The 72,089-nt window shown below is 41.2% G+C and overlaps 2 protein-coding genes across 2 annotated transcripts; both read right to left on the reverse strand.

Annotated features, from left to right (window-relative positions):
- Positions 1-32,800: 32,800 nt before the first annotated feature.
- Positions 32,801-36,218, reverse strand: LOC117236257. The gene is made up of 3 exons (XM_033499044.1): positions 35,951-36,218; positions 32,889-34,981; positions 32,801-32,806 (listed from the first exon to the last, which is right to left on the reverse strand). Exons 1-3 carry the CDS (start codon positions 36,216-36,218, stop codon positions 32,801-32,803), a joined length of 2,367 nt encoding a protein of 788 aa, XP_033354935.1.
- Positions 36,219-36,242: 24 nt separating this feature from the next.
- LOC117236258 lies at positions 36,243-37,013 on the reverse strand. Its single transcript, XM_033499045.1, has one exon. The coding sequence runs from the start codon at positions 37,011-37,013 to the stop codon at positions 36,243-36,245; it is 771 nt and encodes a 256-aa protein (XP_033354936.1).
- Positions 37,014-72,089: the final 35,076 nt, after the last annotated feature.

Below are 72,089 nucleotides of genomic sequence, written 5' to 3' on the forward strand. Positions count from 1 at the left end.
AGTCGATAAGTGACTGGCTCGAAATTGTGCTAGGTAAAGCGATGCTGCATATTCATCTGTAGGAAAATTGTTATGCTCTATATATATCTAAATGTTATACTTTGTAGATATACACCTGATATAATCAACATAGTGAGCCTAGACGGTGTAAAATCGGTCAGGTGTTGAAGTTTACACGTTCCAGGCGTAGAAACAGCACTTTGAAACGTAGAGAGGAAGATAAGAAACACGAGCCTTGTTCAGAGCCATGCCATGTCTAATTTCAAACTTCCTTTCGCACTACGCGCACGCAGAAATTTCACTCGTAGAAATTTATCCAATTCATTACACAAACATTTTAAATATCGATTTACAAGTGATTCTCTCAATTGCAAATTCAAAATGTTATTATAATTCTTCAATTTACTTGATTTCATTGTTTCGTTGCCTTTTCATTTATCATTTACCGATTTCTTACAACGATTCTGAATTAAAATTCAGAGAATTGTAACTCTTCAAATTCTCGTTATTGCATTACTATCACTATTTGATATTGTGGATTTTCATGCAAATTCATGTTTTTGACAATATGATTAAAAGAATAGAAAGAACCTCGGTAAAAAATTGTTTTACCAACCAATTATAGAAAACATTATACTTTAGACGATTTATATATTTTTTTTATATTATGGACATTCTGTGGAATTTTGTACTTTCAAATTTCTTATAAATGCATAGAAATTCGCAGTCCAGTTATAGCACAAAAATGTTCAACAAACCTAAAAAAAATACGCCACCATATCATTTGCATGATTCACTTCCAACATTTTGTCTATTTATAGTAGAAACGCGTAGGCTGCATTTCCGATTCTTGGTTTAGCATTAAATACGTCTCTCACAGTTACCGTGAACGCGGCACGTTCATCAACGGGTGGCCGAGTTTTTCAGATTCTTGACCCTCGATAAGAGGTCTGGATCGCGAGCTGCTCCCGGTATAAATATCGTCGAGGCCGTTACTCGGGAACCTTGCTTACGTTTCCGCGTGAAGTAAATTTTCCTGGTGCACGGCCGGCAGGCAAGTGGCGGCGATGCGTAATATAAGCACTCGCAAAATCCGTGTGTGCGAGCACGGATGCGCTACCACTGCGCTATCTGATCGCTCGTAACAGTCTCGACAGACGATGCAACTGAACGCAGCCGTCTTTCCTTGTTCCCTTGCCTCGCTACTGCTTCTCAGAGGGAAACGTTCGGTTTAGAAGAAGATTGGAAGGTTCTGGAGTACTTTGGAAAGATCGGAAAGTAGCTTTGGAAAAATTGAGAGAAAGCTTTCGAAAAAGAACTCTGATAAAAGTAGACAGAATTTTAGGGAATGAGACTTGAATGCAGAATTTTGGTCAAGTTTCTTCCAGAATTGTAGATTCCTCGGGTTATCCTAAATGTAAGATGGAATTTGAGGTGAATTTCGAAAATGTTAAATACAGCCTGGTGAAAATTGAAAAAGGAAGTTGTTAAAGTATATTTTCAATTCTAAGTGAAAATGAAAGAACCGGTGTTTCTTATGGAGATATTGCGGTCTGCTTTGATACATGGTGAAGGAAAGGAGAAGAGTTGATACAGGGGATATAGTGGAAAATTATTCAACGGTAAGAGAGACTTTTAGCTTCATTAAATCTCCGTACTTCGGTTACAAGTTACAACTTTGTAACATGTCTCTGTGAGAACTTACTGACACGATGTTAAGGCTCGGTTACAACGAAACGTTGAAATTGCTTTTCATTTGATCACGCACGCGATTTACATTCGTATATTCACGATTAATGACACGGTGCAGAGCGTAAAACGAATGTGGAATCCTCTTACCTATGATAGCGGAAAAATATCTATCGCTGTATAGCAAAGTCTTCCTTATGTCGTTAATTTTTTCCTTGGAAAATATCTCTGACGTTTTTATTTTGCGGCATATTCAACGAGATATTAGAAACAAACGATACAACTAGTTACATCAGACGCAGTTTACTTTTGCAAGATTTACAAAAGTTTGCAATGCTTAATGAACCGTCACGCTGATATATATTTCTGTAGTAATTTGATTAACTTTGATTCATTAAAATTATAACACGTTGCAATGCGAATTCCAGCTTCAGGTGGATTCACTATATCGAACTTAACATTTTGCTGCAAATTATTGCAAGGCATTAAGATGACAAACATCGTCGAAATTTATGGAATTTTTCTTCGCGTATCCGTAGCACTTAATCTGTTCGCAAACATATTAATCATCGTTCGCGTTGCTTCTACTCGCCAGAATTGTTGATTCTCCGCTTTGTCATATTTTATTGATATTACCAGGCAGATATCGTTGCAGTTGGTACGCACTCGTTGAAACGGCGTAAGTGGAGCCTCGAAGCGGTCTGGATTCCCATTATCTCCCTTCAAGATCAACCGGATAAACTGATAGCTGCTCCAACACGTATTTCATAGTCTCCTATAAACATAATGAAGACTGGCTTCTTCCAAAAAAGAGACCCTTATTAGACGCTAACAGCGCTTTCTCACGCGACAGGAACTTGCTAATTTCTCATTAAAAAAACTGCCCATTTGTTCCATTCGTGTCACTGCCACGTTATCTGAGAAACAAAGACGAAACCTACTGGCGGTATTCATTTTTTGTTCGCCGTGTAGTCAGTACTTTTCCCTCTTTTCGATATGTATCACGTTTATCGACTTCCAATATTCTATTCTCTCCTGTAAAAAAAGAGGGAAGAAGAAAAATAAAAAATGAAAAAGAGAAAAAAAATCACAGTTAGACAGTCTCGAAGTTAGCTTGCTATAGAGAAATGGGAAACCGAACGAACGACAAATAGCGAAACGGAACGCACACTGGCTGTTTACAGGTCGCGGTGAAGACAACCTCGCTGGAAGACTAATGAGATTCAGCTTCCTTTCTTCATTAAGCCACCTACTGTGCTTGGCAAACACGCTACCGTGTACAGTGATCCTCATTCGACCGCGTTTCAAACGTCACGGAAGTAATTTAACTCGGAGCACCGACGGTGTCGATGCCCCACGGCCAAACAAGCGTTTGCGGATTTTAATATGTCTCTCCCCGTTTAATATACTGTCGGAATCAACGCGACAGGGAACAACCTCGTAAAGAAGAAAGGCTGTCCATGTCGAGCACGGGACAATCTTACGCGCTTGTGCAAACTATGACAAACACGCTGCGACCAATGCCAACGTGGTGGCGCTACTTTTTCCTTTGGAACAAGCTGAACTGCGAGAAACTATGTACTGCGTAAACTGGATTAGGCGTAATCTATGGAAGCGTATTGATAATTTTTCATGGTGAAACGGTATCTAGCTATGCCTCTGCATTCAAGAAATGATAGTTTCATTGAAAAATGTTGGAGCAGGATCGTGGGTTCCGCGTCTGGTTTCTAGATAATGTACCGCTGAAATTTTGTTCTTTTCTTCACGCATTGTAACTATAAAGTATGACGAAAGTGTTCTCTTCAATTAATATTTCATCTTAGACGATTGCAAACATTCTCTTTCAAATCTCACAGTTTCGTAATACCGAGTCCAATAATTCTTCAGAGGAAATTGTATTAAGGTCAGGAAAAAATAATTATCGTTGAAGCGAATTCCACGAACAATTTCATACGTTCGACAATGTTTATCGTATGTTCTGAAGCCACGCTTGAGTTAGAAAGAAATTAAATATATTCACACGTGTCAATATCCACCAAGAGGTTCGTCACCTTAATCTTCACCTTAATTCTTCATTTATTTCAATTCCACTGTAAGATGAATCTCTGAGATCGATCATAGCAAAATAGATAAGAAACGATTCCCTTGGAGAATTTCTCGAGCGATGAATTTCTAGGATACGTCTCAGTATCTGGAGATCCAGATCCGGTGTTCGTGTTTAGCAAGACTAACCTGCTGGCTCGGAGGCGCAGAGGACAAGCGCAGAGGTCGTAAGGTACTCGGGGGCACTTGATAGAGATAATTGCTTCGTTACTGGGGCGGTACAGTGCGAGACACGACGCGATAATGTGCTGTCGATCAAAGTGAACGGGCAGCAAGTCCCGTTCTCCCCGGTAAGATGATCTGATTCCACAGAGCCGGTGTATTTAGCGACGCAATAACTAGACGGATACTCGACGCATCCATGTCGTGCTATTTCATAACACTGTTTACATATTTCGCGGGCGAATTATGGATTGGTCGTTTCGCGTATATGCGCCAGCTGTCTGAAGCTTTTACGATTTGAGATTTTAACTTTAAGATTTTTGCGTTTAAATAGCATTACGGGGATATCATCTTGTCTTCTTTTTTTAAAGAATTTCTTGTGATATTGGCAACGAATACTTAATTATGAAAATGAACCGAAGCCTCATAGAAGATTTTTACGTAGTATATCCTATGCAAGTGATTTATCCTATGGAACTAGATTGCGCAAAGAAAAAATCAATTATAACTAATGTAAGACAAAGCAGATTATTCCGAACGTGCGATCGACTTTGGAGATACTTATTTCGAATAGCGTTGTAATAATCCTTTAAAACATTTTTTAACAACTTTGCTTTGTCCCCTATTTGAATCGTACAAGAGCCACATTGATCAACTCCATAAATTGAAAAATACGGACAAGCGATAACGCTACGAAAACTGTTTTTTAAATTTTAAATTAAATAGAATTTGTCATTTTCATGCGATGAGTGAACTTGTAGAAATATGGAAGTAAGAAAGTAAAGAGCGAGATCATTACGGCTGAAGAACCCACGTGTAACACGTATTTTCTGGGCTGCTGTTCACCTGTTTTCCCCTGTAACTGATGTATGTATATCGAATCACGCGATACACTGATAAAAAGTCGGATACTCTTTTAGGCGTAGTCCGGTTTTGCTCGCGTATTTTCACAGTTCATTCCGGGCGTGACTCGTGCGGGTTAAGCTACCAGGGAACAAAAAATTCAATTTTTCGTCGTTGGTCGCACGCCTATTTATCCTCGCGCGCTACTGCAACGTTCTTCCGCTAGACGAGCAGAGAGGTTTATACGGATGAACTCGTCGTTGCATGGTTTACCTTTACCCGTTATTTCCGGCTTGATTTACTGCGAATTCTCGCGCGGCTGTTTTTACATCGCTCGTTAAAGTATCACGGATATATTGAATCGCGTTTGATCGCATCTTTGAATTTATTTCTGTATGATACTTATAAGTGGTTTGCGTATCTGCCACGCAGATTGCAGGACCGTTGCATGCATTTCGAGATGGGTTTCTGCTGGACATTGAGCTGTCATAGATGATCGGTAACTATAGAGACGTGGCGCTTTAAGCATAGATATACATAGATGTCTATGGTACGTGTTCAAATACTTTTGCGAACCAATGTATGTGAATCGTTATTGTTAGCGGAAATATTTCGAAATTAATTCGCGCCTTAAATACTTCACGTATCGAATCGTCGTTCAAACTAAAATTTGTACACTTTGAATGTGCATCATAAATGATTTATTCACAGTGAAAGATGAAAACCGGAGTATTTATATCTGTCCTATAATCCAATTAGTTTTACTAGTTTCCAAAATATCAGCAACTAACGAGTGTCCTGAACGATTGTTTATTGATTACTGAACAAGTTTAAGACTCGCCATTGCCGTGTCACTACGAATACATCCTCCATTTTATTTAAATATAGACGAAAACAATCTTTGCACATCGTAAATGAATCATCCACGTCGCGCATCCGAGCTATGAAGTTCGATTTCGTCTTTGGACATTGAAAAATCGATCGTATCGTATCAAATAGAGAAAGATTCGAACAATGTACGAAGTATCTTGGATTGAGTCATTTCCAGTGGAAATCGCGTAACTTTCTTCATACACACGGCACGTGGAGGACGCAGTATTCGGATGTGAAATGTTCGAAACGAGATATCAAACGAAAATAACAAAGCGAATTATACGCATGGTTGATGCATTGCCGGTATCGTTCGATAAATTAATTTAATCGCCGGAGTTATGCAAGCAGAGTCTAACCCATATACGTCACTGGCCTAAGAGCGGCAAGGAGGGAACGATGATTTTATATCTTCCTTCGAATCGTTTTCAATCTGCCGTGATAAAAGTTACTCTCACGACTTTTCGAGGAGAGCCCTGTACGCGAGTTCTCTCCGCGCGCTATCAGCAGAACTTGAATTTCATTAAACTCCGATTGGACGAAACTTTTAGCGGAAACGTCGATAAATCGTAACTCGCCGATCGTTAAGCCGACGTTTCTGTACTCCCGTCGCCTTCTTTAGTGCGATCGTTAGTTTGGTAACGCGCAATTCGATCGGCTCGTGGAAGTTCGTTTAAGGTCCGGGAGCGATGCTATCGGACGACGCGTCATCGCGAACCCCTTTTGTGCACTTTCTTTCTTTTCTTACGCTGCGTTGACGGCAATCGACTGTTACGGTCGTTACCCGGAGACTCGCAGTTTGCTCCGGCTTATGTATGACAGCATGGAGAATTCTTTTGCAGCTCTATTTTTTTGGCTGGGAAATTTTATGAAATTTTATCGCGTTCAAACGAAAACAAAAAGTTCTGTATAAATCTATTATAGCAACTATAGATATTATCAGCACATGTAACGTTTCTGTCTTCCAACATTTATATTTATAGCGTTTGCAAGAAGATAGTCTTAATATTTAGATTGTATCTATTGGAAGAGGAAAAAAGATGCCACACTGAGAAATGTAAAAATTATGAATTTATAGCACGTTTCAAAAATTGATTTAATTTTGATCGATTTTAAGTTGGTTCTTGCTAGCTTACATAAATTACTTAAAAGTTGGATCTGCATTCTTATCGCAGCAGTCTCTTCGTTTATAGAAATGAACGTATGGAAATAGTACAGTTTTATATCTTTGAGTAGAGTAATTTTATGTACTTTTTATTCAGTATCGAAATTCCTGTACGTATTTACCAAAGATGGTTAATTGAACTACGAGAGTCTCGTACGGTTACCCCGTAACTTCCAGTTCTACCTAACGCAGTTTAAGTTTACCGAGACACCGAGAACCTGTGCTTTGCGCATGTCAGACTCGTTGACTTGTCCACTTTTACTTTAAACGACCTTCCCTCGTGACTGGATTCGCCAAACTCAGGTGATCTACAATCGCGATGAAGAACTTTGAACAAAGTTACACCGCTTGAAGCAGGATTTCTGGAGTTCGTAGGTTATTATATGGAGACAGCGATGGTCGTAAAAGTCAATCAAGCTACGATGACCAGGGAAGTTAACGTTTCAGTTTAGATCCGCTTTGCACGTATAATATTTAAACCAGAGATTAATTTTTGAAAATCGATACTAATTTTATACCAAGCTTCAATGGTTATATCATATATCATAGCCAAAGTGCTTTATATGATTAAAGTTTCCAAGTAGAATATTTATTCTAAATAAACAATTGAAGTAAGTTATTGAAAAAATGAATTACTTTCTATTTTGTCCGATTTTGTACTGTGTTTTGTGACTTGATATGTAAAAAATGATTCGAATTATACGGTAACAAGGACTGATTCAGAGCTATGGCTTGTAAAAGACTTTATTCTTTACAAACGTTTTCTTCGTCAAACTTCTTCAACAAGTAACAAATTCGAATGAAATGTCAAGTAAAATATATTTTTTCAGATAGTTGAAAAATTTAAATATTCGTTTCCGAGGTATTGTCCCTTCAAATTCTGAAGAATCAAAGATCGATATTAATTTTAGAAAAGCAGCGTGATACCGTTGTAATATAGAAAGAAAATTTGTATAAATACTCCGTTTACGATTTCTTTTTTTCTCGAAGCTTGCAGTGTTCTTAAAGACGTATGTCAGATGGAAATAGTCAAAGCACACGCGCCCGGAGGATATTTCTTTGTCGGTTCACGGCCAATCAACTAATCTGTCGATCTTCACGAACGCGTTAATTAACGAGACTGCCGCGCACGTTCTCTCCGGCAGCGTTCTCGTTTTCTCGGCGTCATGAACGATTCGATTTGTTGGCTTCAAGTTATCAGCCAAAGAGACGGCGTTTCGCTCGTCAGCGTTTCAAATACACACGGGATCGTATTGGAATCCGTTTAATTACGACCCAATTACCTAGGTCTTTGTTCTCCGACTTTGCCGGTAAAATGTAACGGCAGTTTTCATATCGTCCGAGTTTATGCGCGCTTTAAATCTACCTGGAAATCGGTCATCACGACACTATGATGGAGGATACGAAGAATCGGTTGTCTTCCTCGTATTTTCTTCCGCGAACGACTCAGTAAAATTACCCTTTTAACATTATTATCATATTTTTGAGGTGATCGGAGAATGACGTGACACTAAATGTGGTCTTAAAGACACATACTAAATGAATTATGTTTTTAGAAATTAAATTAACCTCCTTTTTGTAAATATTTCTTAATTGTCTTAGAAATAAATTTAAACACTTGTTGTGTGACTAATCGAAACCAACATATCGCGATGAAACACGGTGAATCCACTTGTTTCGTTCCCCCTAAATCAAGTGTTTCAACCGGCCCACTAAATTCCCTGAAAGAGACCAACTATCTAAGTAGTAGCTTTCTAGCGGCTAAACACGACAAAGACGCATTTAAATTAGCCGCTTGTCTGTCTCGTGACTGTAACATGTCACCGCTCGGAGTGATCCACGTTGAACGATCGAAGTAACTTCCAGGAGTAACAACACGAGTACGAAGTAGCGTAATGGCGATCGTCGTCCGTCCGAACCGATATCGATCCAACGACGAGCCGTGTCCGTCTTTCCGGGAAGCATGTATCGTCGAAGCAGCGTCCTGACCGATTCTCGACGGGACGCGACGACGCGAGAAATAGTTGCGGCAGTTAGGCGAATACTGTTACGAGATTCTTGGCGTTTCTCTTCTAGCCGGAACTGTTTTCCGAGCCGGACAGAGCGAAAAATGACAAAAACACGGCGTTTGCGGTCATGCGGATATATACGGGGCTCAGTTTACGAGAGCGGTGCAGTCGGTCGCTCGGGGTGAGTACACCAAGGGCGCGGCGGATTATGGGGATTTGTGGTCGGCAGGTCGCGAAATTATACCGTGACGCGAGAACAAAAGAGCGAACGGTTCGTACGTCCGTCGAGAAATTTTATGGCGCCGCGTGCGGGGCCCCGGGGAGCGCGGTTTAACATCAATTAAACCGTCTAAAAGCTGCCTCTCGCCTGGCAACCGGCGGATTAATTCTCTTATTTAACGCACGCTCCCTTTTACGTTCATTCCTCCCTCTCCTCCCCCTTCTCGTCTTTTTGCTTCTTCGTCCTTTTTCTTTTTTCTTTCATATTTTTCCTCTTCTTTTCCCTCGTCGTTCTTTTGTGGAATAATATTTTTCGTCGCTCGTTCTTTAGTTCTTGAGACCACTTTACATCGAGTTGTTTTCTTTTCGAGGCACCAGGTATTCGGTTACGATTCCACGAGAGTCACGTACACGGCTCGGTAACTTGGGTTTACACGAACGACTGACTTTAAGTGGAAAGGAAGAAGAGGACGATGGACCAGAGCGATTGCAAATTTTCTTAGTTCGCGGGAAAAACGCCGCTCGCGATTTATCGGTGTCTCGCGCGAGTCGTAAACCGACGTCCAATGACGCGATAAAAATTCATCGCGTGTTAAGGGCAGGTGGAAAGGGATGAAAAAAGCGACGGCTGAAGGCCGGCGAAGAAGACGATGAGAAAACGGTATCCACTTTGGACGGGGCCCCGTGATCCTTTGCGTCGGGATCATTTATGACGTTTAAAAACTCGTTAAAAAGTTGGTCGATGCGAACAGGTATAGATCTTACAAGTTCCTTATATATCCTCGTGCCTTTATGCACGTTACTTTCCGCGTGGTCCTTTTCCCTTTTGCCTCCTCTCCCCCTTTATTCGCCTGGCATTGGGATTATAAAAGTTTGATAAGGCGATAAATAATTATCCGCGAGCCCATCGCTAGCTGCGGCTAACTTTTAAGTTACTCCACAGTTTTCAACCCACTCTCTTTATCTTCTTTCCTCGCTCTTTCTCTCTCTTTCCGCGGCATTTCTACTGCACGTGTACTTCGACCCGTCTTCTTTCTTCTTTTTTATTCTTGTAGTTTCTTTTTCTTCGACCCGTTTTATCTTGGTTTTTTTTAACGTATTCTTTTATTGTACCGTTTTGCTCCTTGATCTTTATTGTGGTTTTTTTTATCCTGATTGTACGATAGTTTTTACCTTTATTTACCTGTTTTATATTTTTTATTAGTCGTAACGGCGCGTTTTTATCGCGCCAAAGATACAGTAAATATATAAAAGAAAGTAAGAAGACACCGTATTTTATTAGTTACAATTACAAAGCAAAGTTTTTGAACTTCTATTGCCTCTCTTTTTTTGTACCTTTTACCTTGTTCGATCTTCTTGTTTCTCTTCCTTTCTCCCTCTTACATAAATCTCGTCCATTATATTCGTATTCTGTCTTTAACTTATCTTACAAAACATGTTTGCTGGCGGTATATAGTTCGTCCTACAGGTTTACTTCTTACCTCCATTTCTTCTTAGAAGTCCATGTTCCTCTTCATGTTCATCTTTCCTCTTTTCATCTTGCTTTCTTGCCCTTCTCCCACTGCGTCTCTTCTTAAATTCAGTTCCCTTTACTTGTTCGAACTTCTTTTTCCTGCTCTAAGTTTACCATCTTCTTCTTCTAAACACCGGCTCAATCCGTCGCTACTTTTCCTCCTTGTCTTCTCGCTTCTTCGCCTCTCTTCTCACTCCACTTTCTTCTTCTGCACCACGATTCTCAACGTTCCCTTCTCATGCTCACGAGCCGCTCCGTTTACCGACAAACTTTCGAGCTTCTTCCCCACTGCTCTCCGTACACTCGACCCAGGGTGAATGAGGCCGGTCCTCCTCTACGAGCGCAACGAGTTCTTCCGCGTCCTATGTCGACGTTGGCGATATTCGCTGTCGTATCCACATTGCGCTTCGCTCCTCCAGCTTTACGACCGCTATCGAGCTTCGTGACTGGGAACTTGAACCTACGGTACGTGTGGATTTTCGGCTCCCGACGGAGGGGAACGACCCGACTCCTTTCTGTAGGCTATAATTTTCATTCTCCTCCTCCGCATTCTACGTTATACACCCGCGGTTCCGCGCGTTAGGAAGGAACTTATTACATATAACATTCGGATGACCCTCACTTTGCGCGAGTCGAAAAGGCAAGGAATGTTTCGTGCGAGATTTATTCGTGGCTGGAATCGTGCTATCATGAATGTCCGACTATTCTTATTAGGGCTTATTTGAATGCGATTGTTCTTTACTACAGAAATATAAGATTGAAGAATGCGATTTGGATCGTTTTCATCTGATTAGAAAATAGTATTTCTTAGCTGTAGTTGAAGTACGACTGTAATGCTTTTGGTGTAGAATGTGAAAATTCGGTTTTAAATTACGCCCTGATTATGCTGGCTGGGTTGAGAGAAAAGTTTCATGGGAACAATTTTACGATCATGAAAAAGATAGTAATAATAGTACATGTAACTAGTACTTTAGTACCTACTTATATAACTTTTGATTAATATATTTTTAACTCTTTTGCTACGATACAATTCAGACAAATAGTGCACTTTGCTGTCAATTTGGTCACCGTGTCATACCTTCTACCCAAAAGCCATTTTCAATTTACATCCTTTTTCAATATCAATTACCTAACCAACATTTTTATCACGTACCAATTCTAACATACAATCGAACAGAATATTTGATTTTCATTCGCTTTGCCCGATATCTGCTTCACCCTAGCATTCCATCAAATATCCATTGCGATTAGTCTGCTTATTTTTCCTTCGATTCGTTATCGTGGGTCGTCAACAATCTGGAGCACAATAGTTCTGTACTGGTGCATCTTAAGACGATGGAACTGCATGGAAAGGAATCATGGAATAGAAAGACAAGAGAGCTAAGGGAACCGATAGTGGTGGATGGGTTGGTGCGGACAAGAGAGGGTAAATCGTTGCATCGGTAATGGCCGCCATTGTGGCTTGATGAAGCGGCCGTGTGTGCGTGTACGTGGCCGATTGGCATTGTGTGGGTCCTATCCAGCATTCAGACGGCGCTGGGGGTGGCGGGACAGGTGGCGTGTATTTCGGGGATGGTTCGAAACGCCGGCGCTATCGGTTGGTGCAGGATAGTAGGTAGCCCTACGGATTATGCAGAGCCGAGAGTTAACCCTCCCTACCCCGCTCTCCATCTCTTTCTCCGTCTCTTCGTCTCTCCTCTATTTTCGTGTCAGACAAACCAAGCTAGAGTATAGGTAGTTTAACAGGGGTGCGACAGAGAAGAGCAGAATGGAGAACGAACGAGAAACGCGAACACGCGTGTGTAGCGTGCAAGAGCATTCGCTCGCGATCCGCGACAGCGGTTGCGCCCGCGCGGTGAGCCGTAGCCGCTCTAACGAGGAAGCTAGAGAGACGACAAGAGCCGCTAGCTCGCGGAGCATCGGCCGCGGAACAATTTATATGCTAATTTATATGCGCTTAATAACGATGTCCGACGGTACTTACCGGCACGCCCTTCGGGCGGTGCCCGCCACCGATTAAATCGATGCGAACGTTAGCCCCCGCCGATCTCTCTCGGCTGAAGAGCTCGTGAGCCGCCTGTGTTACGCCTCTACCAGCTGGAGTGCCTCGATCGTGTGTTTTTTCCTTGTGGGTTCAGGGAGTCGTTAGAGGGGTTCCGATAGATTCGAACGGAACAGAATTGGACTGTCACGGTGGAGTGGCGTCGTATCCTGGTCATATCCGGCGGTTTCGATGCTCGTCGCTCGTGATGCTCCCGACGTGACGCTTTGACCGCAAGATGGAATCGACGATGACGGTAATCGTAGCCCGAACCTCGTCGACAGGTTATTACTCCGTTGTTTGTCGCGTTCGTTCCGTCTCCGGTGATCGGATAATGAATGGAACCGTATTACGCCGGGTAATACGAGCAGGCAGGGCTGTTGATTAAAGGTAAGCGGGTGGCGAACGCGAGGATCAATAGGGAAAAGGCAAAAGGGTTTTACGGACCTTGACGTTCCAAGTGTTGGTAAGAGGAATAGACGATGGTTGATCAGAGATCGATGACATGAAAATTGATTTTCTTTAATTACTTTTAATTGTGTTTTACGTTAGAAATAACGTTTTAGGAATAACGTCCATTGGTTGATCATAAACATGTTCGTGTTTCTACGTATTTATATCGATTTACGTAATTATTGAAATATAAAGTTGAATGTATTTAAAATAATTTTTTATATATTTTAAATAATATACGAATTAATTTTTTATTCAGCTATGGAAATAGTCAACGGCATGTGTTCGATTTTACATAAGATAGCTGATCAACGATGTATTAATTATGAGAAAGAGTATTCTGCTAGAATTCTTTCGTAACGTAAAGTTAGAATCGATACTTGTTATGTAACTTAGTATTTTATTTCGTAATCTTAAATTCAAAATAAACGTGCCGTTCAAATATATTATGAGGATTATACCAATACAGCTTGCCAAGCATCAACTCGTCAGGTTTGAAGTAATTATCGATCTGTTTCACCAATGTTGTAATCGAGTCGGGCGATTCGATATAGCCGCCATAAAAATAATAGGATTGGGGGAGGGGGGATCGTAATACATAATGCGTAACAGGTTGCAGCGATGTAAAGTGATTAAAGGCGCCTTAATTAATAGAGTTTCGAATGTGTACGCGGAAAGATAAGCGAATCCGCGTGTCATCGACCATCTCGTTAAAGGCATTCGCAATGTTTAAAGCTGATGAACGTTAGCGAGCGCATTCACAAACGCGAATACGCAATACGTCGCTAGCTGCGACATAACGAAAATTTTCGATAGACGCCGCTCCTCCTTTTCTCTTGCGTTGAACGTTGTCTCGACGTATTTATTACGACAAAAAAAAAGAGCCATCGGATTTCTGTCGGGAAACCCTCGAACGAACTTGGACCATTTCCGAGTTCTGCGAGTTATTTCGAATTCGACTGGAAATCGTAGACAAACGGGTCGAGCAATTTTCCCAATATATCGGTAAAGTTGGCAAAACTGCTTTTCAAGAAAAACGGCTTTGACGCTTCGCCATGAGACACATATCGCCATGCATCGAATCTTTCGCGAGTGCAACTTCACCAATTTTGTGACTATCCTCTCGTGTAGAAGCATGCAGATCGAAACACGAAAGCAACCAGTCCATCGAAGTATGAGTGAATTCTTTGATTTATGTTTCAATCCGTTGAATAAAATCTTTAGTTATATTTTACTAGATGAATATTTCAGTGCATAGAATCACTTCTCATGTGTAATCTTCTTACTGTTAAACTGTTTCACGATCTTTTAAAAGAATAATAGTATACACAAAAACGCTTTACCTTAAAACTATATTTACGTATCTACGTCATAATATCCTTCTTCGATCAATCATTCGTTTAACTATCATAATCATTGGCAACGTTACTGCCACGATTCTTCCATCAACTCGATCATTACATTGGATCGTCAAAATGCATTTCCGCCATTATTCCTCATTAGTCGTCCCTAAAATTTATGCTCTGCATCCAAGCAACGCCGGAGCAAATCGCAAATATACTAAACCGCGCGCGTTTCTGAAACGCACACTGTAAATCTCTTAAATCGCAATTATACCAACATAGAAGCATCGCTGCACAAACACACCTCTAGACGAAGACTACATTAGCCTAGGAGAAGCCCGTTTCTCGCAAATTGCGGTGTAGCGAGCCCATCAAACTCCTCAAAGACTATGTCTTGCTAATTGATGTACCCACTTGATGCGAGGCACCGCGATCCAGAGGTCGGGTTGCCCCTCTCTGCGAGAAGCGAGGACCACCCGGTAAGGGGATCCAGGGCGCACGTCATCGAACAACCACTCCACTCTCGTTTGTTCTGATCCTCGGTGTGGAAGAAAGGATCTGAGTGGAAACCAGTTCGTTCCTCGTGTTGATCCCAGGCAGGATTCTGTGTCTCGATAGTCATCCATGGTGGTCCTTTTACTCAATTTTTCCTTGTTGCTGCACCGGTTAGCCTGAACACAGGTTGCGTTATGTTAATTTCCCATCGGCACGTATATTAAATTGACGAAGAATCAGGCGAACGTTTGCACCGCTAGCGTCGCTTGCAAATTGGCCCCCTGCTGTAACTGTAGCATCGCACGTCGTGAATCGAGGCGCGGACTGTTCGGTGACGCCGAATGTTGCTACCGTTTCCTTCGTGTCTCTTTCTCTCTCTTTCTTTAATAGTCTATCGGTTTCTGTTCTTCCTTCGACGTGCATTAGGTTTCCGTGTTCTGTGCGTCTCTCGTAACTCGTCTTCCTCGTTTTAGCGTTTGTAGATGGGGAGAGTGGAAATAATAGCAAGAAGTAGAGTCGAAAGTCGAGAATTTATTAGGCGATGGATAGCACCGGATAAAACGGTCCGTAAAACATGTCGCCAGTCGGGATTAGGCTGCGGTAACGATTACATTATCCAATCGACTTTGAACCCACCGCGATTTAACGCCCATCGTCGCGCAAACTTCCTTTTATGTTTATGTGCTGCTTTACGTTCTGAACTCCATACTAGAGAACTTTTAGAATGTTTGTCGCGCGGCGGACATTTTTAGCGTTCTAATAGACTTGTAAAATATTGGTACACGACGTATTTTGAATCTTTTGAACGATATATTCCATTGATTATTTTTATTCTGGCATTTTAGAATACTATAACTTTCGAGTTGTGAACTGCTGGGTGTATCATAATACTTTATCGATTTATTCGCAAACGATCGGTTACTATTCTGTCAGTGAATTAGCATTATTGAATTTTATTTTTTCATATTGCAGTAATGAAAGTGAATGCCAAGAATTTTTGTTATTATTTCGTTTGAAGAAATAGAAATACTTATAGCACCATGATAAATAATTCTTTCGTAAGAGTCATAGAAATGCTTTTTGCCTTCGATTCACAGCGAACTTCTATAAAGAATCTAGTGGAAATTATTGGAAAGTAAGAATCCCAAATGCTAGAAGTGATAATAATCGAAGATTTATCTTTCTCTATTCTTAACGCTGTAGCACTCTATATAGTCGATCCTATTATAAATTAAATATCGTTTATTGCCTTATCGAGATTCATCATGCCATTTTCTATTCGCATCAATCGGCTAGCACAAAACGCAAGATTTCTATGTGGGTCTACCAACACAATCGTTAAATCAGCCACGTTAAAATATTGCCCACCAACTGAGATATAAACGTTCTTCACCTGTGTTTAAAATCAGTGTCGCGACTCCAGCACGAGTCGCGTATAAATTAAGTTATTAGAGGTTGTAATTAGCGAAACGAGATACGCGAGGTGGAATGAGGCAATTTCACAGGAAAGGTAGCTACCGGTCTGGCTAGTTTTTTCCACGCGTGCGAAGACCATTTCTGATCGACGGAGCGCCGTGCCGGCGCTGGCGTTCATCTCGATCCGTTTGATGGAAATCAAGTGATAGTGTTTTATATCGAGTAACGTTGAACGCTTGACAATCTAAAGATCCCTATGTTGAATTAGACGAAAATTCAAAAAACAGTGCACAGCTGTTAACATAAAGTCTTTGATGATTTTCTCAACACATGCGAGAGTTGTTCGTTCCTCTTGCGTTTATTGTTTAGCCGTGTTATGACTTCAGTACTGTGACGTAGGGAAGGAAATATTACGGAGGGAACTTTAAAAGAATGATGGAAAATTGTACTGAAATAATTAGTTGCAAAAAGAATCATTATAGCGTTTATCGAAGTTAGGGCAAGAAGCTTCAGAAGAAATATTATATTAAAATGTTTGATTGTAGGAAGAATCATAATATGTTTCATAAAGGTTTCATAACATGTGCCGTGCTTTCCTGGAATATTTCTAGCATCTGCGTAGTAAACGTTTGAAATGACGATCTTTGGGTTAAATTTAAATCTACAGCTGTCACGTTATGGTGTCATTACATTGAATTGTGTAATCAGTCGTTTAGAAACCACAACGATCTATTTCTCTCAAATCTAGCCTATAATTTTAGTTATGTTGAAATGTTTCGAAACACCATATATATGTCTAGTCCATGTCGGGAGGCTCGCAATGTTTCTAATGAAAATTTTATCTACATTCCCATTGTGGTGGGTCGTATTGTGCTTGGGAATAATTTATAAATTCTATACGATGTGGAGACCAACAAGCTGGCAGATTTAAAACACGCAAAAAGTAGCAAGGCTTTCTGTTTCCTTACTTCCCTCGATTGTGTTTCGAAAGTTAAATTTGCCCAAACAAAGGCAGTCTCGAACAAAAATCTCCTTTTATAATGTCGTCGACTATCCAGCGCTGGCTGCAAAGAGAAAATCGCCGATCTCGTAGGCAATCTTCTTTCGGAATTCGCGATTATAATTTATACCGTGGTAGCTACGAAACTCGCGGATTGTGTAGACTTTGGGTATACAAAGACCAGGGCGGGCTATTATGGGGCGCAGCAGTTACGTGAGAGGATGGAAGAGTGAGTGAGAGAGAGAGAGAGAGAAAGCGGCTCGATGGAGTTCCGTAAAGAGATTTTCATTATGAATGCCTGAGACTGAAAGACACTGTTCTGCGAGAGGTTATGAAAATTTAACACGCCGGAACTCTGGTTTCAACCAGATCGTAATACACCACTGTATCCACTCTCGACTAGTCTGGTACTCGATCTCTTTCTTTCTTGTCTTGTTCATTCCCTCTATTGATTTTGCCACCATTCCCCTTTCTCTTTCCTATCGCCTGTGATTACTCTCAATTAATAAATAGATATGTTGGAAAAAGACGTACATTTGGTAAAACGGTTTTGGTGGAACAACGAACGATTCTGCGTGATAATAGAGACAGATGGATTTGATTTAATCTGCTACATTTAAATGCAATAATTCAATAAATTATAAATAAATTATATATATTTATTTAAATTATAATAAGCTTTTAAATGAATGAATAAATAAAAACGCATATAAATAAAAATAAAAATTATGTTATACATTTTTTGGAATAAAAAGGTTCGTTAGATTCTATAAAAAATTAAATTGTATTAAGAAGATTAACAACTATCCATTGCTGGTATTAAAAAAGTTTATTTCGATTATTCGTAAAACGATGTTACGACAAATCTTAAATTCATCGATGGCTAGTTGGTCGCGATTTCTAGTCACCTTTAGGAGTCTTCAACCTTGCCTTTCGCTACGAAGCGAATTTATTTCTGTGGCGCATGTGCACCTGCAGGAAAAACGGCCGCTCGAAATGCGTAGCATTCCACAGACGCATAACATTTTCCTGGTTGCTTGTGTTTCGGCCGGATTCTCACAGTGGAACGCGTGCACGAGCTTACAGGAAATTCTTTCAAACACCCCTCGATCGTGAGTCCACGTGGCCCACTTCTGAATTATGTAAAACAATTTCTGCGACTGTGTCTACATGGTTAACTGATGGCCGATTTAATTTTCACACACGAATCACGGATAATTTCGTTGATGCGTAGCTTGGTTTTTGAGTTGATGGCATTCGTTTAAACTGTTTACGACAACAATTCTCATTTATTTTAACGCCAACTTCCCTGAAACTCGCTGAAAATGCTTGTTCTAAATGCGAGACGACCTTTATCTTTCGTACACACGAGGAAGATTTATCGATAGCTCTTCGATATATTTGTTTTTGCCGCAGCTTTCCCGTTAAACGATTACATTTTCCACCAGTCAAGAGAATAGAATTGTTATCCGTTTTAAAATTTGAACAACGATATTCTATATGTACATTATATAGCATTATTGGTAACAAGTATTTCATTTTATTCCCTACTAAAAATATTATTGGGCTTCGGATAGCGGAACGAAAAGTTATTACAAATCCAATAGGATTTCAGTTAACGAAGATAATATTTATTATTGTGTTGTGAAATTGTAAATCGCGAAATCCGTATGAAAAGGGATCCAATTAAATTTGTCGAATAAAGATTCGATCAACAACCAGATTTCCATACCTTATATCAATATTTCTGTATTCAAAACTGATATTAAAAATAACCATCCTGTCTAAAAACACCACGCGTCTACGAATACAATATTTAACAGTATGTTCACGTGTTCTCAAACATAGAACGATAAATGCGAACTTGAATCAAAAGTACCGAACTTTCACAGACCACCGTATAAACATTTCGCCTCTTTGTTACATCGTTCTTCGAACTAAAAAGTGGGCAAACTTCGCTGCAATCTGTCCCGCTCTCGACCGAACGAATCTTCCGTATTGCAAACAATCACCGCCCGATCGATTTCCACGTCGACTTCGCGAATCGAACCTTCCTGCGAAGATTCACACACGAGGAAGCGCACGTGCTAACGGTCAAACTGTGTACCCGCCATCCACGTCACCATTCGCCTAGTATCTCTTTCTCTGCAGTGGAGATATCTCCGTGAATCTCTCAGTTCAGAGGAACTCTAAGGATGTTTGCCGAAGCGAAGCAAACGGTGTACATAATCCATCGACCGCGAGGCCGTGACGCACTTGTGCTTCGTCTCCTCTGTCTATACCCACCGCGAGAATTTAGATAATACACGTTGTTCGAGAACACACGCTAGAGAATTGGCCGTCTTGCCGCAACTGACACAGAGTCTGACGAACCAGCGACGCGAGTAACATGGCTTTCTCGCGATTTCCAAAGCTACAGATCAACTTATTTTGCGAAGAAATGCAAAGGTTGACGTCGTGGGTGATTTTAAACGAGTTCCGATGATTTTCGATAAGTTTCGATCGGTTTTGCTCGATTCGTGGAAGATGATTGGAGTTTAGGATCGAAGCATTTTCAGAATGGCTATATGAATTTTGAGAAGTCAATTACGTTGATACACTGAAAAGTTGCAAGTTTGAACGATGAAGCACCTTCGGTTTTTGATTACTTTGCAGAAATTATACTCTCGGAAAAAGCAAACAGTCGTACGCTCGAAGATGATAAAATGCGGACGTAGATTCGACGTTTGTCATTGTTATCTTTACTGTCACGATTCTGCAGTTTTATTGGCCTTTAAGAAGTTTATTGGTATCTACGGAGTGGTCTTTATAGCACGTGAATCTCGTTTGCGATCTAAACGATCGAAACATTCAGCGTTTGAATTGAAAGTATTTTAAGCTTCGTGTTACAATCGAAAGTTGAAATTGAAATTGAAGTTCATAATCAAACGTTTCAAGTAGAAACGTTTACGTTATATTTTTGATCTCTCAGAAATTTTTTTTTTTTTTTTTTTTTTTTTTAGGTTATGCATCGCTGGAAGAAACAGTATCAAAGAGTTTCTCACGGTTCTTGGCTCTATCGTTTCACAAACAACTTGTAACCTTAATCACCCCTTGTTTCTTCCTGTTCCACTAAAACTTCACGAGCGTTACGGATTTCCTGTTTTCCTCTAAACAGTATCTTGTAAGAAGGAAACAACGACTTCTCCGATTCACATTGTTTGCTCTATAATAGAATCGGTTAAGAAAATAGGAAATATCATTCAAATATTCAGTTATTTCCGATGCAATTTCCAAACTCTATTACGAGATCATATATCGAGCCAAGAACTCGATTACAAAAACTTTGTTGGAAACAAAAGACCATTATAAAATAACCCAAACTCTTCTCAAAGTGATTGAATTTCAAATGTAACTAAATACATTTTAAAATTTATTTTGCAAACAAATATTACAATTGGAAGTAGTTAGTTATTTCTTTTATTTATTTCAGCGATTCATATAAATATCATTATATTATTATTAACATTATTATGTTGTTATAGCAGTAGTTATTATCAGACTGTACTTTATAAAATAAAATGAAAGTAATTAGCAAAAGTTACATCCATTCAAAAATTTGTAGACCACGTATCGTTGGATACTATTTTGCCATCAGAAAATGGTGCAATACTACGTCTTTAGAAAATGAAATTAAAATAAGAGCAAGGGACCGGGGTATCGCGACGACCTTGATACGATAACCCAGTGACACGATTTTCTTCCCAGAAACTATTGTCAACTAGCATTTATGTATTACGACGTTATTTATAGCCTATATGGGTAAGCGAGCTCTATCTGGTTGTAGATCGTCTGATTGCAGGGTCAAGTAAGATCGTGGAGCTTATCTGTTTAACGAGTTTCCTGTTTCCTTTGTTTTTCCTTCCTTTTCACCTTACGAGTGTTTGTTCATTTTAATTCGTTAAATGACTCTGTGAAAAACAATCGTATCGACGACGAGCTCGTACTTAATCGTATCCGGCGTAAAAACGCTATAAAATTATGTCGGTTTCTGGTCTTCTGTTTCTTCGTTTCAAGAATTCTCCTGGTTCTTTCTTCGCGGACGTAATAAAACGAGAATAAGGAAATTCAACGAAATTACTTGTTTAAATCTCGAAATTCAAAACACATTTAAAAATTTTAAGCTACGAACTCGAAAATGCAAAATTGTTTTTCTTTAAAATTGTACTCGCTAGCTTTTAAATGTCCAATAAATTCTGAATTGAACTTGAACATGTATAAATTTTAAATGACTTAAAGGACAGTCTCTTTAAAAATTAACGAACGTAAATAAACTAAATTTAAATAACTAAGAAACTAACTAAAATAAATTTTGGTCCAAGGATAGACAGAGCGGATAATTAATCAGATCGTAAAAATCCTCAGAGTTTGCGTTCGGATCTTCAAACACGCGACGCTCAGATAACTGTTACAGCGTACAGTGTACATAGTTCACGGAAGGGTAGAGGACGGTTTGCTTTATAATTAACCGAGATACCGCCATAGAAACAACGAAGTGCTATGGAGGACAAGGGCTTAATGAAAATGTTACATGTATATAGCTCGGAGTTCGCAGGCATCTGGTTCTTCAATGCACATGACACCGTTACAGTCATTAACGCATACATGCGAGCTTTGTGAAATTCAAAACACCATTGTGAGGCAGTCGCGTTTTGTGCAGCGAATTTGCACGATAAAGAGTCGAACTGTCTCGACGTGACGAGCAGTTTCCAATGGACGATCGAATCACGTGACGAATCATTGAAATCTAGGCCCGCGTCGCTTTCACGTAACGAAATGGTGTTAAGGTTAAGGAGATGGTGGGCGTCCAATGGAGCTCGTCGAAATTCCAGCGTCGAAGATTGTCGAAGTCGTCATTCGAAGCGTTGAATAGGAAATGTTCTTAAGAAATAGCATTGGAATTCTTTTGATAGTTTATCGATAGGATTTATTTAAACTTTCAACGGAATACTCTTGGACTTTCTTGAATTTTCTCATTTAAATACACTCTTCCTGTGTTCAATCCGAGCGTACGTTTTCATTCGCTGCCGTGTTTCGAGATAATCAATCCTTTAATTAGTCCTGCACACGGGTAACGCGACTAAATGATGCGAGAAAGTTACGTGGAAATACATAAAACGTAACAAACAGTGCGGAGCGCGTTGCGATGGACGGGTTTGTAGAAGATAAAGCGAAAAGCTTATCAGATAACTGCGGCCGATGTTTACAAAACTGGACTGTCAGCTTTATGACAGATAAAGTTATTTCGAAAAATAAATCCGTCGGAATTCAATGAAGACGTGTTCCAATATCGGTACAAAAGGATTTATCTGGCGATCAATTTTTAACCGTATAGAATGAAAATAAAACGAGATTTATAAAAATAAAGGGTAATAACCAAAACGAAAAATGAAGCGAAAAGAGAAAAAAGGGGAGCGAATCGTGAATAAAAAGAAAGAAAAGGATTTTTGTATTCACGTTGTATCCTGTGTAGTTTACGTAGTGAGTGTTACTCACTGTTTCGAATACACACACCTGGCAGTAAGCGGTTGATCACCTGTATTTACGTCCTGCTAGATCTGCCAGCCAAATACCAATCAGACTCGATAAATTGTGGTTCAAAGAACCGCGAGACGTTCGCATTGTCATGATCTCGCCAATGTGCATTGATATCAGCCGTCCACTCGTAAGTCATACACCGATGACGCTCATTTGAGCTCGCCGCTTTTGTAATTCTCCTGTCAGTCGATTACAATATAGACGATTTATCATACCTGCACGGCGACGCTTGGGAAGCTAAAGTATATTCGACCTCGAAGCAGTCGCGGGATTTATGTACTCGTCGAAAGCTTGTTTGTCGAGTACTTGGCTATCCTGTTCTTGCTCTTTAACGTGCTTTATGGCGCGAAAAGCATTCTCAGAGGGCACAAAGCGGTGATTGACTAGTTTAATATGTGCAACAAATTTCTGATTTGCTTCATTTATGACTAGCTACCTTCTATATATTCAGGTATAATGCGATACAAATTCGTACAAATATTCGTTACGTGTTAATTCTTTGATATTCTTTTATCTTTAACGTATGAAATCTCTTTCTCGCTAAAACTTATTTCAGTTTGTCAATGTTCAAGAAGATGCAAATACGTATATTGAAACCTACAATAATAAAAGTGATTTCATGAGTATTGTAGGATAACGTATCGAATATGACACGAAACTCAAAGGGTTAATATTAATGTTATGCAGAGATTTCTAAAAAAAAAAGTCAATATGTCTTCGCTAGATCCACAGCAATTTTCTCGCAAATATAAATCTCACAATTAAAGAACATCGATTTCGCCACATTTCGTCGTTAGCCATGTCGTGTTTTCTCTCGTCGGGCTTCCCCATCCTGTAGAAGCATCGTCCAATTTCATCGGCCGCCGCGATGTCTCCTGTGTTTCGCGTCGACCGGCGCAAATTACAATTCAAGCTCGTTATCTCGAAAGCGAACGGCCTCCAAGATACTCCTCCAATAATCCTGCGAAACAATTATCGGCTGACAGGCCGTGTAATTTCGCGGAGAAAGAAACAAAGTTGTTCGGAGAAAGGGGAGAGAAGCCTCGTCGATTACTCTGTCCCGTTGCTCGCTTCCGTAGTCCGAACGATAACGATCGCAACGCTGGGCGATCTCTCGTCGTGTTCGGTAATTGCATCGTGACCCGTTCGTTCGTTTTTCCGTCTGTCACCGGTTGCGATTCCAGTGAAACGAAAACGCCTTTCGTCAAAGCGTATAGCTGCGCCAGCCTTTTCATCGGTCATCTCCCGTGCCAGCCAGCTCTTCAGCTCCAGTCCTAGCCCTTTCTCTCTATCTCTCTTCTTTATCAACCACCTCGACCTTTGTCCCCTGTCGCTGCTACTTGATGGACACAATGTCTGTTCAGCCTCGTGGCCAAGCCATTAACGGCCATGGATTCTTTAGCGTGACTGACCGTTCATTTGGAACGGGCACAGTTATCTGCCGTATTTACGAGTTACGTGTGTGAGTTGGAAAGAAAGATGGATGCGATCTACTTGGTTCGAACGAAATTTCTCAATGAAAATGACTGTCTGTTGGATATATACATATTTACGAATTTGTAGATCTACGACTACGATATACGATTACGATATACGATTATGATATACGATTAACAATTTTAGAATTACTTTAACGTATGTATAGTGATATTAACAAGGTAGCAAAATAGTGAGAATATTGCAAAGCAAGTTGTTCGTGGATATTAGATATGTTTAACCGTTAAAGGCACATTTTATCTACGTAGTCTATCTTCCAAAGTAATTTCTGTACGTTTTGGAAAGTAGCAAACTATTGGATAAAAAAGGGATGACACCGTAAAAGGAATCTACGTAATGAATAAAGAAGACATTGTCGTTCTTAATGAACATAGAGACGACAGTCTTGACACACTTTACTCTTATAAAGCATTTTTTCCTCGATCTCGGGGGAAGATGCCTCTACAGCGGTATTAGGTCAAGTTTCTATTATAAAAAAAGAAGAACACTAAATCTTGAAATACTTTCCTTTCTTTATCACGCAACGAACTCATAAAACTGACACAAGGCACACAAAAAATTTAGATTTCAATCCAATACAATAAAATACTCGTAAACGGACGAAATTAAAATTATTTAATACAAATATACAGATTATACAGATACTAGACGTTCAAAAGTCAAACCGGTAAACTCTATTTGGTGAAAATTGTTTGATCTCAGTGGATCGAATTAATCAGTTTCGCTTCTAAATAATTTACACGTATGTAAATTGGAAATTCCATCACAGTATGGGAAATTAAACGTGTCGCACCGAACCACATATTTCGTATGCAGTTTTGCGATTCACAATATCTTCTTTTTCTCTTTACACGCACGTATATAGATCAAACCCGGGTACCTATAGATCTCGTGGTTCGAAGTGCAAGATCGTAAGTGTAAAACAGCATGAGTCGCGAGTTGTGTTGTTTGCGTGGTCTCACGGTGTGCGTCACGCAATGCGTGGGCATCGTTCGTTCCGTGACTACACGAGCTTTACGACGCTCGCCAGTACGTGTAAATTGGAATCCTCCTCTTTTCGCTGCTCGACCCGTTTCCCGCGCTGTAAAAAGCGGAAGATCCAGCGCCGTTTCGAAGAAGTTTCCGTGCCGCTTCGCGTGTGTTTAACGATCGCATTGTTTTTGCACAGCACGCCCCTACGACGAGTTTATCGTGGCTGAGGAGATAATCGTTTTGGAGCATTCTGTCCCGATTTGATCCGACCGATGTTCACTACGAGTTTTCCAAATGGATTTTCTTTTATCTCTTTGCCGGTGTTTTAAAGTTTGCCAATGATTTTCTGACTTCGAAGCTTTTATTGGAAGGATAACTTAAGAGTTTTATGCGAGTTTCATATTCTGTGAGAAAATAGATTTGATGAAGTTGGTGAGATTGTAAGATCGCCATTAATTTTTCAATATTATTCCATATCGGAAATGTAAAATAATAGATACGATGAAACTCTGTTAGTATAACTTTTCTCGATTTTATTCAAATCGGTAGAATTATATCTGTTTTGACTCGTATTTTTTTGTTCATTCTCCGATTATAAATGGAATGCCTCAGTGTTAGAAAAGAAGAAATTTATCAAAATTATTAGTTTTCTATACAACCACGTGTCTCTTTCGAGATATAGAAAAGTATCTACCCTACTCTCGAATAAGCTCAAGAGCAAAATTTTAAATAAAATCAGCCAAATAATTAATTGCCGTTTTCTCCAATATCGACCAAATTTTTTAGCACAAGCCAGAACAGAAAACCGCTATCGTGTCTGACCTTTGCAAATTATTTATGATTCCGTTGGAAGCGAGGCTCTGCGTAAAAATGCCTGTAAATTAGGCGACGCGACGTTTACGTGTATGCACGCGAGCTCGTGGTTTCTGCGGTCGGTTGCGTAGACATGCTTTGCAAACAGACGCCTCGCCTTTGTCGAGGATCGAACGGGTTGGCGCGACAAAGTTGCCCCGTGCAGCGAGCAAAAACGGAACGAAGGCTGCGCAACCCAGAAAGGGTTGGGCTCGGCTGGTTGACGACAAGGGGCCGCTAAATATTTGTCTCGAGGCGTGTACACTTTGAGGTTTGGATTGTTTTGGAAGCCGCGTCGAAGACAGGTTTAACGATCGGCGACCAACCTGTGCGAAAGTCGCGCGTTCGTATTTGCCTGAATGCTGAGCTGACAGTGTGCTTTCCCGTTGTTTCTTTTTGGACTGGTGCTTTTTTCAGAGCGACGCGAAGTCTCGAGGAGTGATTTTCTAAGAATTTTTAACGAGCCGGGAAAGTATTTCTTCGGATCTAGTCGAACAATAGGTTTTCAAGCTATAGATTTTTTTTTAAATTGTAAATTTCTTTAGTTGTGACATAAAATGCATTATTTTATTAATTGAAAATCTTTTCTTATTGCTGCTTATAGTATCTGCTATACTATCTGCTGTACGGGGTGTACATTCTTTTCTTTCAAACTCTCTTTCTCAACATTCTTCATCTTTTAATACATAAAGATAGAGTCATATTTTGGCAATCATAAATTGCGTCCAAGTTTCGGTAATGTCTAAGGATTATAGATTGTCTTCAAATTTTTTATCAATAGCACAGATACCAGGATTTAAACTCCGGAACAATCGGAGAGGTAAATTAGATCCAGTAAAAAAAAAGATATGTATGTAGTTCTTCACGATTCTCGATTTCATCGCAATTCACCCTACCTGCCCCTTTGTTTCTTTCTGTTCTACTAAAAGTTCACGACCGTTGCGAATTTCTGTCTCAAGACGATCTGCATCGTATGTCTTATAATTAAAGAGCAACTACGACCCGTTCAATTGAAGTCGTCTCGCCTTAATGTGTCTAATTACGGAAACAAGCGATGCTACTTCGACTTCCTACTTCTAATTATAAACTACTTTAGCTAATACTCCGCATAAACTACTGCCTAATCAATTAAAAGTATTTCCGACAAACTTTCCCGATATTCTATCTGAAAGGTTGGAACTAGGTCTCGTAATCTTACACGTTTCACTCGAAATCTTCTACAAGACGCTCTCCAATTCTCGTATCCTACAATAAAGCAACCTATTCAAGCCGAACAAACGCGCATCATACATCTATCGGTCAGGCGGATTTTTCAAAATAGAGCGACCGTTTGTCGCAAAAAGGTTGCTCCTCGAGGGCGCAGGAAGGTAACGATCGCGACTAACGAGATTGATTCCATGGCGTAACAAAGGTTGCCTTGAACCGAAGGACCAGAATCCAGAGCCAGCACAAGAAGAAGGAGAAGAAGAAGGGAGGAAGACGATAGAAAGAGGGAGGACACAGGTCGAGCGTGACAAATGCCGGTTCCTCCAGAGATCGGATAATAATTCGCGATCAGATTCAACGTCGACCGAACCTTGACGAGGCGGAAGACCACAGACCCGGTCTCGTTGATCCGGAACACCACGTTCTCCTTCGATATATGTACACGAACACGAAGGGTGTATCATGTTCAAGTTGCTGTGGTAAATGACGAGTTGACGGGGTATTCGGCGGCGGAAGGAGGGCGACCGATCGAGAGAAAGAAGTGAAGGACCGTGGAAGAACGATAGGGTAGAAACGAGGCAGCGGGGGAAGAAAGTGGACATGGAGGAGGAAAAGAGAGACAGAAGGAGATGAAAAAAGAGGGAAAAGTCGTGGATAGGCGAAAGAAGACGAGAGAAGAAGCAAGGGATAGGAAGAGACGAGGCCGTTTGTACGTCTAGACGTAGGTTCGTATTCGTTCTACCGTGAATCGAATAAATGGCCCCAGCTCTCCTTATCCAATGTCGTCTCCTCCTCGACTTTCCGCCACGGCAATAGCTTTCCGTTGCCGCGATGCGATTAACCTTGAGGACTTCCTTGTACCCGTCCCACCTCCGCCCTTCTTTCTCTCCTTCACCGTCTCACTTCCTCCCTAACATGGGTTTCGTTATGGGTACGCTCGAGTCACTAGGATTACCTTCTCGATCTTGCTCCTCGCGTCGAGGACTGTCGACGGGCATTGGCGCCGTTCGAGCCCTCTCCTGCATCACGACGCTTCGATCGAGTCCGCGCTTCGCTCCGCAACAGCTCCTCGTAACGCCCTTCTGATTTTTTTTTGCTCTTTGACTACCGTCAGGAGTAGAACAGTAGCGATTTAGGTTCGAAAATCCATTTGTCCCTATCCTTGTTCCTTGACCATAGATACTTAACGACGCAAGGGTGACTAATCATTGCCAAGGAAAAAGAGATTTCTAGTAAGTATCATTTGATATTTAATATTGTGTAGTATATAACAATATAACGTTATAAATATCTAATCTAAGGGACGGGAGTTTAGTGACATACATTTATGTTGTTACTAACTTATAATTTCTTGTTTCAAGTGAAAGGGAAATATTAAAAATAATTACAGTCAGGTATACCACTAAAGAACGAAGTTGCGGAGAAAGCTCAAAACTCAATAAGCTCGTTGACGATTCTGTTTTTCACTTAACGGAGTAATAAACAAAGTCGATCAGCAATCACCGAATACGATTCGCGTATCTTACACAGTTCCCCTAGCGATAAATCTTGGAGATCACGCGTGCGATCTTCCACTTTGCCAAGCCAGCTGATTACCATATCTCGAATTTCTCCGGACTCGAAAGGCCGAACACGAAAGCTGGTATCGAGGACGCGGGATCGGTAGCCGGTCCGCGATGAATTCATTAATAATGGCTTGGTCGATAATGTCTTAATTGCGACGATGCGACGACGTGGACCAGAAAAAGGTAATGGAACGATGCGCGACTACGACATTACGTGGTCGTCATCGTCGCAACGTGCGTTTAATTAAATTAGCAATTAAAATGCCGGTTGGATGGGCACCGTTCGTTCGTCCAATGAATCGTTTCGTTTCGGCTGGAAGTGTATCGACAAACATACGTCGCGCAAACACCGACGACAACCGGTCGACGGTTTTAATCTGCGCACGGGCCGATTCGATTTGCACGGCGAAACGGAGCAAGCGGATCGTGCATGCGTGCGGTTGCAGCAGGTTATCGCGTATCAATCCGATGATTTGCGTGCTAGCAATGCTCGTTGCGATTTTGAGCTGTCCGCGACTGTGGCTCTTGTTTCGTTGTTACTGACCAGGGTCTTCTAATCTGTTGATACTTTGGCAAATGTCTTTACTATCTTGTGGCCTGATATGAATTTGAAGAGTAACGAGTGTTTAGGGATCAGTTCTTTTATGATGACAAAATCTTGAAATTATGAGGTACTAGGAAAGAGATTCATCTTCTTCGAATGGAAAGTATAGGAAAAGATGTGGAAGATTCGCATTTTTTCACAGAATTTCTTATTGTTTATTTTCTATCTCTTGTTATTCAAAGAGATAGATTTGGTTTCTATCTATTTAAATTAATCAATCTAATCAATTTTTGTCTACTTCTATTCGTCTATAGTAGAAAAATTGCAAGTTATGTGACAGCAATCCCAGAAAGTTCACGCTGGGACGATTCACGCTCCTTCGCGTTAGATGTTCACGTTCCCCTGGAACCGCGTAACCCTTTTAATCGCTCGCCGGCTTATCATTCGATAGAATCTGTCGATGCACACGTACACGAGCATACAGACGTATTATACACAGGCGCATATAAAGGGAAAGCTGTCTGCTGGGATCAATTTTAGTTCAGTCAATAATGCCATGAGTTTGTCGAGAGCTACCGCGAGCTTGTCGGCCGCATCCCCGCGGGCCGATGGTTAAAATTGACGTGTAATTTGAATATCTTTAGCACCGGGTACAGTGTGTACACGCGGAAAACGGCCGAATTAACGTGATTCCGTTACCATTCGTAAGTACGAAAGACCGCAGTTTAATCATCCAACTCGTTGTGGCTGTTGTTCATCCGGACGCAAAACTGTTCCATTCTAGAACGTTTTTGTATACACATACATTCATAAGTCGTCTAGCGTTCAATAATCGAATTACAAGGATGGACATATGTTCGTCGCTGGTGCACGAAAAACTTCAAAAGCGAATGGTTAAGGCTCGTGACTTTTATCTTCTTTTTCCTGTTTTCACCTTTCTTCCCCTTTCTTGACTTTTTTCTCTTTTTCTCGTTCGAATTTTCGCCGTCGCCTCTCTCATTTTGTCGATTTTTGTTCCGCGAGCTTCCCGTGGAATTAACGATCGACCGGACGACACGCTGTCCGCTGATTAGTGACGGATATTATTAATCCGGTTCGAAAGACGGCCGATTAATGAGAAACCGATAAATATTAATGGATATCCCGTTAAAGTATCTGATCTAAATAGAAACTATCAGAAGCTTGTGATAGGAAAATGCTCGTACACCTATTTTAGATTAATAATTTACGCAATGGTTACTTCACCGTAAACTTTCAAACTAACCACTTTTGATCCTTAATGAAAAAAATTTTACTTTTATTGTAAAATAAACCATTCAAAACTCATCAGTTATCAACGGTTTCTTCTTTTGATCGATTTTATCCATCGTAGATCGTAAATAGCCGCTTGGAGTTTAGCTTGATGAAACGAGATGTTCGCAGGCAAAAGTAACGAGACTGACGATAGCTTTCGGTTATGACATTAGTCCGGAGAGAGAGACAGGCACGGGAAGAGCAATTCGAGTGGCCGTGGCATCCGTGATGGAGGAGCGGTCGTGTATTGTGTAGGCGAGCGAATTAACGCGATTCCGTCACTTGCCACGAGCGCAAAAGCTCGCGTCAGTTTAATTATCGAACGAAGGGCGCCGCTATTGTTCGCCGCGGAGTTCGAGGCCGGTTTCGCGCGTTCAAATTCCCCGCACGCCAGATCATTTGAATGGATGGCGCGCGGCTCAATGGCGTTCCATGGTCGCCAAGGGGCGACAGAGGCGGACGCGCTCGCACAACCGCCAAAACCGGTCCGCTCCGACCATTTGTTTGTGATTTTTGATTCCTCTAATTAATCCGTTGTTCCCGATAATTGCGTTTTTGTTCCATTTATTCTTTGTCCCGCGTAGCACGGTTTAGATTGCGCGCCGCTGTTGCACGTGCGCGCGCAATCATCCCACCGGGAAATACGATTCGACAGAACGTCCTTGCCGAGTCGAACAATAGATGGACCGATCGTTTTACGCGTTATCGCGTTCCAGAAGCGCAAACACGAACCTGGACATTGCCCTCTGACAATCAAACCACTAGCTGGGACTTTTCTCGATGATGATACGAGTTTTCAATGCGGTTGGGTAGATTTTTGGAAGCATGTTTTAGATCCCGCAAGCCTGTGTCTATACACGGGGAATAACTTTCGGTGTTGCGTACTATTGGGACGATAAATGGGAAACATCGCTTGTTTCGATCATTCGCGGAGAGACGCGATCGCGAGATATCACGTCAACGAGAGTTGTAAGTTCTCGTTACGATTGAACTATCGACGCCACGAACTGATCGATTCCCTTATTTCGATTATGATAATAAGGGTAGTTCAATGAAATCTCACAGAATCAACACAACTGAATTAATGTTTATTGCACAACTTATTAACTAGAAAATCTAAATGGAATAACAAAAGGAAATGTGACAATGTAATGCGCGATACAAAATATGTGTAGACTGTTTGGCTTCTCGAAACGTTCTGATTCTTTCTGGAAGGCGACCCCCACTACCTTCGGATCACGCCACCGTCTTTTACGCCAGATCAAATAACGGCCACGAATCGACGTTTCTGGAGGTCGCTCTGCTTAATGAACCATGCGCTTGCCACTACAATGTTTATTTTGCCGGGCAGCCGCGACGATCCGTCTGTGACATTATAGTGCCGCGACCGACAGTGAAGAATATGATCTATGGCAAGCCGCATGGCGTAACATCCTCCCCCCGTTGAGAGGGTACCGATCAAATTAGCGAGATGTGGTTGAAGTTCCCATCTTAGTTCGTCTCGGTGGCTAGTTGTTCGGGTTTCTCGAGATCGGGTTGAATTGGCAGTGGGACAAGCCTTTTGACGGCCCGATCCAAAACGCTCTTTGCCGTCTGAACTGTAGCTGTCCGGATGACACCATCGGCGCCTGGATGAACCTTGATAACTCGGCCCAGAGGCCAATGCATGGAGGGAACGTTGTCCTCTCTGAGGATGACGATTGTGCCTTTTTGGATGCCGTGTCCACCCTTGCTCCACTTATTGCGGTTGGTTAACTCGTTCAAATACTCCTTATGCCAGCGGTTCCAAAAATGCTGTTTAAGCTGTTGGATATGCTGCCATCTGGAGAGTCGGTTCGATGGAATGTCTCTGAAATCTCGATCACGTAAGCACATTAGTGAATCGCCAATGAGAAAATGTCCGGGAGTGAGGACTAGGAGATCGTTTGGATCGGTGGAGATAGGAGTTAGCGGGCGGGAATTGAGGACTGCTTCTATTTCTATGATAAGAGTATTCAATTGTTCAGAGGTGAGTAACTCGTTGCCGGCTACACGCCTGAGGTGGCGTTTAAATGACTTCACCGCTGCTTCCCATAGCCCACCGAAATGCGGCGAATGAGGGGGAATGAAGCGCCATTCGATTTGTTTGTCGGCTAAAAATGCGGTTACTTTTTCCTTGTGATCGTCCGATTGTAATAAATCGTGAAGCTCTCGTAATTCGTTGCTTGCTCCTCTGAAGTTGGTGCCGTTATCAGAATGGATGGTGGAGCAATAGCCTCGTCGAGCGATAAATCTGCGAAGAGCGGCGATGAAGGCTTCGCTAGTGAGATCGTCAACGAGCTCGATGTGTACCGCTTTAATTGCTAGGCATACGAAAATGGCTACGTATACTTTTATCTGACGACGGTTACGATCTCGTTTTTCCTTGATGTGGAACGGCCCGCAGTAATCGACGCCGACGTTTGTAAATGGGCGAGATTCCGTTACTCGCGCCTCCGGCAGATTACCCATCACGTATTCTACCGGCGGTGGTTGAGCGCGGCAGCAGCGGACGCAGCCTTTGATCGCCCGCCATACTTGACTTCGACCGTCAACGGGCCAGTATCTTTGTCTTACTGCGTATAACGTAGCCTGCGTTCCGGAATGCATGTGGATCTTGTGCTCGTGGTCTATGATGCGTGTTGTAACGGATGACTTAGGTAATACTATGGGATGTTTCTGGGCGAAGGTCATCGACGAATGACTGAGTCGACCCCCGACTCGCAATATTCCTTCCTTGTCTATGAACGGATTGAGTCGCGTGAGCTTACCCTTTATCGCCGCGTTCCGATCTTTTTGGAGTGTGCGAATTTCCTCGGAGAAATGGATGTTTTGCAACAATTTTATCAGTTTATTGTGCGTTATGCGTAATTCAGTAACGGTTAGGGGTGCCGCTCGGTTCCTTTTCTGTTTCCAACGGAGGCAACGAGCTATGATTCGTATCAACTTGGGCCAGGATGAATACCTTTGCAACAAACAGTAATCGGGGGGGTTTGTGGACAGACAAATCGCCCCCTTCTGCTCCGGTACTTCAATTTGCGGTGTTAGCGTCCATGTCGGCCAATAGCCTTCCGACTGGTAGAGCCATGCAGGACCGTGCTGCCAGATGGTTGGGCGCAGAAACTCTTCGGGTGTTTGGCCGCGTGATATTAAGTCCGCGGGATTGTCGTCGGTAGGAACGTGGCGCCAATCGCGGATGCTGGTTTTTGTTTGAATTTCGGAGACTCTGTTAGCGACGAATGTTTTAAGGGTGTGAGGTGATGTATTGAGCCAATGGAGGACGATAGTGGAATCGGTCCAATAGATAGTTCGAGTAATTTTGTGTGATAGGGCTTGTTGTATTGTCGACATCAGGGACGTAAGAAGGAGTGCTCCGCTCAGCTCGAGCCGAGGAATGGTCTGGCACTTGAGTGGGGCGACTTTCGATTTTGCGGTTAAAAGTTGGGTCCAAACACGGCCGTTGGTGTTAAGGGTTCGAAGATAAATACAGGCTCCGTAAGCCTTTTCGCTGGCATCGCAGAAACCATGCAGTTCAATTTCCATTGCGGACTCGATTATTGCCTTGCGTGGGAACCTGACGTTGTTTAATAAGGGTAATTGGGCATAGTACCTTTCCCACTCTGTATGTAACTCGATCGGAAGTGATTCATCCCAATCGATTTTCGACGACCATATTCGTTGAAGTAGCATCTTGGCCCGAACAATCACCGGTGCGAGCAGACCGAGCGGATCGTAAATTTTTGCAATCTCCGAGCTGATGATTCGTTTCGTGACTCGAGACGGCGTGGGTTTGACTTCGACCGAGTAAAGAATAGAGTCGTCGGATGAATTCCATAACACTCCCAGCGTCTTCAAGGTTTGCGAGTCGCCCAAAAAATGTTGGTGATTTGTTTCTTCTAAGGAGAGTCCGTGTAATAAGTCATTATCGTTTGACGCCCATTTTCGTATGTTTAAGCCGGCCAGTTGAAGTAAATTGGTGAGTTCTGTTCTGAGCGTGAGGGCTTCGTCCTTCGTTTCAGCTCCGGTGAGAGCGTCGTCGACGTAGAAATCCCGCTGCAGTACCTGTGCTGCACGTGGAAATCGATGTCCTTCGTCCTCTGCCAGTTGCTTGAGGCACCGAATAGCTAGATACGGGGCTGCGGATAAACCGAACGTTACAGTGTTAAGCTCATATGTTTCTGTTTCTCCACTCGCGCTGCGCCATAATATCCTTTGATATTTCCGATCCTCTGGTCGTACGAGGAATTGCCGATACATTTTCTCGATGTCGCCGGTGAGTACGTATTGATGAGCGCGGAATCTAATTAATATATAAAATAAATCTTCCTGTAACTTGGGTCCTGTGTGAAGTGTATCGTTTAAGGAGGTTCCGGTAGTGCTTGGTGCCGATCCGTCGAAAACTACACGGAGTTTGGTGGTTTGACTCGATGCTTTGGTCACGCCATGATGGGGTAAATAGTATCCGTTGTCGTCGGAGTGGTTGTCATTGACCTTCGTCATGTGTCCCAACGCCAGGTATTCCTGTATTACCGTTCGATATTCTGATTCGAAGCGTTTGTCGCGCTGGAATCGGCGATTGAGTGAGGCGAGTCGTTTACTCGCCAGCGTTTTAGAGGATCCGAGTGACTGAAGCTGATCGTTGAAAGGTAGAGCGACGATGTATCGTCCTTCGCTGGTGCGTCGGGTGTGGGCTTGGAAGTGTTCTTCGCATCGTCGATCTGCCTCTGAGATATGTTTAATTGAGGGTCCTTCATCGATTTCCCAAAACCGCGCGAGGTCTGCTTGTAAAGTCGTCGTGGATGTGTGAAATATGTTTGTAGCGGTTTGGGAAGTTGGACTCCCCCCGATTACCCATCCGAATCGCGTCTTTTGCAGACGCAGTCCAGGCTCGTCTGGCTGCGTGAGGTTGACTTGTCCCACACACATCGACGCGAGTGTTGAACCTGAGCTTAATAGTACATCTATCGGAGCTGGTAAATGAAATCGTGGATCGGCCAATTTGAGATTTTTTGGTATCTCAAGTGTCGAACGATCGATGGGTTCGCTGGGAATTAAGGTTGATATGATTGGAATGATAAGGAACGTTAATGTCCGCGTGTATGTACCGTCAGTGGAAGTGATCGTGGCCGTGATGTGTCGCTTAGAGGTCGTTGTCAAGGTATCTAGAGCTCCGATCGGGACCGAACATTTGTTTTGCCTTATCCTTAACGATTTTGCTAATTCCTCGGTAATGAAGTTCATACTGGATCCGGTGTCGAGCAACGCTCGACAACGGATTGGTTGCTGTTTATCATTCAAAATATTAATCTGCGCTGTGATGACTAGATCATTGGACAGTAATTCGGATGCTATTGGTTTGATATGTTCGGTCATGAACGGAGTCGTCGATCGTCGGCGTCATTGGTTGTGTGTTCGTTTGTCACTGGGCGGTGGACTTGCAGACGCGGCTGTTCGTGGTGTTTCCGATCTGTGGTCTGTTGTGTGCCTTTTGCGACGAGTGGGTGATACGTAGGGTGGCGAAGAAGGTGTTGTGGATCGGCTATTTGATGGGGAAGATTTCGGGCTGGACGTGCTGGAACGAGACCCTGAATGGCGTTTTGTCCTATGCAGCATTGTATGATGTCGTTCTCCGCATACGCGACATGATCCTGCGAAACAATGCTTCGTTGTGTGCCCTTTCCCGAGGCAGTTGAGGCATAGTGATGCCCTTTTGACCTCCCGAATGCGTTCGCGAAGGGATTTGGTTTTGAAGGTGTCACATCTCCAAATGGGGTGTGGTCCTTGACAGGTGGGGCATGCTGGAGTAACCTGTGTCGCCGTAAGTGCATGCCCTCGTGATGCGCGTTGACGGACAGGAGTAGTTTGTTCCGGCGATTCTCTTGTTTGTCTGACTGTGGTGATCGGTTTGGAGCTTCGTGCTAATCTCTCTAGGAAGTTTAGTAAATGAATGTACGGAGGCACCTCGTTATTGGGCAGCGTCATTTCCCATTGCTTTTGGATACTTAGTGGTATTTTCGAGAGGATGAGGCTGTTGAGCATAGCACTGGTATCGGGGTAGGATTCTCCTAATTTGTTCAATGCATATATGTGTTGTTTAAATGTGTGGACTAAGCGCCTTAATTCTGTTGGAGATTCCTTGGTTATCCTTGGATAATCAATTATTGCCATGCAGTGACTGAACGCTGTGTATCGTGGACATTCGAAACTTTCCTTGAGAACGGCAATAGCCTGACTGTAGTTTACATTACTAAGGGGTAACGCGTTTAAACAATCGGCTGCTTCTCCTTGCAGGGCGGACTGCAGGTAATGGAATTTCTGTATGTCAGTGAGACTAGGATTTTTATCGATTATGGAGGAAAAGGTATCATAAAACGTGTTCCATTTTTCTAAGCTTCCGTCAAAGGTAGGGAGCCGAAGATCTGGTAATTTAATGGATATCGGATTTAAACTTGCGGATGATGCACAGGTTGGAGGGTTTATGGATGTCGACGGCGAAGCTGTTTGCGCGTTCCTCAGAAGATTTTGTAGCCTTGTGTCTACCGCGACGTACTGATCCCTTATTTCGAAGCCGCGCGCTTGTTCCTCCTCGTCCAATACTTCTAATTCGAGTTGAATCGCTTCGAATTGACTCGCAACTTCGGTCAGTTGTTTCTCGTAATTCTTTAATAAGGAATTTTGCTGACTCTCAGATTGCTCGTACTCGTCCAGTCGATTCGATAAATATGTGAATCGGCCGCTACAATAGCCTCGTCTCCGACGCAGAGAGATGAGTTGGTCTTCGCTCGTCATCGTTGCCGAGGATAGGAGATGGTTGAAATAAGGAACGAGCTTACCTTACTGTCGTGCGGCGTGAGGTCGCGTGTATGTTAAGTTGTGAAATTCGTTGCGTTGATGATTGTCCAGCTGCGACGGAAGGCTGCGTGGTTGCGTTCCCTTGCCAATGGGATGTGCTTCTTCGAAGATGACGCGCCTGACGTCACTGGTTTTGATAAAGTCACGTGGCACTGTGTGGTCACTGGTAAGTGCACTCTTCACTGGCACGTGATCCGGCTCGAAGGACCAAAATGTTTCGATCATTCGCGGAGAGACGCGATCGCGAGATATCACGTCAACGAGAGTTGTAAGTTCTCGTTACGATTGAACTATCGACGCCACGAACTGATCGATTCCCTTATTTCGATTATGATAATAAGGGTAGTTCAATGAAATCTCACAGAATCAACACAACTAAATTAATGTTTATTGCACAACTTATTAACTAGAAAATCTAAATGGAATAACAAAAGAAATGTGACTATGTAATGCGCGATACAAGATGTGTGTAGACTGTTTGGCTTCTCGAAACGTTCTGATTCTTTCTGGAAGGCGACCCCCACTACCTTCGGATCACGCCACCTTCTTTTACGCCAGATCAAATAACGGCCACGAATCGACGTTTCTGGAGGTCGCTCTGCTTAATGAACCATGCGCTTGCCACTACAATGTTTATTTTGCCGGGCAGCCGCGACGATCCGTCTGTGACATTATAGTGCCGCGACCGACAGTGAAGAATATGATCTATGGCAAGCCGCATGGCGTAACATCGCTTTTAGGGTAAAAATGGGGCAAAATAAATTGGTCGTTAACCTGGATAAGATGACGTCTTTATCTTGTGATATTATTGTGAAGGTATTCGTAGCACAATCTGAATATTTTTACACTGTGACGTTATTATCTTGTCTCGATATATAATCTCATTCTACTAACTATCAATATAACACATTTATATTAATGCTTATTTTAATACTTTATTATATATATTAATTATATATTAATGCTTTATCAGATTTTATTAATGCTTGTTACGTAGGATGTTTGTTATGTTTCCTTTACATAAAAGGTTATATACTGGCATGACAATTGTAATAAATCACTAGAAGTAATTGTAACACTTGTATTTCCTCTTTGTTTATAGCCATTGTTTACATCTAGAACGTTATGGAAGTTCACTTTGCATTTTCTAGCAATAATGGCAAATCAGGATCTTGGTTTACTACTTCGAGATAATATTACAACTTTAATTCCCATTTTCTAAAGAATAAAATTATTTCTTGGAACTTTATACATATATATATATATATATGTTTTTGGAGCAAAGTATAACATCACGTATTATTTCTATTGTAACGTTTTCTTCTTTTTATAAACTCGTAGAGAAAAATAGTAATATCCGACTTCGAAGTTCTACCGAGTTTTATACTGTGGCCCGGCGCAATAAACAGTTTTGAATTATGGAAGTGTATACATACACAGAAGAAGAAGGGTGAGAAAACTTTTTGATAGACTTGCTTCAAGCAATAATCACGTAAATATGTCAACTCATGTAAGAATATATAGAGCAATTCACTTAATACTCCACTTCCTTCATATCTTCCCTATTTCTACGTATTTTCTCCAAAATAAATCTACAATAATTGCTCGACAATTAAGAGGATATAAATTTGCATTTCTGCAGAATCATCTATATCCAAATGAAATATCTTTCTTACCGAAGCAGGCGATATAGAGTTCATGTGTAAAACTGAGAATATCCTCCTCAGCCAGTGTTATTGTATAATTAACTACGTATTACACGTTCGTGGTCGTGCAGTCTAAATGCGTGCCAAACGGGAGTCAAAAGCAATTCTCCGTATAAACTTCTGACGTACCAGATCGACTTACTCTCCAAACACTGAACCTGCTTATCGTTATTGTCTTAACGACCGAAACGTATCGTCCGCTAACGTGCCACCCAAACTGACAGAGAACGTCGTTAAACTTTCTCGTGCCACCACCCACGAATCACAGTACCATAGAGCCACGAAACCGGTTAATTCTCGAAAAATCGCCGCCTATGTCGACGATTTTTACCTGGTACTTTCCCCTTCTTCTATCCGGATATTATTTTCTGTTGGTGGCGGGCAGAAGACAAAGATGAGGAAGCGAAGGCCCCGTTGCGCGAAGCTGGGCGAGCGCAGGGACGGGACCACTCGCCGAGCGGAGCATTTTTTCTCTTGGGTAATTGGTGTTCAGACTTCATTGTGTAACTGGTATCGCTGTGTACTCGCCGTGATATCGCTACGTTCGATCTCCAGACGGTTGCACGAGCCTTTGGTGGAATGGTTCGCTCCCTATGACGCTTGGTCCACCATCAAGATAAAAGGTCACGGTACCACGGCCACGTCGCCTCTTCTTTTTCTCCTTCTTTTTCTTTTTCATCTTTGTCCCTTGTATGCTTGTTCGTTCGTTGGTCCTTCTTTGTCTCGCTCGTGGAGGAACGTGGAAGGCTTCTTCGTGGCTCGTGTTTCGTTCACGGCGTCATAACTGTCGATCTAGAGAGCCGATCGTTCGGCCGTGTCGATCGTAAACCGAATTTACTGGCGCGATAAGCTGACCGCGTTAACTCGCACTGCCGTCGAGATATACTTCTAAATGGATCGCGCACCTGATAATGGCGCGGATTAGTCAGAGTAATTTGAATAATGAAAGGCGTTTCCTGATACGGTCCGCGCAACACAGACCACTGCTTAGAATTACGCCGCTCGCCCGATCGGGAAGTGGCATTGAAGTCTCGACTCGGTAATTTATGTTAAGTTCACGCCGGATGTGCGACGCTGACACGGTCGAAATACACGAGCACAAAACTGGTCTTGATTACTTTCCTCTTTGAATTTTGTTAGTTCGAATTGAATTGAAAAGAGAATTCGATTGAAAAGATTGAAATTGCGTATTTAGATCGATTGGAAGGGTATTTCGATGAAATTACATCTCTGTGTAATAAATTCTATTTCGTTATCGTATCATCGTAAATTAGTTGTGGAAAATGTACACTATACCGCAATGAAAATAGAATGTGTAATTAGAAAAATTTATATTCATATGGAATATCACCATAGAAGGGATTCAAAGTTGAATTCTACCAACGGAAGGACTCGGTCACCTAAAGGATGAAGAATTCCGACAACAAAGAACAGTGCAAGGACAGCAAAAAGGAATTCCAATAAAGAAAGCAGTGTAAGGATACGAAAAGGGAATGTCCGCAATAAGAAGGAACAACGCAAGGACAACAAGAAAACGGAATTCCAGTACCACAGATAACACAGCCAGCTCCTCAATCATTATGAAGATATTACCTCAGCCTATAACTATGGAAATTTCCGATCCTCGTTAGATTTCTATCAATTCACACGCTTAAATCCTCCTAGTAGCGAATGTAAACTGTTCCGTTTCACCAATTTCGCGGCTCTACCTGTGTCCGCCGGAGGCTATTACACAATCCAGTATCCTGAGAGACTCTGTTGACAAAAAGCAGCGTCACGTACTCACGGAAGTTGCAGAACGACCTTGCTACACGATGTGGTCCCCGGAGGGAGCAAAGAAACGAGAACTATTAGCATGAGAGGCAACGCATGACGATGTTGGCCGGATCGAAGGTAGAGAGAGGTGATCTCTTAACAAGCGCTCAGAGACTGCGTCGTCGGTTTCGGTTCGAGAGGTTCGACCAGTTTTTGCCATAATCACTCAGAGGGGAGAGGGTCTTGGAAGCAAGAAACCGATCCGTCGTGCTCATCAACGATAGATTACGTACGAACGGAGCAACGTGGACGCACGGACATAGTGAACTTTCGCGGAATCGTGGCCGTCGTAGCGATATACGGTCATAGGGGAGAGCAGAAATATTCGACCTTCACCTCGAGTAGGCCTGGTTAATTGAGGAACTTCCGGGCCCCTTTCTTCTACTCGATGACCAGTAATTAAAGAGAAAAAACGAAGCAGACGGTAACGCGTTGCGTGAACGTTTTGTTCGCAAGAAACATCCAGATCGTTGAAGTATTAACTGTTGTTGCGTGTAGGTAGCGACAAGTAGGAATTCTCGAAAGAAACAAATGGAAGCTTGATCGTTGATGAAAATACCTTTGCATACGTAAATATGTTTCTTGCTCGTTTCACGAGTAACAGTTTACTGAGAATTCTTTTGTGGGGTCACGGAATAATGAAGCGAACTGTATAAATAACAGATGAAGTTGCGTATATTTCGGTTGGAAAGAAAATATGATGTTTACAAATACTGTCGGACATTCGAACTGGTACCACATAACGTTTCGTTCCTATTTACAGTGCATTTAACATTGCCCAAAGTCCATTCCAGATGAAAGGATGTGCGTCATTTACTAGGATGTACTTCATCCATAGGGTTGTAATATACTTCGATAAATAACGCTGCGTAGTACTTTAGTCCCGAAACGAAATAACGTTTTGCTTGGAACATTTAGTGTATCATAAAGCAAGTAAGCGACTGTTGTTTGTTAAATTTGAGTAATTTTGTAATTGGAGACCTGACATTTAAAATTCGCATAAGTCCGTTATGACCATGATTAGACCCTATTCTGTGATGGACGAAAAGTCAAAGAGATTTATTTATTCACGATTCGCATTGTTAGTTGAATATTGTAATGTTTCTTGTCCGGAAGATTTCCATACTTTTTTTTTACAAATCCTCAAATCTAATCAGATATTTTTACACGAGGTTTGCACTACAATTGCAACGGATCCTATGTTTTGTCAAACAACGTCGCTTTAGGTAGCGTTGTTCTTTGCAAAAGAGCGAAGCGTATCGATTGCCAGCACATGAAAATTCTTTCAATGGCCTTTTCCAGTCGTTGCTTGGAGCGTTTGCTCGTGAAAAGAGCGTCCTACTTTGGACACGAGGGCACGCGGTGCCTACGGAGAAATAAAAAGAACTCGCCTCGTCTCCATCTACCATCGCCGTCACTAATCCTCTGATTCAATTGAAATTCTTTGACCGGGACGGCGACGAACCGATTCACTCGAAGCGTAAATGGAAATAGTTGATTAACGTTTTTTTATGTTTGCTCACTTTTCGCGGCTTGAGCGAAGGAAGCCGATTTCCTTGGAATGCCCGCTTTTCCGCGAGCGAAAGTTTTATTCGCCGCTCAGGAACAGGAAACGATTGGATACGTACGAACGGCCCTGTTCCCTATTTAACCTTCGAACCGTGACGAATTCGTTTCGAGTTGAGAAAAAAAGATCACGCGAAGGACGACGACCCGCAAATTTAATCTGAAAAAGCAGAGATCGTTAATTGGGAGTGAGTTTGTACCAGTCAAAGTGCAACGAAGAAAATTTATGGCAAAAGTGACATGTTCCGAGACCGCAAGGTTCTTTATTTAACACCAGAAATATATATTTTTGGTTTTTGGCAAGTTCGCCTTTGACAAAATTTATGTCGTCTTTTACTGAAACAGAAGATAGGAATAGAAATACGATTATATATACTTATTTGATGTATAAGTACACTCTGATATACACACGTCAAAGGCGTTAAAGCGGGAAAAACGTTTATATATAATAGTAATGATAGTTTTGAAGTTTATTTTCTGTTCCTTTGAAAAGAAGATTAGTTCTTCTTGTAGTATTATTTTCAACATTGTTCCGTTTGAAAACAAGGTATCTGTTCTGTGAATTACAGCAGCGCAAACTGTAACAAGTAAACTAAAAGGCAAATAAAGAGAAAGAGAAAATAGGCACTAAAGTTGCAAAATGTTTCGTCGAGCCTAAGAAATGGAACCGGTTATTGGAACAAATCCTCGACTCCATTTTCTTGAAAGGTTGCATTTCACGCAGACTCTTGCTCCACAAAAAAAATGGGTCAGTTGAAAAACGGAAATAGCTCTGTCAGACGGACCTTTACGTGCCGTAAAAGGAATTGAGTCGCAAATCTTTGTATACCAGACAATACTTGTTACTTTCATCGTTATTACACTCGACATTCTAACTCTAACCGAAAAACGAATACTAATTCCTTTACTTTGAGAGTAAGGTAATTAAAGTTCAACAGCAATTTAAATTTTAAATTCCAAAATTGAATACGAATTTTGAATGTCAAACTTACTCAGTTTAAATTGTTACTTCCTAACAAGTCAGTCCATTCCTCAACTTAATATGCAATTAAAACGATGAAGCGGTGTAGCTATGAATTTATTAAAAAAATGCACGTGAAATGTATTTCTCATCCACGCATCTTTATCACAAATTTATAGGTTCTGTCAGCCTATGGATCTTGTAAAATGACGAGGATTATAAAACTACGATCACCATCTTCTACATAATGAAAGTAATACAACTGTCCAACAATTTCAAAATTACAGAAAAATATATACTTCTTTTATGCAACAAAAATTGTATAGACGCTATGAAACCCTCGAAACAACATCCAACTTCAAAATTCTGATGAACACTATAATCATTGAAAGTGCCAGGATGTATTACATAAATATACTAGGAATGATGAATTCTTTAGGTTGTCCGTCATCTATAATGATCCAATCATAATCGAACAAGTTTTAATATAATTAGCAATCATTTCAATACACGTGCACTGTATATTCTGGAGCAGCTGTAAGTCAAATTAATCGATGACAAAAATGTCGCAAGGTACATCGCGGCGCGTCGAACGTGAGTTATTCGATCTTTGGTTTTGTTCTGGTGGTTGAACATAAGGCGATTAGTCGGGATATATTCCCGTGGAACTTCTGGGAATCATTAGCGCATCCACGGTGCTCCCAGGGACGAGCAATTGTCGATTTAACAGCCGTTACCAGCCGTCTTCCGGGCAGGGTGGTCAACTTTCGACGTTCATTCATTGGACGCTGACGAGTCGTGTCATAGATTAATGATGCACTTGACCGAACCACGGTCCGGTTAATCGAGCTGCGAGCTCCACGGAAAACTGTTCATCTCCGCTGAATAATTGGTTCACGTTTCTAATTCGTACATCAAAGCTTTCGAGATAAGTGTTAATGCCGTCCTGGTTGTTATGGTAAGAAGCGACTCGTGGCGACACGCGAAATCGGCCGTGCAGAAATCATGCTCGTTGAATAATGTCGACGTGGCGTATAATGGAACATAAACGATTTTTCGATTTGTTTTTGTTCCAGTAATGGATAATTTACTTCCTATCGACCCGTGGTTATCTGTAATTGAGGCATTTATAGAGACGAATATTATTTAATAATGGAATGATTGGAAAACTAGATTAACGACCCTTAATTTCTTTTTCCGAAATAACTCTTACTTTCGTTGGAAATAATATTAAGCATTTGGCTGGACGTATGATCACGAGATGGAACAGAAACGTCGATAAGTGTTGCAGAATATCGTCAGATTTTTTGGACACCCACTGCTGTAAAGACATAAGATTTCGTCAAATGTTAATTTCAAAAAATCAGCAATCTGTAGGAACAGTTGTTTGCTTGATTCTTAAGTTTAGTGACACGAATGTTATTTACGCGAATGGTTATTCCGTTAAGCCACGTTGAGCATGCTAAGAGGTGGTCGCTAAGTGTTCCTCTAATTCACTCCCGCACCACTAATTACGTTCGTAGCGGCACGTTAACGAGCCAGACAGTTAACTAAATTTCCAAACACAACGCATTTAAACTTCTTCATTACGATACCCTAGAACCATTCCCTCTGTGAGCTCATTGCACCTTCGAACAAGTTCGAATGACTTTTCTTCCCCACTGACCTCACTATCCTAGCTTAATTCAGCTTTTAAATAATCTAAATAATTTTATCTTCGACATACCACGATCTCAATCACCAAAATACCGAAGCACCGAACAAAAAAGTATCGAAATGAAGATAGTGGCAAGATTAATATCGCGTACAGAACTGGTCGGCAAAAGGAGGAAAATATGAGAAGCTGGACGGAAGCGAAGAAGACATCGCGTCTGCGGCGGCTTCTTCTCGGAAGCAGGCACGATTCCTGGAGTCATTAAGCGACGCCCAAGACGGCGCGAGTCGAATGTCGAGCATCGCGGTCAGCTGATTGCGAACGATGGACAGTTTTCAAACAGTTGGCAGCGGTGTGTAATTATCATAAATCATGGTTAGTGGTGCTCGGGCCAGTCCGCGAGTTTCGGTGTCAAAGGTTTCTTGGCAAGGGTTTGTGCGCGCGTCCTTTCGCGTACTACCCGTGCCACCGGCCGATTTCGACCGGTATCCAAGCTGCCAGGCAATAAATTTGCCGAATTAATTCGCCTTTTGTGCGGCTTTCACCCGTCGGTTGTGTGCTCCCGTAAAACGCCACGATTAATGGCTTCTGTCATATTCTCGGCCCGTGAACTGTTCCATGTTTCTTGTTCTTCTCTTGTTCTTCCCTTGCGCGCACCCGAATCCGAACCATTCGAGGAGCCTTCACTTCCATCGAGAAATTCGAGATACAGATTGTATTTATTTTTATGACATTGAAAAACGAAGAAACTACATAGGTTCGATTAAAGTGATAGTCCAAGATTAAATCTAAGGTAAAGAGGAAAGAATAGATTATCGAGTAAAACATCGATGTTAACATTACAAGTAACAAGTTTGATAACAGAACGTCTGGCACTATCTGCAATTACTAATTACTCTTATTACAAGTCGAGCAGCTTGAATAGATATCATCAACGATTTTCTTTTATGGAACACACGTTGCGGTTAAAACTCTCACGTTTAAACGCCGTGCATTTTACCGGATGCGTTAGCTTTAATTCTAGCACAAAAATACTCGGTCGTTACTTTTAAATTTAATTAAAAAGCCCGGCGTAAAACGGTCGTGATGGCATAGAAACGGATGTAACTTTAAAACCTATGCATCTGTATTTTAAATCTGTCGGATAGGAAACATTCACGGATTTGTGATGGGGGCATTGCTTTACCATTTAAAATTATTTATTCAACGCTACCTAAAATAAATGCTGAAATTTGATGTACGTCGAAATTAAATTCGCCACGCGATGCAAGGTAATTAAATTGGATAATGTGCTCAACGATGATCAAGTTATCGTCTAAACGATTTGTATGTACGCACGTGTGTCTATAAAATTGTAGATGTGGTCGACCAATCAGGACTGGGAAATAATTCCATTAGAAATGTAGCGAAAATTACGTAAATAGCCGCGTTAATTGTTCGCGATCGTCGCTCTTCCATCTGTTCCTTTCCATTCTTCAGATGTTACAGAGCGAATGGAATACGAAGATTGTGCTACGAACAATGATAAGACCTCGTTTCTAGAATAAATCGAGTTTAAAGCAGGTCTCGTCCATGAGTTTCCAATGATTACGCTCAATGCGTATACGAATTTTCAATCACGATTTTCTTGAAAACAAGATCTTAAAAAAAAGTATGTTATTTCTTTCTTTCGATTTATTTTTGTACGTAGAATAATATCCATAAATCATCCATCCTGGAACAGCCTGTATATTCACCTTTCATTTTCTTTCTGTATTTCACCGTGATGTTTATGGTTGATCCTCGTATATATTCGGTATGAAATAGGCGAGGAACAGATCGATCGTTGACAGATTGATCGAAACGACGAAGGAGGCCGGCGGGTTCGCCGGTTAATTGCTCGGAAGCGTTGCGTCGACGGACGTGTGATTGGCAAGCCTGTCCCGCCTAACATACACACCTGACCGGACTTTGACTGTTATCTCACGTACAGGGCCTTTCTTGTTCCACGGTCAGGTATGTTTCACGGATCGTAGGTGTGCGCACAGTTTTAACGAACGAAGCTCTTCCTGCCTTTTTTTCTTTCCAACGCAATTTCTCACTTTATAGCTATCTGCTGGAAGGAGATTGATCTTGTCGGAAGTTGGCTTTTTTAGCACCTCTTTTATCCATTCGATTAGATTATTCAAAGATAGATATAATTCAATTAATGAGAGGAAAATATCATTTTAAATTGAATTCTAGGCAGCGATTCACTTTTATGTTTATTTTATTTGAACAGTATAAACGAAGCATATTTTTATTCGTGCAATAAGATCACCACGAGCCACAGATGGTATCCATGTGGTACCAGAACGTTTTAATACTTCTAGGTTATCAAAGTATTTCCAGAAAAATTCCAATTCCAGCGGACTCCCAATCTCTATTAACGTCATCTTAAATTCACGTTTCCTCGAAAGGGAACTGAAGCGCTTTCTTTCAACGCGTTTTATCTCCGGCGTATGCCACGTAGTGTTTACGTAGCGCAAACATACTGTAGGTTTCGCTACATGAAAAACGACGATACGCTGAGTCGTTTAATATCAACGTGACATTTATCATCTAGAGGCCGGACAAACAAAATTAATTCCAGACTGGTCGAGAGCCGGGTCCAATTCGCGTCGCCGGCACAAAGGAGTTAACTCGCTCTTCATCGGCGTATAACAATTAACCGAAATCGGTTAAACGTAATCTATCCCTCCATAAATCGGCTCTCGTTTCCCTGTCGCGAGCAAACCAGCAACCGCTTAACTACCGGGAACAATCGATAACGATCTGACCATACATTAACCCCCGGACACTAGGTTTTCACCACTGCGGGGCTTATTGTCGCACGGAAAAAGAAGGAAACGCGACCACGATCAATTATTTAAGAACAACGGGATCATTTGTCATCGCTGTCATCGCGAATGCGTAGCTAGGACGCCGCTACGGAGGGGTCGCGTGTGACACCCTGCACCCGGTGCATACAGTTGCGATCATTCACGCACAGTTTTAACGATCTGTTGCCAGCGATGACAGTTCAGTGTATTAAGGCCAAAGAGAAGAAATCTGCGCGTTCTGTGATTAATTGGATCGAGGATTTTAATTATATTGCGGATCATCGAATTGTTTTCGTTTTGTATCAGATATGGAATTAAATATGTATTGGTCGCACTTACACGCGACCGTAATATTTGTATTTTCTAGGCTTTTAAGTATTCTCATGATAGATGTTGGATGATACATAATTTAGCGTTAGTACGATGTCATATTATTAAATGCACTGTTATGACGTTAACGAAATAGAATAAAATTTAAAAGAAAATAGATACATGAATATGCAACTTCCAAGTCACACAGTGTTATAGAGTATTAAGTACTTAGATCTTTGTCTCGGGTTATGCAAAACACGCGGTCCCTCCGAGGCATTCGAGGACCCCGTTAAACTTTTCTCACGGAAGCAGCGAGGAGCTGGTCTTCGATCAGTCGATTTCCACCGTCTTTCCCCGTTCCTTGCCTATCCTGAGGCTACACGTAAAAACCCGCGGAGATTATTCCACCCGCGTAATTGGTGGATGAGAGGAAGACCTCGTCGGTCGTGCTAGCAACAGCAAATCTATGGAATGGGCTGTCTGATGGGATGTAATGCGAGGCAGACACGCGGCCGCGGGTAGTATGCAATAATTGATGATTACCGGTGAGTTGGTGGTTTGTGTAATTAAAATAAATTAATAACGAGCGTGAAATAAGGCAGGAAGCGGCAAGGAGACGTTGTTACCTGGCTTGGGTCGTTAAGGGCCGGCTACTCTCGGCCGAGGAGGGACAAAAGAAGCTGCAGGAAGCCAAGTGGAAAAGCCGAATTCAGAGTCGTGGATACCGGTCGAATCGTGGCGCGATCTGTGGAGCAGGTCGAAAGATTTTCGTGGTCTGGAAAGTCTTCGCCATCCAACTCTCCCCCAGTTTCCCCTTAACGCGGTACTCTCGCCAAGGCGATGCGATTTAATTAAAGGCACCCTTCCGCCCAAGCTCGTCCTTCTCTTTCTTTCTCTTCCTATTCCATCGTTCCACGACTCGTAGTTCGTGGCTTTTCTTCTCGGCCGGTTAACGAACCTAATTTTTAGTCGGATTGTAGATTACGTCGGGGATTCGTTCGAAGGCGATTCACCATAATTCCGGGTCCCTCTCGAGACCCGGCTACGGGAATACAACGAGAGTCGCCTTGACTCCTTCGTTAACTCACCACGGCCACGTTCGACCGACGACTAACTGAATTTTATAATCGTGGCCGATGTTATTAAATTTGTACCTTGGGAAGACGGTGGGGGTGGAGTGTGCTCGATCGTGCGTTCGACCGCGCGCATAGGTTTCGTTCCGGAGGCGAGTCGAGAGAAGGAAGAAGATCGTGGAAGGCGCAGGTCGAGTCCGTTTTAAATTGCATAAGGGTCAATGCGCGATTAGGGATCGGGGTTTTGGTATTCATTTACGTTCGTTAGCCTCCCCTCTGGGTAATGAAGGTAAGTGAATTTCGTAATGGCGGTCTGTTCGCGATCGCATTAAGTCCCTTTCGATGCACTCGATACGTAATGTATATAATGCCCGTACCAGGCCTGGTGTAAAAGTAGACGTTAAAGATACCGAGTTAATTTAAAATTACAGTCATCAATTTGCGATCGGCGCGCGATCAGGCATTAGTATTTCCTACCTGACTGGATGAGAGCGCGCCAGCGCCCCTCCATTACGAGCGTAACCGAATTTCGTAATCGTTGTCCATCGGCGAAATTGCCGAACTGTTTTCGAACGGAGATGATCGTTTCGGGGCCAAAGATCGGTACCTGCGTCACGCCGTTTCGTATTTTTTGGCCTGACACCGGATGAATAACGACCGTCCTCTGTAATCCGCGACTGTAGTTATTATTAATTTCGTCTCTACACTGCATTTTATTAATCAAGTTATTCGAATCTGAACAAGGATTTACGATAAACATCGCGAGTGAACCGTGTATGACGAAATTTCGTCGAGACGCGTGGTTAATTTTAAATTATACCGTCCGATCGGTAATTACGATTAGCAAAGGTTCGTTACAGTGATGTACGAATTTTCATCGTGAAAATTGTCCCAAATGTGAAACGAGCGGACGCGCGAACGCGCTCCGGTAATAAAGGAATGTCAATACGAACGATATCCGGCAATTATCACGGCCATCGCAAATACAAAATATCGTTTCACGCCACGGCGAAATTGCTTTGTGCACTTCATTAATGTAATTACCAATCGGCCGGTGATTATATTTAATCGATTCAATTGCATTTCGCAGTGTTCGGTCACAGTGTTAGGGTTCGTTCATATTTATGTAGGACGACGGTTGTCCCCGAATTTTCATGCTAGGTATTGATGAAATTTGATAATTGAAGGAACCAACACTGATTCGATGAATAACCTTGCTGATGAATAACTTATTTATTTTATTTAATTATTTTGTTTTAATAGAAGTAGAACCTTTTATTTTATATTTTAATTTTTAATAAAACGAAAACATATACATTTACAAATAAAAGATTAGTTATTTCGTAAAAAAAAACTTTCACGTCGAAGTTGTGCATTTTGTTTCATAGCATGCTCAGCGGCGTTTATGAAAACTCTGTATCTTTTACACATATCAAACTAGCCATAGTTGCATATTATATAAATATTCGTTCTTTAATGAATGGTTAAAAGGCTAGTGCGCAAGTTGTTAATAGATCCCGTATGAACAAAAAACGGAACCTTACTTTAAGGATCATTAATGTTCGAGTAGTATACGTCAGTTTATGTATGCCCCTATGCTCGCGTGTAACTGGGCTTAACGGTGCCCTTGCATGATTCAGTGGAAATAAAAACGAACTCGCTTCTCGCGGAGTGAGTTGCAACCGCGCATGTTTTGGTAAAAGCGTAAAATTTCGTAATTATACATATTCGCTATTAAATTACGAAATTGCTCGAAATATATCTGCAATAGTTTCTAAAACTTTTACAAACTATACGTCACTTGCTTATCCGTCAAAAATATTGTATTCCTGTAGATGCGTCTTTATTTAGTTAAAATACCAACACAAGAATGCACGTATTTGCTACCAGAGCATCGACACGTTTTATTTTCTAATACCACTACCGAAAAATCCGTATATATATATATATATATATACATGCGTGTATAAACTTGGTAGCAAGTAACAAGTAGACATCGATTTTATACTTTCACCATAACATACAGTTTGTATCCTGTTTTCCTTTTTTAACTGTACTCGCTCGACCATCGAAGAACAATCGTGAATTCCTGTTGCCGGTATACGCATGTTGGAACGAATTTTGTGGCGATTTACGCGCACATTGTGAACCGGCCCGTTTCACGTGGTAGAAAGTGGTTGTCGAACAATTCGCAGAGCGTCTCTTGTTTACCTTCCAGCTTTGCAGCTAGTTTCGATTTGATCGTCGACGAACAAATTTCCTCCGCGCAATCGGTTCATTGAAGCGTGCGAACCGAGCCGAGGATTCAAGCGGTTGCGGTTCGTTACGGTCGCGTTAACTCATTAACCAACAAATTAGTAACATTTCGATACTATTCAGAAGTTCCTACTCCACGACGACCGTGATCCATACGACGACAACCTGGCAACTTCACAACATCTCTTCCGATGATTAGAACACGCTTGCGCACGACTGTAATCGTGATTCTTAACGAATGGTTGACGTTTCAAACGCAACTGTTCGGGGAAGGTAAATATATCGGTCTTTGAAATGTATCGTCGAGTTTCTACACGACACAAAGGTTAACAAATATTCCATAAAATTAGAGTATTTTACGAATTATGTACGAAACGTGTAATTGATTTACTCTTTAAATTGATACTCTTTCGAAAATCATCTATAGAGTAAAAGTCGAAAAGAGATCTTATTTTCGCAAAGAATATATTTCAGTTTTACTACTAACTTCCAAATCGACACTTTCAAATACCAATATACATCTTCGCGTACCAACAACTCACCATAAAATCTTGTTTTTCATATCAACCCCTATAAATACTTACTTTAATCTCAAAACTTCGATAAATCGAACCAATCGCTAAATCTAGTTTAAATCAAATCATCTGTCCCATTATACAAGAGGAATTTACTGTTTTCAATCGACATTTCTGTCATTTCCAACATATCCGATAACATCGTGCTCAACCATGGAAATACTGGCTAATCGCGTAGAAAAGAGCGTCCGTTTGAATCAGGTGGGAATTCCATGGTAACCACTTCGTGGAGGTTAGGGTAGCGTGGGGTTGATGGATCGAGAGCATCCTGTTGAGAGCATATATAGCGTCGTTGTCCTTGACCTACCGTTCCTAGACAATCTCTCTCGCTCCCTCTCTCTCTCTCTCTCTCTCTCTCTCTTTCTCTCTTTCCTTCTTTTTTTCTCTCTCTCTTTCTCTCTCTCTTTCTCTCTCTTTCCCTCTCTCTCTCACACACACATCAGGCTGTTTTCTATTTGCAAGCTGCGACGCTGATCATTTGGTGATGCGGCGACCGATGACGTCTAGCGCCCTGGGAGAGTCAACGGGCGCGCACAAGCGACCGGTGACGTCGAATTACGCGCTTCCTCGCCGTTCCTGCGTTATTAACGACGCGCGCCAACGCTAATTGCGACCACGAGCGCGCATTGTACCCAGCGTCGGTGTAATTAACGTGGGTCCCAACGCGAGAATGCTACCGGTATCGAATTCTGGTTTCCAGAATACTTCTGCATTCGAGATTCGTGACGAAACGCACACGTTGCCGCCGGCGAAGAGATTTCATTCGTGTTGAAAGCTTTTGGAAATTGCGAAATTGAGTTCATCTGGAATCCATTGTTGAATATACAGAAAAACGTTGGAATAACAGTATCGATGTCTGCTTACTTGATAGAAGAAGGATTGTCAGCAACAAGCCCGTACGATTACAATAATTAACTCTCGATGTTACTACAAATACAGCTTGAAAATTATTATACATATAGAGCATAGACTGACATCAACTGTTACGAAATAATCATGAATTCCTAGATATCATGTTAAATGAATTGGTCAATTAACATTCTCTTTTCCTCGAGCTATGCAAAATGTACCCGCAGTTACACAAGGTAAAAGTTATCATTCCTGCGATCAACTATATCCACTGTATCCGTGATATATCACACGCAGCTGACGTTCTATCGAAACGTTTGAAACAGCAAATTGAACGGGTCCGTTCGAAAGGGGTACGCAGCAGGAATCAAACAGTTTCGTCGAAACTGCGCTCCATTTAAACGAGTGGCCGATGACGTTTCCGGGGAATTACGCGGCGGAATAGATTGATTTGACGGCTTGACTGGTATCCGGACTAGCTCATAAACATGCGGTAACTGCGAGTTCGAGTTTGTTATTTTCACGGACATCAATCGTGGCAGTTGCCCCGTTCCGATTTCCATTCGACAAGCTCTGGAATCGACCTATAAATTTCGAGAGGCGCGACTGGATCGCATTAACATATTTCTGACGAGTTCGTTTTCCATTCTCCTCCTCCCCCGCCCCCACCCTTACTTGCCCGCCATTCATCGGCCACGAAGTTCCTGAATATGCATGAGACGCGTTTGACATGGCGCGTGCACGCGGCCCTCTATAAAATTCTCGTCAACCTTTCCACGGATAAGTTCGCCGATGAATTTCGCGACGGCTCGAAAATCGCCTCGAGATCTCCATGGCCGACAAGTGCTCGCCTTCCAACAGGACGAGAACCGTTCCAACTACTAGCGTGCACTTTAAACGCCTGTTTTCAAAGCGTCAACGCGGACACGATACGAGCTCTGCCTTTAGGAATTGCAAATTTTTGTTCCTCGACGTTTTAAAGGTCCTCTGATGCAGCTGAGATATAAGGAATTTTTGAACTCTGTACGTTCGTTTCAATAGGAAATGTTTAAAATTTGTAAGACAGTTAAGACACATCATGTTGATGCTTATTAGCGAAATTTTGCAAGTTATAAGTCATAAATCTTAATATATTTTCTTCTATAAGTAATAAGATCCATAACGATGATGTTAATTTAGCAAACTATCACCAGAGTCTTGGTAACTGATCTCTGAAATAGTCAAAATAGTTTCAACGACTCATAATCAGATACGACGAACGCACCGTAAACCTACACGCGGATAGCGATTTTCTTTCGCAATCCTCCTACCAAATCCTCCGTCAAACACAGGAACCACGCCCATCAGAGTTCAATCATTTTTCTAATACACACGCGACATGTATCGAGCTACATGTTAGATGTTCACGCGAAAAGAGATTCAATTGTATTAGACTAGCGCGCGTTTGATCTTGGTAACGAGTTATTACCTGGTGAGTAGAAGGGTTGTTTCTGATCCAACTTAAGGGTTAATAAATCGTAAAATTCGCTTGCGAAGCTAGAAAAAGGAGACGAAGTGGCAGAGCTAGTAGAGAACGCTGGAAAAAGCTGTGTGATACAAGAAAGAGAGAGAGAGAGAGAGAGAGAGAGAGACAGATAGATGGGTATAAGGGTGTAAAGGCGCGAGCAAAGGGCGCGAAAGGAAGACAGAGCATTGGTCGTGCAACGATGCTCGTCGCGATAGTTCGCCGCATTAATAACGCGGGTGGAACACGATTTTGCGCTCTTTATTGCCGGCGGGCAGCGTTAAGGACGGGTTAGGTGCGCACGTATCGGTACGGCCATCCATCGTCCAAGATCTCGTGGTTGTGCACGACACATCCGCTTACGGGATATATCGCGTAACGGTGCCGTTGCTACGGTCGCTAAGGTGGCTCGTTTAACATGCCACTAATTTATTGCTCGACCGGGCATACCGGCTCATTCCACGCGTAAGGATCTTGCAGGGGACACGTTAATGAAACTTACCGGGCTTCACGATTCTCTGCAACGTGGATCCCGCTTAATCGTCTGCTCCACTTTTGGGAAACTCTATGATTACAGAACCGGGGTCCTCTGGAATTCACTTCGTGTTGGCTATTGCGTGAGCGTAATCTTCTCGACATTTACAAAGCGCTACTTGTATACATAGATAGTTGGTAAGAGGGTATTGAACCGTTCAGAAGCCATACTGATTAAGATCATAAATTTCAGTGCAGAGAATGATGAGATTTGAAAAACAGTATTCTTGAAAATTTACATTAGAATTTGTCATTACTTATATTACCTTCTTGCGGTAAAGAAATTGTAGATATTCAGAAAAGAAAAATTCGAGTTGATCGGTTTATTTCCTGAAGTTATAAAATCGAACAGAAACTGAAATTCGTATCCTTTAAATAAGTAATTTGACACATTTTTGGAGATACAAGGACTTTTGACGTTTAAGGACAGCGATTTTTCTGAAATTCATTTTTGGGGGGTTTGAGGAATTCAGAATATTTGAAAGATAGTGAAGCACGAGAACTTGAAGACGATATGTACGTACACGAGAGAATAAGTTTCGAGCTGTTTTATTCATTATTCTAGTCTAAAGGATTATGATTTTAATTGTTTCAAAATTTTATTGCGTGGAATTCCTTGTGTTTCGTTGGCTATAGTTCTTATAAATTAAGGTAGAAACAAATTTAAGTTCTATTCGATCCACCGTTTGCATTTAATCTCGATTTAGCTGATCAATTTATTGTCAATTAAAAAGCAATTGGTATAGCGAAGTACAGACGTATTAACGGTGGTTACTATAGTCGAGGAGTAACTTTCTTCCGTGTTTAAAGTGCAGAGTTTATACGGTAGTAGAATCACGAATGGCCGCGTCAAGCGGTTTTGATTATTGATACTGTTCTATTAATAACATTCTGGCGGACTATCGTCTACACGAAATTGCATTTGACAATGTTCGTCGCTTTAAATTAATGATCCTCCAAACAACTGCTGTCAGATAATAGCGGCCGAGAATAGGCACGTTTGAAGCTGTGATTTTAATAATTAGAACTGGCCTTGTTGATACGCGTTTGGTCTGACGTTGTTCGATGTTGTTCCACTGTCGCTGTTTGATATTTAATTTGATATCGTTGTTACCGAGTATCTAGTTAATATTGGACTTCCAATACGTTTAAAAGATTCAACAGCTAAAAAAGGAAAATATATTTTCTAATAGAAACTTAAATACGTAATTCAAAAATGATTTCGACATTCTAACATAGGTATTTCAAGATTAACTACCGCTTTCTGTTTGTATTTGTTAAAAATTCGTAGAAAAGAAAACATGCAATTTAAGCAAACCTATACGTAGAAATATTTTTTCATTGAAATGCTCGTGTATCGGAGCATTCTAGAATCATAATTAGACAAAAGGATCACCTCGTTGTTGGTGGAAAGAACAACGACAAGCAAAAGAAATTTCGAGTTTGTATTACTTTACACGAAGGCCGGAAACATGGTTTTGCGGCGGTATGTCACCGGTAAAAACTTAACGTTCGTCACGCTATGAAGTTACTTGCTTTTCCTTATTTCGTCGGTTAAATTGTGGAAAGATCACTCTGTCTCTCGAGCATTTCGATCGATAGGTTGTTATTTGTTAACGAAACAAAAACAAAATAATATTACTCTGGAAAGTTTTCTTCTGCAAACATGTGGAAGTTTACGATAAAAGGACTCCTATTGAAGTAATAGAACAATCATTCCCTGCTTTGTTTAAGTATTCCGTGTTGTATAATAGCACGCAAGTTAGTTTTATTTGCGAATTTTTCAAATTGTTTCGCGTTTAATTATAAGCTACCTTGACCGGGTGCTCAGTATCTGTACATAACGTTTCCTATTATTTCAATTACGATAAAAAGGAAACTTTGCTTAATTAAATTTTTGTAAATTTTGTGTTTAATCACATTTTTATTCATAATATGTATTGGAATGTCTACTCGATCCCATTATCAGCACGACATTCTGATATCTGAATGCATTAGAGGCTGTTCTTATCGAAGTTAATATATTTACCGAGATGGATCTTAATATATTGTATTATATCATCCTCGTACATCTCACAGGATTTACAGACACAATCAAATCGTAAACGTTACTTACGTTACTTTAAAACAATGCAGTCGTGCAGTATATTAGTATATTAAGTATATTAACGTGTTAAAAAATGTAGGGTCACGAGAGCAAGTTTGAAGAGTACCGTACTTAATGTGTTAAGATACCGGATCAGGCTGAATCTATATGGACAACCTCGACACGGATACGTCTCCGCGATAACGATCGACCTCTCTACAATGGCCGACTGGGAGAAACGAGTTTCTGCTCTTATAACGTACGATCAAAGGCCTCTTATGAATGGACACGTGCGCGCATACGCGACGTGAAAGCACGTCCGCTGTGTATAACCATCAATTAAATCTTTCGAATAGCTTCGACAACACCGAAAAAATACTAACTCCCCGGTCCATTGAATTTCCACAATTATTAATTAATTCATTCGCTTTCTTCTTCTACTTTCGGATACCTGGTACTCTGTATGTTTGATCCGTCTATAAATATTGCATCTACAGTTTTTAATATGCTATGTATTATATTTTTTGAGGGCAGGGTTCAAGACCTTTTACTTCGTATCTAAAGATCGAAAGACCTGAAACACGCGAGCAGACGAAAGATCCCTCGAAGCGTCACAATCGTTCAGACGAGAAGAGAAGCTAATCCTAGGAGAAAAATGCATTTGCTGAGGAATCCGGGCGCCTGGCAATCTCTCGTAGGCATTAGAGGCAACACGGGGGATCTATAGGAAATTTATTCGCACAGGGGTGGCTGTAATGGCGAGGCGAGGTCCTGAGGAAGGCATCCAAGAGGGAGGCGAAGAAATATCCCAGGACGTTTTTTTTTTTTCGATCGGGCGATTCACTTCTACTCGCTCGATTTCTGCTCCCTATTCCTGGCGTTTCTTTTTCATCTTATCCGCGTAAACCATCTGCAAACCAGGCAGTCAACCACGGTTTTTGCCAGTTACTTTGTGCGCCACCGGTCTTGCTCGTGGACTCGGAATCGATACGCGCGTTCCTGTACCGAGCGTCGCGTCGCTGACATTACGGCTCCATCTTTGGTTTTCCTTCCATAATACTCGAATATCTCACTTAACAGCGATAACAACGTGGAACTTCGGACGGTAATTTTCAATGGTGCTTGGTTGATGCGACAGATTCGATTATTTCTCCCCTGTCATTCGGTTCTTCAGAATATAACTTGGCTGATCCCCGATTGGTCTATTTAAGAAAGTTCCTTAGATTACTAATCTTCGTCCTGACATAATTTTTTTATTCTTCATTTATTTGCGCGGGTATTCTGTTATATTCAGTACAATGGTTTTGGATCGTCAAAAGGAATCATTTCCAGCAGATGAATTTATCACGATGACTGAGACATCATTTGACATCAACCACACGTTTAAATTCAACAGTATTGCATCGTAGTTTGAGAAGTTCCGAATTTTTTAAGAGAAATATAGTTACGCTCAAGTACTAAATGAGTAACGATTGAGCACTTGAGCAATGACAAAGAAACAGCCGGGATATTTAAGTTGTATTTCTTGGAAGAGAAAGAAAGATGTAGCTCTCATATTTAACAGTGCAAAAGTTTAATATTGTGATTTGATTTCCATTGATTTTGCATTGGTTTTCATTGCTTTGCTCAAATTATTGGAAAGTGGAGATGTCCTTTCATCGTTGCAGTCCCTTCAATGATAATATTCGTCATGTCGGATATTGTTTCGATATCATATAATTTCGTCTACGCCTTCGTTTGAGAGACACGATGAAGTTTTTGTAGCTAGCTGATAATTAGGTATTCAGGGAGTCTTAAACTTTCAAATGTACCATTTACAAAGTACCTTGCAATTTCTTCCGGGTAGGGTGTCGTTGAAAGAGCGAAGATCACAAGAAGCTCGTTTGCCTTTTGAAATTTTTAAGCGGGTCCGTTTTACTGGAAGCTAATTACCACGGCAACAAGAGCAAAAATCGTAGTTTGCAGCCGTGACAAATTTCTCGAGCTTCGCTTGAAAGAGTTTTCTCGTTAACACGTTTACCAATGGTGTCTTCGACTCGATCGTGTCATCGCGCTTTCAGTCGTGTCGCAATTCACCTTAATCATTAACAGGAGCGCAATTAACGATATTAACCATTTACTTGGAAACTTCGACCTGTTCGGAATGTCCTGCGCAAACTTTCCATAGTAGTATGATCTGCCGAAGACGATCACCGTCTATGAGAAACTGTTAAATGATTCACAGTTACTTCTGGTTTGTATTGGACAATCGATCGATACGTATTTGTAGACAAAGATCTGACGGCGCATTATTCACAATTACATTTATACCAGATATATTACCAGTAAGTAGAATGGGGCACAGGACAGACATTATGTTTACTCATACTAATTTGCTTTTACAAAACGTGTACTAGATATAACGTTATTTTACTAAACAGCCTCGCGAGTCCCTTTAAACCTTACACCATACCTCGATCGACCCTTTCTACGTTCAATTATTTTACACTAACAAGTCCACCATAACGTTTACCCTTGTCAGTATAATACGTGCGGATAACCCCTGTGGACCCAAGTCTCCAGCCTAGAGAAACATCTCGCGACTATTTATCTATAAACGGAACCAAAAGCCCGCCATATAACTCTGAAAATCACTTATCGAAAACATTTTCTAACAAAATTCCCAGCCGATTTTCAATGAAACGCGTTCGATTCTCATAATCGATGATTCATTCGCAGTCGACTGAATCCAGCGAAGGATTCACATGGATTCGGCGAATTTTTCCAGCCAACCTAGGAGAGCAATAATCCTTTGCGGGTTGGCTGGGAAGGAATTGTCAAGGGTTGAAAGGCTCCCGATGGCCCGTTTATTGAGCGCAACCTTTCTACCTCCCTCCGTTTCTCTCGTTCTCTCTTACTTGTTTATGAGGGATCCTTTCACGATGGAATATACGCGTCAGCCTGCATCGTGCGCCTCTATTCAACCAGCGGATATGTGTCGCATTAATTATATCTCTGTCAATGGGCTGTCGGGCGAACTAGTCTGGACCGGTTCACGCGGGCCGCGTGTCAGTAACCACAGCGGGCCATTGTTCCTGGTGTTGTGCGCCGGTCGCCAGGCTAGTTAGATACCTCGGCTGCCCGTCCAGGGAATTGTTCAGCTTATTAGGTCCAAAGCGGTCTGGTGTTGCGCGTCGGCCCACAGTTACAGGAAAAAGACGCGCAAACAGTTAATGGCGGCTCAACCATCGGGATTGCGCCGCATTTTTCAGCCCCCAGCTAGTACAGTGATGCGATTGCTCGGCTGGTTGCCGAGTTCATAATTTAGCAACGAGTCTCATCCAGATTGAATGGTAATTACTATTCGATATTGAGTTTATTTCCAATGGTTTTAGGGGTATATGTTGATTTTAGGAAATGTTCAAGATTTTTGATAATTACATAAGGTACATGTGTCGTCTTTTTTGGTATTTTTCATTCCCATAGATAAAATTCAACTTTGAATCTCTTCGAGGAGAAGTTTTATTTTTATTGAAAAATGTTTCAAACATTTAATTTAATGAACGGTTATACGTATAATGTGATAAAGGTGTTGATGAGTATTCTAGAACCTTTTTAAATTTTTTGCGAGCCTGGAACAGTAAAAAGATTACGCTTGAATGTAAACGACCTCATTTGCCTATAAAATGTAAAAGCATGTACAGCAACGGTTAGAAAGCATATGAAATCCCACTACCTCAAATTCCTGTTTAATCTCTAACAAGCGTTTAATCATTAACAATCTGTTCGTATGTTATCGCGATCCAAATAACGACTGGTTCGAAGCGCGTTTTACTTTTCGTGGTTAGCGATTTAACCGGACATCGCTCGCTTTTCCAGAAAATTAGTATGTCGTTGCGGTTACCCGGAAATGTGGTCCGCGGAATTGGATTTATTTCTTCGCTGGAATCGCCGCGCGGTTTTTGTCCGCGAGTTCTCGCGAGAGGTTTGTTAAAACTGCTTCTCTTTTGCGTGCGAGAGGAAAGACATTTATGCTCGTACTAAAGTAGACCATACTCGAGTAATCCCGCCAAGAAACAGAAGGATTTTTTTTCGCAAGTTGATTACGCAGATGCTGGGCTATGCGTTTACCAAGTTCTTCGCTGTTTGCTTCTCCCTTTTTTTGCATTCGCTGCGATTTATTTTCATGCTACCACGAAATAACAAAGCGCGCTTTATTTACTTTTTATTTAAGAAGATCCTTATTTGCGTCGTCTCGTTTCCACGCGAACATCGACTGACCATATTGTTATATCATATTTTCAAGATAATATCCATTACTCGCAGTTTCTTCGCGAAAGTCCTTTAGAGTATGGAGTCTGGAATGATTCGCTGCTTAATCATGAGAATCAACCTTACGTTTGTTTGCTGTTATTTATTAAATTTCGATGTGTTTCGTGCTTTACCTCCAATCGTCGAAACGGAAATGCAGTGATAGAAGGTTAGGTGAAAGAAAAACTGTTTCAAAGGGTAATGGGATTATTTGTCTAATTCCACGTAAATATATTATTATTGGTGTTCTTTGTTTGGCGTAGTTCTTTGTAATTCGTTTCACTATGGCATACAATTTTATACAATATACTATCATTCTGCGGATATTCGTTCGCTCTGTACGATATTTCGAAGATAGCTGACTGTTTCTTCTATTTAAAAATTGACGTATTCCCAATTTTTATACATTGCAATACACATTAGCTTTGATGTTCCATTGTGGTTAATAAATACACATAACAATATGTAATTTATAATATCACACAATAGCTCCAATGTATGATGCCAAACCACGTGGCTCGAAAATAAATAAAATAAATTCAGTTCTCAATAGTGTGTAATAAACAGGCTAGACATTTATGCGGAATTTTACATTTCCAATTAAATAATGCATGAAATTGTAAGTTACTTCAATACAATTTTCGATCCTTGGTGAATTCACTAAATGCATAATGTTTCGTTATTTATCTACTTGTTTATTTAGTTTGCAAAACGTGAACTCGGCGTATTATTGCTATGGTATCTCAATGAACTTGTTGCACTTTCCCTTTTTTCTCTGGTCGTTCCTCATTTCTATTTACATTCCCGTCAATCCTCGATAAGTATCTCGAAGCATTCCGCGTATTTGAACTTGTGTCCGGCTTAATTTTATAGCTTTGATAAATTTGATAGGTGCGTATAACTATGATTTTGAGAAAGTTCGCGACATTATGCAAATAGAATCTATTTGTGATATACTCACATTGACTTGTTGTTTCCCGGACCCATTTGCTTTTTACTATTTCGAATACTAACATTTTCCTGCAGCATTTTGCTCGCGGGAGAAGGCTATACTCGTAATATATTACGTTTTATACGGGGTAAGTTCCAAGGACATAACTATCAACGATTTTCTTCTCTTGTTTCTCGCTATAACAACTTTATCGGATCACTTTACATAGTTTATGTAATTAATTATTTATCGGTACATGCAATATTCTCACTGTAAAAGCATACTTAATGCTATTATTTAAACTGTATTCTCAATGCTGTAAATTATTAAGTTAATTCGAGAATTTCGTCGCTAAAATTTCACTGGAACGTTTGCGATCTAATTTACTGGAATTCAAATGTATACTTACCTTTTTCGTCAACATGCGTTATTGAAAATATTGTTCGAGTTATTGAAAATGCAGGCACAGGAGACACTAGATATCAGAATTATTATCACGCGTTCTTCTTTCTCCCTGCTTCATTCCATCCAGTTATCGCATCGATGGTTTCGCAAAGTGAAGTGAAACACTACAACGCAGCGACACAATTCTCCTGGTCTGTCATTTTCTGTCTTCGGTCGAATACTTTCCAGGCTTCGCATTATGAGTCGGTCAATGAGATTTAATAAGGGACAATCAGATTGACGAGTGTAATTTCCTGTCCACCGTACAGCTTTTTCTCTTCGTCTCTTGTTCGACGTTGGAAAAAACTCCAGGAAGAGCCTTTTAAAAAAAAACGAAAAACGTGATGAATACAGAGAAAACTAGTGGAATAAAGAAATAACAAAACATGGAGCACGCATGTAAATTCCAGCCTAGAGGAAGACACTTTGACAGGAGAAGAACAAAGGAAAAGACAACGAGGAGGAAGAAGAGAGGACGTGGCAAGAGGATACATGTCACACACGGTATATTTCATCGGATATTCAACGAAGGTTCATTCAATTGAACCTTACACGCCGACCCCTGGAACAGCGACGTATGCAAATAGCCAGTGACAAATGATCTTGTTATTCCCGTGAGTTCCTCTCGCGTCTGGCCGCGTGTGTCTGCTCAGGTATTGTGCGAATCCCGTAGTTGGCCCTACTCTTTCACAGGAATTTTCTTCGGTGGTTCGACGTATTCCTGTTCATTCGTCTCTGGCGGCGCGCGTCGTGCGTTTGAGCGTGAGCCACGCTCACTGTGGAGGAGGTCGAGAGCAAGCAGCCGGAGAAAGAGTAACGGGATTGGGGTGGGTTCTCGCTTTGTGAGCGGTTCACCTCGCGATTTGAACGCATCTGTCTTCGTCGGTACGCTTATCTTTCATTTCCGCGTTTCGTCCCCCATGCCACCAACGTTTGACCTCATTTCGGATGAATCTACCATCCAGGTTTTGCCGAGTTGCCATGGACGAATAGCACCGAGGGCATTTGGGACTTGCAAAAATTTTTTTGAGCGATGTAGTTTGGTTTTAGCCTCGGCTAGCTCTTCGTCATTTCTCGAGCATGGAAATCTGCTATTTTTCAGATTATACTCGTAGCAGATAGGAAGAAGAAATTATGCTATTAGAGTGTGAAGGGACTTTATCTTACTTTGCGATTCCTTTTATGGCTGCCGATTGGAGTTAACGTACTTGGACTAACCATGTGTTAATTAAATATTATAAGCTCGAAGTGAGTTCTATCGCTATATCCAAAGGCATTTCTCCGTTCTTAGAATAAGCATCTACTTCACACGTACGAACACATTCATGTGCGAGTGTACCATCTCGTCTAATGAACGCTGAACCATGAGTCATTCGATTTAATTAAAGCTTGTTTATCGTTTGTAGAACGGAGACAATTGTAAAGGAACTTATGCGAAACTAGAGCTGGTGTGAAAGTAATTTTGTTTAATATTAAAACGTTAATTTGAAAGATAATAAAATCCAGAAAATTCTGACAGAACAGCCCGAAGATAACGCACCAGAGAAAATAAAAACGAGAAACAAAGGGTAATATTCGTGGAACGGGGTGATTTTTCGAATAAGCGTAAAATTCCACCTCCACGTAACTTCCTGCCTCCCTGCTTCTGCGTTCGACGTGTAATTTTCGAACGTGCGATACCGTTGCTTTGATTTTTCTTCCGCCTTCTCTTTTTAGAGAAACTGCTAGCGAATTTCGATACTTTAACTCTTCCATAGAAAATCTCGAAGTGACGATAATTTATAAGAAATTGATACATCATTCATCGCAGAATTTTTCATCGTAAATTGAAAATTCAGAATATAATTTAATGCAGTATTTCAAATTTAATATAAATTTCTAAAAGTTCCTATTGCTTGCTATATCTTTACAGCAATCAATATATTATAACTGCGTATTTCTCTACTTTTGTACTTTTCCCAGAATACTGGCATTTCTCTTGACGTTTTCCTTCTTTATCTCAATACTTTCACTCCAAAGAAAAGTCCGTTCGTATTCTGTTACATGGACCGGCGTTTTTCAGGTCGTAGCAATTATCGCAATTCTCTTGACGATGGAAAGAAGCCATTGCAGTTGTTAGTCTTGCCGACGACATACAATAACATTACAAATAGCATAAATAACAAATGAAATCTTGCCACAAGTGCTTCCAACACTATCCTTTATCCTCGATTATCAATATCATTTTTAATACTGATCTACCTTTTCCATGAACTGACTGAACCTGTTCGCTCGTATCTAACGGGCAAAGAATGGAGGCTGACTCGTTTTTCTCGAATTCGTGGCGTCGATCGATGCTTTAGAGAAGAATAGCCGGCTATTTGACGCAGAGTCCGGGGAAAAAGGTTTGACGATGGAAAAAGAAAGGTGTGCTGCATTTCAAGGGTCAGGAATGTTTCTTATCGTGTCAGCTGGTCCATCCGGTAGTCGGTCGTCTGGATTATGGCCCGCGATTCGTCTCCTTGACGAGCGTCTCTCGGTCAAGTTAATTATTTTCAACGTAGCAGTCAATAGGGCTGATTCGTTAAAAGTTTCAGTTTTATGTGACTGTTCTTCAAAGGTGAAGTTAACGATACGAAGAGACACCTGTCGCTATATTGTAATTTCTATTGAAATGTTTTATCGACGCTTATAATAGTTACGCGTTTGGTTTCGTTCGGTTCAGTTCGAACTAGAATACTTCGTAAAGAGTTGGTGGTTTATTAGTGATTTGTAGCGGCACTCGACAGCCAACCTTCCAATAGTTTCTGTCTCGTGGCTTGCTACACAAAGACCCTATCCTTCGGACAAGATGATTGCCAGGTGTCGAAACATTTTCATAGCATATTTGCAACTAGCCTAAGGATCCGCTATAAATCTTAGGATTTCTCTAGCTAAGGTTCTTCAAATAAACAAATAGTACTTATTTTAGTATTCCCTAAATTTATTACCTACTACGGAAAGATACGGGAAATCTGGTTTTTCTTACGTACGATGCTAGCAACTTTCTCTCGAGGGCGGTTAGCATCCTTCCTCAACCACCAACCTAGAGATTAACCAATTAACAACAACGTCCATTTCCCCCACTTTCCTAACGAAGGTTTTCCTCAACGAATTCGATGATTTTGTATCCTTAGACACACCCCATCATAGCTTTCCTCTGCAGCATCATCGTGACGGAAAGTCAGTGGGTAGTTGATAGTTAGTAGTTGACTAGAGTTCCTCGACGTATCTTGAGCAATCATCATCCGAACTTGTATCGCACACTCCGCTGAATCGCTATCGTAACGCATCATTAAGAAGTGGAACTTGTAACCGCGAGCTCTACGTAAAGTGAACATCGAGAGTATTGTTAATAAATATACTGTTAATTATACTCTAGTCTGTCTTCAACATCCCACGACTATCACGACCCATCTACCTCAGATTCATGATGTTCGATACGAGCTCCATTTTGTGCATAAAATAGAAGATAGTCGTTGATCTTATTTTAGAACCGAAAAGCCTCGGGCAAATAGCCTACATTTGCTTTCGATCACGTCTCTTTGCTCGCACGAGGACCTTGAGGCTCTTTCTTTCAACCCCTCAGAAATTCATACAAGCCAAATATTTTACAAAAGTTCAAACGACGGCGAAGAATAAAAATTCCTTTTTCTAAATAAGCACAATTTAGTTACGTGTATTCGTCTTTCCAAACATATTCTTCCAACTTTTGTGAATCTCCTCCTTTGATCCGCATTATCTCAGCAACCTCCGCGTCTAGCACCTGACGATATTACCCTTCCGAAGTAGCTGCCGTTGGAAGCGCGCGTCTACCTTGTCCCGGTAACTTTTTTAATATTCACCATCGACAAACAAGCCGGATAGAATTCATCTTCGATCGGATAAAAAACGCGGGTAGAGTAGTGGAGACGTTGGTGGAGAAGCATTCCTTATCCAGAGGAGAGTAAATCGCGATTTTCGCCGTGAAAACGAGAGCTCCTAACAATAAGATTCGCGAGTATTCGAAGTCGACGAAGGGTGCGAGACGGTAAAGGAAATTATTTAGCCCCCATTAACGTCACTCGCATTTACTCGTCGAGATGTCGCCGCTCCCCGCTGCCTCCTCCACCCTCAGACTCGTCCCTATATCCGTTCACGCGACTTGTCCCTTCTTTCTCTTTTCACGATCCCCTTCTACACCCTCTCATGCAATCATCCACGCTCGAAACCCGCCGCTCGTTATTTAACCTTCGCAACTCGACGAGGGAGCTGAGGATTTGATTTCATTCGTTTCGCGGGAGAAGGATAATATTATGTTATTCTTGTAACTCTAATAATAACGCGGCCACTTACGCTAACGACCGAAACGCTTAGGCTAGTTAACTCGGGCCGCTTTGTACGCCGCGCGGAGCCACGTTGCCTCTTTGCTTCCGGCGAACGCCAATTCTACGAGACAAAGCTTCGAAATTGATCACGGAGAGAAATTTGTTTTCATTTTGTCGGATATAAGGGATGAAATTTTGTTCGGACAGCAATGGATCGTAATTTAGTATCGTATACGTTTACATTTAGGAATTGTTATTTTGATGGTAAAAGCTTGTGTTTGTTCACGAGCTAAGGATGCATCTCTTTATTTGTAGGGTTTTTTTTTTTAGAGATAAGGGTCACGAGGTCTTGGAAATCCATTTTGCCGCAGGGTCTTATCCTTTGCGAGCCTTTGTCGGAGAAAAGTCGCGTCTGATAACTTTCGCACAAGATACCGTACCATAAACCTCGATCTTTTTACGATCCACGGTGTATCTCCTTAATTCAGAAACTGATATAGATAATGTATCGCTATGTTGTCTTTGCAAAGTGTAAATCCAATAGTCGTAGGATGATAAAAATAGGATTTCAACATATTGATAGTACTTTTAGAATGTAAACATCCCACGATATAAGTTTTCAGGCCAATATTTGTTACGATAATTTGGAGAGTTTGGAAAAAAGGTGATACAAGCGAATGATACAGAGATGTGTATGTTTTCAATTATTACAATATTCTACTACACATTGGCATAAAGCTTTGGAAATTCGTAACGAAATCTGTAAAACGGGACTTTTGTTTCTGAACAAACTGCACTTACATCACTTTACCACTGACGTGTTATGAATGTAATTATTATGGTTGAAACCTTCGGTATAACGTTTGAAATATCCATTTGTTCTAGTATATTTGGTACTTGCAACGGTGTTTCTCGTTTGTTTAAGCGTGAAATCGAAATAAAGCGTTTGTAGACGCAATGGCGCAATTTCGCCAAATTCCCTTTAACGCATGCACAGAACGCGCTGTTTCTTTCTTAAGGGAAGTTTAAACTTTAATTGAATTCCATGAAAATTTACGAGCCATTTGTGGAAGCACCTGTTGTAAAATGCACGGGACAATAAATTTCTTTCATTCTATTATTTAAGGGTAGACTTTCTGTTCATTCTCATTTCCATTTAGCGAACTTACGGCCGGGTTCCTATAATGGGCGATACGTTAATCCGTTTTCTCTTTGCCGCATTAAGCTTTGCTCTATTTGCAGAGAATCACGAATAAGTAGATTCTTAATATCGGCTTTAATACGATTTTATTATTCCACTTAATATCGTAGCTACTCGTTCCACTGCTTTGCTACATTTTTATATTGTGTATTATGTTATTACTGAAATCCTCCGCTAAACCGAATAAACCCTTCCCCACTTACTCCAATCCACAGTGTAACGTAATGCCATGTAGCCGATAGAATATACATTGCATAGTTTTATTCAATATACATATAAGATGTTTTCGGTTCCTTAAACCGTTTATAGATTCGCGGTGTCTATTTTCAACGATATTACGCGATAAAAAATCAAACAAAAGTGTTAGGTATAATTTATTATTTGTTTCATTTTAAAAATTCATGTTCCTTCTTATCATTCTCTTTTATTTGATCCATTATTTCTGTGACTTTCAAAATTCATAGCTTCTTATCATTTTATGTCATCTTCGTCTTTGTAACACTTTTACTCGTTTTATCTCATTGCTTTTTTTTTCATTACACTTCATTACGTCATGTCACAACCCTCTGCAATACGATTTCGTCTTCCACTTCGACCTTAATATCCCATCTAAATTTAATACACCATTCTCAATGATATCGCCCTCCAAAGTTTTTTTTTACCAACATCCTCCTCTTAGGAAAACACTCGCACGACTGAGAAACAAATTTCACGCGCCGAAGAATTCAAGTAGCAGTATGTTGATCGCGCGGCGCGTAAAAATCTACCCGTTCACAATTCTTCTCGCAACACAGGATGGACGGGCAACAACCTGGGATGCCGGTCGTCAAATACAAATTGCCAAGCAGACTTGGTTAAACACAGAGCGATAACCGGTCTCTGGCTGAGGGACGCGCGCTGCACCGCGTCCGGAATTTCCAGCGCATTTTTCACCATGCTCACGGAAACGGAAAACTCGCCGTCCGTATTCCCGACGCGTTCCACTTCGCCTTCGCCTTATCCTTCCCACGTTGGTCCGTGTTCCCTCCGCGAGAGAGCCAATATTTCCTCGCGACGCGCACGTTCGCGCCGACTATCCGCTTCCAACGAGTCGACGGGGCTATATCCCGAGGGATTCGAACGGTCGCCTCTATCGAGCCGCACACTTTTATAAATATTTATCCTCATTTGAATCCATCGGGACCAGGCTCCCTTGCTTCATCTCTTTTAGATTCTTTTCCGTCCTCTTAGCGGTCTTCTTGGTCTTCTTGGTCTTCTTACAGTATTTTCTGTCCCTCTTCTTTCGTCGATTTCTTCGTGTGTTCTCGAGTCTGCGGTATATTTGTCCTTGCAAATCTTTTATACGTTTCGTACGCGGATTTGCATCCATAACGGCCGCGGGCGTGTTCACCTTCGCTGGTCGCTTTTATCTATTTCTACAAATCGTTCGTATTTTTCCTGGCCTTTTACTGTGCTCCTGGTGTTGGTAGCTTCGTTGAACGGTTCATGTAGCTTCGTTGCTCGGTGGTTTCTGGTAAACGCTGACTTTTTGGTACTTTTATTTAGTCTTTTTGCGAGAGCCGGCTAACGTGGTGGTACGTATATAGATAGATTTTCAGTTTTGATTTTTGGTTGGGAATAAATGGAAATTTTTAGCGACGCGTTTCATTGTTGGATCTAAAATATTTAACCGAGCACTTATTTTTTGGAGCTACATTAGATTTGAATCTTTTACGTTGTTTAAAATTCGAATGCAACATAAAATACTTCATTTTTGGTAGTTCAAATGAACATAAAATCGCAAAAGTTTATTGCAACGAATTTAATTGATAAATAATTTAGATTAAAGACGTTTTCTATCTCTTTTGGCAGTTTAATCGTTACAGTGCGATTCAATCGAGCGCAAATTAAGAAATTAAGAACGAAGTATAAATAATACACGTCTAATTACCACAGGGAGTATTTAAACAGAAACATCGTTATTTTTTTGGAGTTTCATCGACGTCTCACAGCTATGTCGTTATATTAAGTCGCGAGAAGTTTCGCAGCAAAGGTGAATCCGCTTGAAGTAGAAGTTTCGCTCGTTTTCGAGGAATCGCTTTCCAAACCTCAACTTGAGATCTTGTCGCAGAGGGAAACGTGTTAAGCACGGACTTTCTTGGAAACGCGTGTCCGTGGCTTTGCTCAGTGACGTCGTCACTGCCGCTAATTAATATTCCCAGAAAGATAATAATAACTAGAATACTCGAGTGGAGAAATTAAAAGAATCTTCATCGAGTTTCAAACCCTTGAGTGTCAAACAAGAAATCGTATCAAACTGTGTTCTTGTATTTTTTCTTTTTTTTCCCTTTTAAGAGATAATTGAGTGAAAATCTTTTTGTCACGACAAAAATAAGAGTATTTACGTCCAGGTAATAAATATTGCAATAAAATTAGGAAATAAGATGGTTTAGTGCTAGTATGCAATGGTTTGAAGTCTCCAAGATGTTAGAGAAGGCAGAAAAATTTACATTAAAAATTTGTATCTTTAGAAAAAGTAAAATGTTTTGAATATCTATGTTATCTTACAGTAATGTCCCAAATTGCCTTACGGTTATCTAACATTTCTCTATTAGTTTAAGAAAGTTAACTGTTAATGCTTACAACAACAATGCAGTAATATAATACCGATATTTGAGGATACTTAAAGATACTATTCTCCATGATATTTGTAGAATTAAATGAATTGTATCACTTGGAATTAATTTTTCCTAACAACTACCTTATTATGTCGCGACGCTACCTAATTGTTATATGGCAGTTGCTCGTGTATTTAGCCATGCTGCTGCATTGCGGCGTATTTCGTATTTGTTACAATCAATATTTCGTATTGTAGGCCAGCAAGTTGAAAATTCGTTTGTTCACGCTTTGCCAGCTCGTGAATGCGAGAGAAAGCGATTGGTCCCCGGAGTGGACGATAAAACGCAAGACCTACCAATTTAGACTTTTAAATTTCGCTTCTACAACAGCCTGCTCTGATTCTGATTCTGCTTCCAAATGGAACTACTGTTGCAATTAACGGAGGCACCATAGTAAGCAACGCTTTCTTTCTTCCGCATGATATTTGAATGTAAAACGCATTTCGGTTTATGGTGTAGCTCAGAATTATAGGTACAAACGCAATTACAATAAATTTTCGATTCAGTCCGCGAATAAAAAAGAAGAGACACAAACATCGTTCATTTAAATAAAGTTAATTACTTTTTTTTATTTCAGAATGGCAAATTATTGATTTAGGGAATTCTAGAAAAATAAATTATTATTATCATACACGGATATGTTCATAATGCGTCTTATGATAGTACCATTGGTTATGGATTCCCAGTTTTTATTAGATTTGAAATCATTCTGTTTTTTTCTTTATCTTGAACTTGCCATCAAAAACAGATCAATTAATTACGCGTCTAGAAATCTCCAGGAACGAGAGTTGAGCACCTTCGGGGCAAAGCGGA

This window comes from Bombus vosnesenskii, unplaced genomic scaffold (genome assembly GCF_011952255.1).
Source record: "Bombus vosnesenskii isolate JDL3184/JDL3185 unplaced genomic scaffold, Bvos_JDL3184-5_v1.1 scf7180000013346, whole genome shotgun sequence".
Classification (NCBI taxonomy): domain Eukaryota; kingdom Metazoa; phylum Arthropoda; class Insecta; order Hymenoptera; family Apidae; genus Bombus; species Bombus vosnesenskii.

Excerpts from the sequence above, each read along its gene's own strand:
- LOC117236258 (XM_033499045.1), bottom strand. The coding sequence starts at position 37,013 with ATGGCAATAATTGATTATCCAAGGATAACCAAGGAATCTCCAACAGAA.
- LOC117236257 (XM_033499044.1), bottom strand. The coding sequence starts at position 36,218 with ATGACCGAACATATCAAACCAATAGCATCCGAATTACTGTCCAATGAT. Across the intron at positions 34,982-35,950 it reads CACGATCACTTCCACTGACG|CCCCGTATCTAGCTATTCGG; the intron begins GTACATACACGC and ends GTTTATCCGCAG.